At 35.9% G+C, this 72089-nt stretch overlaps 3 protein-coding genes across 3 annotated transcripts; 1 reads left to right on the forward strand and 2 right to left on the reverse strand.

The window, feature by feature from the left end:
- Positions 1-8764: 8764 nt before the first annotated feature.
- On the forward strand, positions 8765-22150 carry LOC104106656 (probable carbohydrate esterase At4g34215). The gene is made up of 2 exons (XM_009615243.1): positions 8765-9343; positions 21929-22150. Exons 1-2 carry the CDS (start codon positions 8765-8767, stop codon positions 22148-22150), a joined length of 801 nt encoding a protein of 266 aa, XP_009613538.1.
- Positions 22151-47755: 25605 nt separating this feature from the next.
- LOC138903032 (uncharacterized) lies at positions 47756-49627 on the reverse strand. The gene has a single exon (XM_070190940.1). The coding sequence runs from the start codon at positions 49625-49627 to the stop codon at positions 47756-47758; it is 1872 nt and encodes a 623-aa protein (XP_070047041.1).
- A 6861-nt stretch (positions 49628-56488) lies between these two features.
- Positions 56489-60093, reverse strand: LOC104119036 (transcription factor bHLH145-like). Its single transcript, XM_009630430.4, has 4 exons — positions 59910-60093; positions 58788-59351; positions 58510-58663; positions 56489-58399 (listed from the first exon to the last, which is right to left on the reverse strand). The coding sequence occupies exon 4, from the start codon at positions 58380-58382 to the stop codon at positions 57294-57296; it is 1089 nt and encodes a 362-aa protein (XP_009628725.1). The 5' UTR covers positions 58383-58399; positions 58510-58663; positions 58788-59351; positions 59910-60093; the 3' UTR covers positions 56489-57293.
- Positions 60094-72089: the final 11996 nt, after the last annotated feature.

Consider the following 72089-nt stretch of genomic DNA (forward strand, 5'->3'; position numbering starts at 1 on the left):
ACCCAGTACAATGCTCCTATCCCCCTCCTCGTTCAAGAGACTATGGAAGTAGTCAGACTTATTTCACATGCTTGAAAATAAGTATATTACTTTAATTTTAATTAACACTTATTTCACATGCTTGAAAATAAATTATGGTTTGGTTGGCAGACATTTCTCATAATGTAAAGGGTTACGTTGAATAATTTTTTTTTTTTTTTTTGAAATAGTGCATTTAATTAATCTGAATTATCTTACCAAGAAGTTCATGAAGATAGCTCCTTCAGGTATTAATGTCCACTTTCTATCTATTTAGCCTGAACAAATTTTAAATGCAAAATAGAGCTTGTCTGAATTGTTTTTATACCCCCACTACCTATATAGAACATATATATATATATATATATATATATATATATATATATATATATGAATGATCACTTCAGTGCCAAGATCTGCGCATTGCTTTTTTTTTTTTTCTTTTTTCTGAATAAGATACTAGTAATTTATTAAAAGCAGGTAAAAGAGGTTCTTAAGTACCACTATTACAAACTGGGTCTAATCGGTTTTTAAATAAATTTAAAAAAAAGGTATAGTCCGGTGCACTAAGCTCCCGTTATGCGTGAGGTCCGGAAAAACACCGGACCACAAAAGTCTATTGTGCCGTAAAAATCTTTGGGAAAAGTAAATAAAGCATGAAGAGAAGGAAATGTCAAGAATAGTATATCCATTTGAAGTCCAAACATGAGTCTTGATTTTCCAAGACGAGCCAGAGTATCTGCTACTTTGTTTGCCTCTCTATAGATATGCAACAAATTAAGGAGGGCTATCCATAGCATTAAGTAGAAACCGGCAATCATTCAACATGTGTTAGAATTTGTGGTCTCAAGAATTAGAGGCCATTTTTTGTCATATCATTAACGCAACCTTGCCATTTACAAAATGTCCTCAATATTCAACAAGTCACGTCCACTACATTTTTGGATCGCATATAATAAGATGTATATTCTCCATTATCATATGATAGTTTCTGTAAACTCTGGCTGGCTTTTCCAATAAATCTTTTTTTCTTTTAAACCCATAATAAAACTTGTTTTGAAATGTTTGTATGTGAAGCCAAAGTAAGTCACAACAGGACTTTGCTCTAACCTCCAACCCCCCAGGAATATTAGATTTATAGGTATAACTAATCAACTTACCCGTGCTTCGCGTGGTCTTACAAAGATAAAATATGAATGAAAATTTATTGTTAAAATTTTTATATTTAAAAAAAAAAACTTTACTCTTTGTTCAACTTTACCTTCTTTATATCTTCAACCATAAACCATAATTGTGATCTAATTATATTAATTTTCAAGGTTGATTGCTTCTTTCTACAATCTTTAAGACTCGCTCAGGACTCGTTTTCTCTATTTTTTTATACACACAGAAGCGTATACTTAGCTCCTTTGCAAGAACTTCATCGGGCTAATTTGAAGGTTTAAATTGCATCACTAAATCTTCTTTTATCGATGAAAATAAAAAATAAATAATAATTAAGGCAATATAATTGAATGAACATTAACCATTGATATTAATCAAGTATGCCACATTTTGACGATATCCTACATCATGCCACAAAACGATATCATTACTATTAAATAATTAAATTTTAAAAATAAAGCATCTGCAGAAGAAATATTATATATACTGAAATTTACAATTCAACAGAACAAATAGTTCTTCTGTATGTTATATTAATATTATGTGATATAATAAGAGTAATAAATTATCATGACTCAAACTAACCCCTGTCGTGATGGCGCCTATCGTGGGACTAGGCAAGCCGGCTCATTTCCAAAACAAACCGATATTTTTATTTCAAAGATAATTTCAATGTTATTTAACATAAAAACTTTAGTAAAGGAGTTCAAATCAAAATAAAAGTGCGGAAGAAAAAGTCCGACATCGGGATGTCACTAGTCACGAGCATCTACTACAAACTATCTAACAATATCAAGGCTAACTCAGCCTGAAAAATAACTAAATACAACTAGAGGAAGATAAGAGGGAGAAGAGCAGGGGGTTGCGATCGCCAAACAGCTACCTTGCTATCTCTAAGAAAATCTGCAACCAGAACAATCAATAACCGCTACCTGTCCAGCTACACCTGAATCTGCACACAAGGTGCAGTAACGTGAGTACGTCAACTCAGTAAATAACAATAATAAATAAAGATTTAGCAGTAGAGACGGGCAATAAAGCATATAACAAGCATATCGGAAAATCTCAATAAAATATCACATGCTTTTTTTAAAAAAAATTAAGATTTGAATCAAAACATCTCGTTTAACCCAATTCCAATAAAAATCATTTAAATATATTTTTCAACAGTTTTCAGACAGAGAAAAAATGCAAAGGTGAGCAAAAATGGTAAAATCATAAACAGCCCCTCGGGCAAAACATCACTCATAAATAGCCCCTCGGGCAAACCTCACAGTCACTCGTACCACTCGGACATGCCTCACAATCACTCTTGCCACTCGGGCATACCTCACAATCACTCATGCCTCCCAGTCACTCAGCACTCGGCACTCGCACTCAGTAGGTACCTGCGCTCATTAGGGGTGTGTACAAACTCCAGAGGGGCTCCTTCAGCCCAAGCGCTATAATCTGCACGGACAACTCACGTATTGCACGGACAACTCACGTGTTACACGGACAACTCACGTGCTATAATAATAAAGTATGTTGCAGGCGGGCAGTCCCGATCCACACTCATCCTCACAATCAGGTCATCGGCCGATATCAAACATGTTGCGGCGTGCAGCCCGATCCCATAAATATTCTCACAAATCAGGCCCTCGGCCCCACTCAGTCATAAACCTCTCAAGCCACTCGGGCATTTCAGTAAAACAGGGCATTCGGCCCAAAATATTTATATGCCTCAAGATAGAGTCATAAAACTGAGTTATGCATTAAACATGACTGAGTATAGATTTTCAATCGAAAACAATGAGAGGATAGTAAGAAAAGGCCCCTAAGGGTCCAAACATCACTGGCACAAGGCCCAAACATATCATTCAGCCCAAATTACACAAACTCTTTCTAAAACATATAAGTATCAAATAGTTTCAATAAAATATGCAACTTTACAGTTGCTACGGGACGGACCAAGTCAATAATCCCTAATGTTGAACGCCCACACGCCTGTCACCTAGCATGTGTGTCACCTCAAAGTAGTAAAATGATACGACATCCGGGGTTTCATACCCTCAGGACAAGATTTACAATCGTTACTTACTTCAAGCCGTGAAATTCTAATTCTGCAATGTCCTTTCCTCGTGAATTGGTCTCCAAACGCCTCAAATCTGGTCATAAATAATTCGTTTCAGCCAATAAAATTCATTGAAATTAATTCCATAAGAAAATAATAATTTTCCATAAAAATCCGAAAATTAACTCAAAAATCGCCTGTGGGGCTTACGTATCGGAACTCGACAAAAGTTACAAAATCCGGAAGCTCATTCAACCACGAGTCTAACCATACCAATTTTACCAAAATCCGACCCCAACTTGACCCTCAAATCTTCAATTTAAACCAAGAGGTTTTTCAAATTTTTCCAACTCAATTCACCAATTAAATGATAAAAATAACCATGGATTCGGGTAATTTAACCTATATTGAGTTAAGAATACTTACCCCGTTGTTTCCTCTGAAAATCACCCAAATATCGCCTCAATCCGAGCTCCAAATCGTCAAAAACTGTTCAAAACTTAAACTCACTGTCCAGACTTTTCTTCTTCGCGAACGCGGTCAGTGCCTCGCGTTCGCGAAGCACAAAATAGCTCCCGTCCAAATTCCTCCTTCGCGAACGCGACATCACCCTCGCGTTCGCGAAGCACAAAATGCCTCTGCCTCAATGCCTTCTACGTGAACACGTCCAACCAATCGCGAACGCGATGCTTCGTTTCCCCCTCACTACGCGAACGCGACACCCCCTACGCGAATGCGTAGACCAATTGCCAGGGGTCCTCGGCTGCTTCCTCTCTTCTTCGCAAACGCGTAACACCTCTCGCGTTCGCGATGCACACCCAGTCCATCCTTTGCGACGCGTTCTTCTCTTCGCGAATACAAAGAGCAAATATTGCCAGCCTCTCAGTTCCTCTTCGCGAACGCGAGGCTCCACTCGCGAACGCGATGAAGGAAATCAGATGGTGCATCAGAAAAATTCCAGCAGAGTTCCAAGTCCATAATCCAACCCGTTAACCATCTGAAACTCACCCGAGCCCCTTGGGACCTCAACCAAATATACCAACAAGTCCTAAAATATCATACGGACTTAGTCGAACCCTCAAATCACCTCAAACAATGCTAAAACCATAAATTACACCCCAATTCAAGCCTAATGAACTTTGAAATTTTTAATTTCTACAAACGACTTCAGAACCTATCAAATCACGTCCGATTGACCTCAAATTTTGCACACAAGTCATAAATGACATAACAGAGGTATTTTAATTTTCAGAATCGGATTCCGACCCCGATATCAAAAAGTCAACCCCCGGTCAAACTTCTCAAAAATTAAACTTTCGGCATTTCAAACCTAATTCCTCTACGGACCTCCAAATAATATTACGGACACGCTCCTAAGCCCAAAATCACCATACGGAGCTATTGGAATTGTCAAAATTTAAATCCAAGATCGTTTACATAAAGGTCCATATCCGGTCCACTTTTCTAACTTAATTTTTCAATTATGAGACTAAGTGTCTCATTTCACTCCGAGTTCCTTCCGGACCCGAACCAACTAATCCGATATAACATAATATAGCTGAATAACACAAAAAGAAGTAGAAATAGGGAAAACAGGGCTATAACTCTCGAAACGACCGGCCGGGTCGTTACATAAATAAATAAAAAAATCAACACAAGGCTTAGTTTTTGTATTTCTATAATATCTTTGCATTACCCTTCATTTTCATTCCTTTTCTCTACTTCTGTATTTGGAATATTATTGAATTTCCAAAATACGATATTTAAGAAAAAGAGAGAAAGTATAACAACTCTTAAAACACTTAATAAAATTGAGAAAATATTGCTTCTAGAATATTTAATCAAAGTTCATCTCAACGTTTAGTTTTAATTGTATTGCTATAATTTTTTTACTTTACGATATTATATAAATACAAAGAATGCGAAATATGATCGATACCAAACAATCAAGGTAAAAATACACATAAACACATTGTTTCTAAAAAATAAAAGACAAAATAAAGACAAAGAAGAAGATGGAAAAGGAGAAGAAGCAAAAAGAGGAGGAGGAGGAGAAGAAAAAGTTATTAATTCTCACTCTGCTCTATTTAAATCATTTTATTTCTATCTTTAATCAAACCTATTCATTTTCGGGAAATTAAAAACAAATAATAGCAATACTGCACAGAAAGAACAAAAATAAATTTTCAAACAAGTCATGTAACGACATACACTCAAATCTGGTAATATATTTTCAGATTTTTGGGGAGAACCAATAAGACGTACAATACATTTTCATTCATAAACAAAACATCCTGGCACTTAACACACCAAAAGGAATCCATTGACTCAATACACACACATAATATTTCAGTAAATCCAGATGTCATACATATATATGTAAATTATATGTTGTAACAAAAAATAGTCTCATATATATGCACAAAACAGAATCTATGAGCACAACTTTATATTAAGAAAGCGAGAGAATATAATAGATTCCTATTGATTTTCGATTACCGTCTCTACAGTAACATTCTTAGAATCCTCGTATCAGACATAAATAAGTTCCAACCATTTGTTACTTAAAAAAATTAACTTACTTAACACAAAGAATTAACAATTTTTTAAAAGAAGACACACTCCCTTCCACGGTATGTCCAAGTATTATTCTCAAAAGAAACGTCGGTAAAAATGAGCCAAATTTAAGCTTTGAAGGATGGTAAGCAGCAAAAAATAATCTAGTACTAAAGTAAGAATTAATTGGAACGGTTAAGAGGGTGCATAATTAAGTTATGTAGATTGCTTGAAAAATCAAAAGGCGAGAACCTTGTCACTTTTTTTGTTCCCCGATATTTATTCTTTTTATATACCTTTGAGAATAAGATGTACTATATAATGAGAACACAAAAGTTCTAATTGATTGATTACAACTATTTACTACCCTCGCTTATTTCACAATAAATAAATAAAAACGAAAAAGATCAAACAATCAAATAATTGGTAGATAAAGGAAAACACACAGTTTATATTCCAATAAACAAAGTCATTTTGCATAAACAGACACTTAGCTTGAATATAATCCACCAAGAAATATCACAAAAAGATGAGGCCTCCTACCATTTGACAAATAAAATTATGCCACGATTGTTAAAATTCACTACCCATATATCTAAAAACCTTTTTTGAAGTGTAAAGATAAACTTGCCGAGCTCTCCTCTTCTTGAAATTTAATATCGTGACCAACACCATGTTGACAAAGTAGAAAAGATTATCTCCAAATATCATTTAAAAGGGAATATGTAACAAAGAAAGAAAAATTAGTAAGAATATTATAGTTAGAATATCAGGATCATCAGATTTCTCTTTATGTACCTCTTTGTCGTACACTCGTACTCCTTGAAAGCTTTACCCTTGAAGCATACATCGTCATTCACTCTCCATTATTATCAGCACAAACACTTCAAAGCTTGGAATAATCTTAAATCAACTAATTTTGTTTGATCTGAATCGGGGCAAAATGATAACCTATATAATCAGTGTGATTTTCAGTTACAAGTTAATTAGTTAATTATTCTTTTTTATACTCCATAACTGAAATCCTCTTATAATTGAGCAGTATTTACATTTTTATATATTTCGTAATAGAAACCTCTCTATAAACCTCATTTGTTTTCCTTTAGTTCACTTCCGTGGGTAGTAAATGAGTTTTTTTTTTGTATTAAAATAGATAAAAAAATCTCCAAAAAAAAGAGAAAAAAGATAAATAGGATTCTTGACCAAAGAGAGGTGTCAAGTCATCTCGCATATTCCCTCTTTTATATATATATATATAAAAACTAACTGTTGGCAATTATATCAAAGTCAATTGTTTCTAGGGCCAAATGATTATTTGAGATTAGTTCAATAAACTATAGAAACATGCGTAAATTTTATTTTCTTCTTTGGTAACCACCTGGACAATAAACTGTACTCAACGATATCCACGAATCCCTTTTTTTGTGTGTGTTCTCCACAAATGAGATACTTCAATAAACTATACAAACACGAGCAATTATCAACTGAGATGTATAGTTACTATTAAACTATACATACCAAATGAAATCCCATAAATCATCACGTTATCTGACATCTGAAACAAGATAGTACACTTATAATCGAAATTGGAATGTAATCGCGTCATTACAGAGGTAACGATGAAAGAGAGAAAGAAGAAATGCTATTGTCGCTCTAAATAATTCGCGAGATATTAGTTTGCCTAGTATTTTCTTCATCATAAATGTAAACAAATTAGATCACTTACATTGACTAAGCTAAGATTCGTTGAAGGAATCTATTAATTCGGTGACAAAATTAACTCATAAAAATATGACCTGCCCAACCTACTCATATTTCCATGGCCGGTTAATTTGAGTACCGTTCAAACTCCCGCTTGGCTATAAATTTTGACTATCTTTTTTAATACAAAATTGAAAAACATTATTTATTCATGGAATATACTTAGTTGTTGAAAAACAATTGATAAAAATTTTCAAGTTCCCAAATGCCCTAAACCAATTTTTGAAATTTTCTTTTTTTTTTTCTTCAAATAAAATGCATGTCCAGACATAACTTTAACTTCCAAAAGTTATTTTTCAACACAACTTCAAAAACTCATTTTTCAAGTTTCAACAAAATCTATGTTCAAACGCTAGCTAAGTCATCCCATCTAAGAGTTGAGCTGATTTGGGTGAAATATGTAGCTCAATTTGATCCATTAGTAAACTTGTCAAAAAAGAAAAATTTAAAAGTTTGATATGCTAGATATAACCATAATAAAGAATATATATATATATATATATATATATATATATATATATATATATATATATATATATATATATATATATATAACGAGTTATAAGAAATTAAAACTTGGTTAGGGTTAATATGACCAATTATTTAGCCTATATTTGACCCAATCCGTCCAAACCAAGTAATGCAAAAAAGAAATTTCAGACCCAAGTAATCTTTGGGCATGGGCTGGTCATTAACTCGCCATCTGACCTATTCATTCTCCAATTTAATACTTTCGCCATAAGCATTTGAATCCATGCATAAGCTCCTTAGAATAATCTTAATCATGCTGCACACACCAAGTTATGGGCAGATTCAACAATTTAAACGCCTTGGATTTTGAATTAAGAGAATTCTGAACTGTATTCCAACTCTATCTATAGTTGTTGTTTGCACATATTACCGTAGGAGTAGCTAGTTTGGTTAGTGGAATAAGGGATAACAATCCCAGGATACAATGCAATTTCGAAATTAATAATACTACAATTTGTGGTATTATTACGGAGGGTGGAATAATAATTCCGAATTAAATGTGACCTGATACAATGGTGGATATTGGTTTAGCTCTATTATTAAAAATACCACCATATGCATGTTTGCCAACCTAAAATATGATTCCAACCGTGGCTTCACCGGTAGTATTTAATGCAGAATGCTTTAGCACAAAAAAGCCACCTCTCTTTCTTATATCAACACTACATCCCCAAGAAAACGATGATGATGCCCTATCTTTTTTTAATTCTTTTGGCACACCCCATTTGGGTCACGAAAGCAAATTGCAACAAAAACATATTTATTTTAGCAGGCCAAAGCAACATGTCTGGCCGAGGAGGGGTTGTGAATGACATTTGGGATGGATATATACCACTTGAATGTCAGTCCAATTCATCTATTCTCAGGCTAACATCAGGACTTTCTTGGGAGGAAGCAAAAGAGCCAACAATTCATCAAGATATTGATTTCTATGCAGTTTGTGGGATTGGTCCTAGCATGTCATTTGCTAATTCTGTCTTGAAAAATGACCCTGAAATTGGTGTTATAGGTTTGGTTCCATGTGCTGTTGGTGCAACAAATATTAGCCAATGGTCTCAAGGATCGTTCTTTTACAATCAGATGCTAAATAGAACTCAGGCAGCGTTACAATGTGGTGAGACACTTCGAGCCCTTTTGTGGTATCAAGGAGAGAGTGACACTCGGAATCTTGACGATGCCGAATTGTATAAATCAAGATTGCAGAAATTCTTCACGGATGTGCGCGATGACTTGCATGCACCGTCCCTCCTTATTATTCAGGTAATTCCGATAAGTTTAACTTTTATATGCTGACAATACATGAACGTTTAATTATTTATATATTTCTTCTTTTTTTTGTCCCCTTTTTATTGGTTTGCAAGGCTTGCTTTCAACATATGCACTATTAAGAAACAAATCAATGAGAGTTTTTAGAACAAAGCGAAGGATATCTGTCACGATCCGGAATCCCAATTTCGTGGTCGTGATGACGCCTAATATCCATTTGCTAGGCAAGCCGACGTGAAATAAGTAATTTACCAATTTTAACTGTTAAAAACAAAATAAAGATATTCAACGAGAAATAAATGTCAAATCTAATACAGTGCTAATATAAACCACATGATAATATCTACTCCCAGAAATCCGGAGTCACGAGTACACGAGCAACTAGAAGTCTACAAACATAGTCTGAAATAATTACAACTATTCGAAAGAGATAAACAGTAAAAGTGGAAAATGGAAATGGACTTCAAGGTCTGCGAACGCCAACAGATCTACTTAGAGTCTTCGTGTGAAAGTGATCCGAGCTGACGCACCTCAAGTACCGCTGCGACCAATACCAATATCTGCACAAGAAGTGCAGAAGTATAATATGAGTATAACCGATCCAATATACTCCGTAAGTGTCGAGTCTAACCTCGACGGGGTAGTGACGAGGCTATGACAAGACACCTACGTAATTAAACATGTACAAGTGTATATAAAGCAGCAAAATAACAAGAAGAATGATAAAATACTAACTGGGAGGGGACAAGAGAAAAGGGGAAGATATAATAAATACAGCAAGTATGAAGACACAAAATAACCAAGTAAATCACCAAAATCGAAAATCAATTAAATCAATGATATGAAAATAATCGTGCTTTTACTCTCGTCCTCACCATGCAATAGTATGAATGTAATGGCACGACATCATCCTTCGTGCTTTTATTCGCGTCCTCACCATGTAATAATATGAATGAAATGGCACGGCATCACCATTCGTGCTTTACTCTCATCCTCACCATGTAATAATATGAATGAAATGGCACACGGCATCACCCTTCGTGATTTTACTCTCGTCCTCACTATGTGATAATATAAATCCGAATAATAAACAATGCGGGAAATAATTTAACTTCAAATGTGTTGCCATGACATCAAACTTCTTTAAAATAAGCAATAAATGCGAAACGAATAATTAAAGAAATGATAATCTAACTTAAGCATAGATGACATAATTAACGAAAATATATAATACAAAGAAATAATTTTCACACACATGCTTCAACCCAATGACAACGCATAGGTACTCGGAACCTCACATATACATTTTCCCCACACAGAAAATACGTAGCAAATAGACCAACAAGTCCTAATCCTTCAAGTCATAACCACGACACTTACCTCACTCCGCAACCAAATCAAATGCTTGATCTCGTCCAAGCCACACCTCTATTTGGGGTTGTGAAACAATTGGAGAAATAAAAGTACCCAACAAGAAGTCGGGTCGATTTTCCACAGGGAGCTATGAATGGGGCTTAGGAGTATATATTCGAGTGAATGAGCTTGAATTATCTCGGATTACACTTCCTCAAACGTTGGTTTGATTTTAAATCTATTTTAAACCAAGAATAACAAATAAGAATTAAAACTAGCAAATTATAGTTGTTTGTTTTTCAAATGGTAAAAAGGCCTAGGGCTATGACCTTCACCTAGGTATTCGCTTAATGGATTATAAGCCTTAAAGTTTGTTTTCTTGGTCGGGGTATATTATAGCTATCAACACTCAAGTACCTACTCAATACCTCTCGGTCAGAGAGTGATTTTGCCCAATTTGGCTTTCTCAAGTCCAAATGGGTATTGAACAAAGCAGTTGATAATAAGCTCAAATCGGGTTATACTATCTCTAGATTCAACTCTTTAATTGGGTTTATTAATCTCTCGATTGACCCAATTTCTTGTTAGCCAAGTTTTTTTAGACTAAGTCTCTCTTTGTCAAGTAGAGACCAAGTCAATTAGGCATGAGATAATATTTGCATCCATTAAATCTTCAAATAAAAGCAAGAACAAGGCTAGATAATCAACACCCAACCATAAACAAGCAATAAATCAAACACCCATTGAGTTTACACCCCAGGGTTGGGTTACAATCCTAGTGAAAATCTAGCTACTCATGCTTAAATTAGGAGATGAAGAATAAGAAGAAGTGATAATTAAACCCATATTAATGATTGAAATGATAAAACTAATATTCAAAAAGAAATAACTAAAAGAAGCAAAGTAAACGGTTGCTGATGTCAAAGGTACATCCGTTAACCTAAAAAAAAGTGAAACTATTCTATTTATACAGTGCTGGAATTTTCGGACAAAATTACACTTCTTGGAGGTTTTGCGGCCGCACAATTCCATGTGCGGTCCGCACTCTGCTTCAGTCTTGACAGGATTTAAATATGCGGCCACACAATTCTGAACAGCGGCCGCATCTCTCATATTCTACGGTTCGCACTTTTCTGCGTGCGGCCGCACAGGGTTCTTCTGCGGACCGTACATTTCTGAGTGCGATCGCATAGCTGACTTCTGCGGCCGCACAATAATTATGCAGTCCGCATTTCCTTTGAGCTTGGGATAAGAACTCTCTGAACTTCTGATCTTGCTTAACTTCTGCGGCTTCACATTTCATGTGCGGACCACACTTTGCATTTGGACTCTGATAAACTTTCCTTCGCAATCTGCGGCCGCAGATCAAAATATGTTGTCCGCACTTTGAGCTTTTGTGCCTCATTTTGTCCTTGAGTTCAGATCAATCCTTCTTGAGTTGAATTTTATCTTAGTGGCTCATTTTTCAATTACTCCTGTAATTAAGCATATTCCATTAGTTTTCGAGAATACAATTACACGCTTTCAGACTAAAACGAAAGTAAAAAGGTGCTAATAAATAGTCAAAATCCCCACTCATCAATGCTCAACCGCGATGTTTTCTCTAGAATTAGCCTCCAAACCACTCAAATCTAACCAAATATAGTTTAAATAATTCAAAGTAAGCTTCAGAAACTACCCACGAGTGAAAAAGATTCAATCTTTCGTGTTTTTGGAAAAAAGTCAACAAAAGTAAACCCCGGGCCCACTTTGTCAAAACCCGAGATTTGGATAAAAACTCAATTACCAATTTACCCCCAAGCTCGGTTATGTGATTAGTTTCAAAATCCGACATCAATTTGAGGTCTAATACTCAATTTCTCAAAATCCCCAATTTCTACCTAAATCTCTAATTTCTACTATGAAAAAGCATGGATTAAAGGTTAAAATCAACGGGTGATGAAAATATAAGGAAACAAGTTAAAATCTACTAACCTATGAAGTTGGGATAAAAAACCTCTTCAAAATCGCCTCTAGGCCGAGCTCAAACTTGAAAATGGTGAGAAATGTGATAAATCCCGACTTTTGGATTGTTTTAAATCACTGGCATTAGATCTTCTTCGCGTTCGTGAAGGACCTGACACAATCGCAAACCCCCGCGGACCAACTGGCCTTCGCGTTCGCGATATGATCTTCACATTCGCGATGCCCTCTCCCCCTGGCCTTCGCATTCACAGTCCTAGGATCGCGTTCGCATATAACATCACACAACTCCCTTCCCAGGCCCCATAACCCTACGCGTTCGCGAAGTGTAAACCACACAATGCTTCGCGTTTGTGATGAAGGAATTCCTCCCTAGCCCAGGTTCCCCTTCGCCACAGCGAAATAGGCTTCGCAATCGCGAAACACATTGCACCAGACACCAGAAACCCAGCTGAAGCCTGCAACTCTAAGTCCAAAAATGACCAGTAGCCTATCCGAAACTCATCCGAGCCCCGCGGGCTCCAAATCAAACATGCACATAAGTGTAATAACATCATACGAACTCGCTCGCACGATCAAAATACAAAAATTACACTTAGAACTATGAATCGGACATCAAAATGCATAAAATTTTTAAAGAAACTCAAGAACTTCCAAATTCACAACTGAGCGTCCGAATCCTATCAAATCAACTCCGTTTTGAACCAAATTTTGCAAACAAGTTTTAAATAGTAAGATGAACATATACCAATTCACCGAACCAAAATCCGAACCCGGTAGCCATAAAGTCAACCTACGGTCAAACTTCGGAAATCTTGAAACCTTCAAGTTACTAGTTTTCAACAAATCATGCCAAATCAAGTTAGGGACTTCCGAATCCAATTTCGGGCATATGCCCAAGTCCAAAATCATGATACGGACCCACTAGATTGTTAAAATACCGATCCGGGTTCATTTATACAAAATATTGATCGTAGTCAACTCAAATTATTTTTAAGACTAAAATTCATGTTTTCTTCAATATTTCACATTAAAACTTTTCGAAAAAGGACGCAGATTGTGCATGCAAATCGATAAATATTAAATGAAGCTAATCGAGGTCTCGAAACACTGAAATAAGTGCTAGAACACAAAATGACTTATCGGGTCATCACATTCTCCACCTCTAAAACAAACGTTTGTCCTCGAACAGACATAGAAAGGTGCCTGAACTGGTGAAAAGTTGGGGTATCTACTCTGCATATCGGAATCGGACTCCCACGTAGATGCCTCGATCGGCTGACCTCTCCACTGCACTCTAACAGAAGGATAACTCTTGGACCTCAACTTTCGGACATGTCATGCTAGAATGGCCACCGGCTCCTCCTCGTAAGTCACATCCTTGTCCAATTAGACTGAGCTGAAATCTAATACATGGGACGTATCACCGTGATAGTTCCGGAGCATGGAGACGTGGAATACCGGGTGAACTTCTAATAAGTTAGGTGGCAATACAAGCCTGTAGGCCACCTCACCAACTCTCTCAAGGATCTTAAAGGGTCGGATATACCTAGAGCTCAACTTGCCCTTCTTCCTGAACCTCATCACACCCTTCATGGGTGAAACTCAGAGCAAAACCCTCTCTCCAACCATGAATGCAATATCACGAACTTTCCGATTGGCATAAATTTTCTTCGTAAACTGTGCTGTACGAAGTCGATCCTAAATCATCTTGACCTTTTCCAAGGCATCCTAAACCAAATCGGTACCCAACAACCGAGCCTCTCCTGGCTCTAACCAACCAACTGGAGAACGACACCGCCTCAAATATAAGGTCAAATAAGGAGAAATCTGAATACTCGATTAGTAGTTATTATTGTAGGAAAACTCTGCAAGCGGCCAAAACTGATCCTAAGAACCCCCTGAAATCCATAACACAAGCGCGAAGCATATCCTCCAATATCTAAATGGTGCGCTCGAACTGTCTGTCTGTCTAGGTATGAAATATTGTACTCAACTCAACCCGTGTGCCTAACTTATGTTGTAAGTCCCTCCAGAAATGTGATGTGAATTGCATGCCCCGAACAGAAATAATAGACACCGATACACCGTGAAGAGGAACAATCTCTCGGGTATAGATCTAAACTAGCAGCTTTGAAGAATAACTAGATGCCACTGGAATGAAGTGCGCCGACTTGGTCAACCTATCCACAATGACCCATACTGCATCAAATTTCTTCAAAGTCCGTGGGAGCCCAATAACGAAATCTATGGTAATACGCTCCCACTCCCACACTGGAATCTTAAGTCTTTAAAGCAAACCGCCAGGCCTCGGATGCTCGTACTTCACTTGCTGACAATTCAAACACCGTGCCACATACGTAACTATATCTTTCTTCATTCTTCTCCACAAATAATGTTGCCTCAAATTCTGATACATCTTGGCGGTACCCGGATGAATGGAATACGGCGAACTATGGGCCTCCTCAAGAATGAACTCACGAAGCCTATCCACATTGGGCACACAAATTCGACCCTACATCCGCAACACCCCATCTCTCCAATAGAAAGTTACTTGGCATCACCGTGTTGTACCGTGTCCTTAAGGACAAGAAAATTGGGGTTATCATACTGACACTCTTTGATGCGCTCATACAAAGAAGACCGAGAGACCGTGCAAGCAAGAACCCGACTAGGCTCCGAAACATCTAACCTCCAAATTATTTGGCCAGGGCCTGAACATCTGATGCTAGCAGTCTCTCACCAACTGAAATACATGCAAGGCTACCCATACTCATAGCCTTTCTACTCAAGGCATCGACCACCATATTGGCCTTCCCGAAATGATACAAAATGGTAATACCATAGTCTTTCAATAGCTCTAACCACCTCCACTGCCTCAATTTGAGATCCTTTTGCTTAAACAAGTACTGTAGACTCCGATGATCTGTGAATACCACACACGACATGTCGTAGAGGTAATGCCTCCAAATCTTCAATGCATGAACAATGGCTGCCAACTCAAAGTCATGAACAGGGTAATTCTTCCCATGAACCGTCAGTTGCCGAGATGCGCATGCAATCACCCTGTCATCCTGCATCAATACTGCACCAAGCCCAATACGTGATGTATCACAATACACAGTGTAGGATCCTAAACATGTGGGCAACACCAACACTGGGTTTGTAGTCAAAGCAGTCTTGAGCTTTTGAAATCTCAACTCACACCCATCGGACCACCTGAATGGGGCATCCTTCTGGGTCAATCTAGTCAATGGGGCTGCAATAGATGAAAGCCCCTCCACAAACCGACGATAGCAACCTGCCAAACCTAGGAAGCTCCAAATCTCTGTAGCTGAAGTAGGTCTAGGTCAGTTCTGAACTGCCTCAATCTTCCTAGGATCCACTTTAATTCCCTCAGCAGATACAACATGCCCCAAAAAGGCAATTGAGTCCAACCAAAACTCATACTTTAAAAACTTGGCATATAACTGACTATCTCTCAGAGTTTGAAGTACAACCCGAAGATGTTGCTCATGCTCCTCTCGACTGCAGGAGTAGATCCAAATATCATCATTGAAGACGATCATAAAAGAATCCAGATAGGGCTTAAATACCTGATTCATCAAATGCATAAATGCAGCTGGGGAATTTGTCAACCCAAATGACATCACTAGGAACTCATAATGTCCATACCGAGTCTGAAAAGTTGTCTTAGGGACCTCTGATGCCTTAATTTTCAATTGGCGGTTGCCAGATCTCAAATCAATCTTTGAAAATACTTAGCACCCTGAAGCTGATCAAATAAGTCATCAATCCTGGGCAACGGATATTTGTTCTTGATGGTGACTATGTTTAAATACCGATAATCTATACACATCTTCATCGAACCATCCTTCTTCTTCACAAACAACACTGGTGCACCCCAGGGCGAGACATTAGGTCTAATAAATCCCTTATCGAGAAAATCTTGCAACTTCTCCTTCAGTTCCTTCGACTCAGGTAGGGCCATATGGTATGGTGGAATAGAAATAGGTTGGGCGCCCGGCGCCAAGTCAATATAGAAGTCAAAATCTCTGTCGGGTGGCATCCCCGACAGATCTGCAGGAAACACCTCTGGAAACTCACGCACAAATGGTACCGAATCCATGGAAGGAACCTCCGTACTAGAATCACGAATATAGGCCAAATATGCTAGACATCCCTTCTCGAGCATACACTGAGCCTTCACATAAGAAATAATCATGCTGGTAGACTGGCTAGGAGTTCCTCTCCACACTAATCGGAGAAACCCCGGCATGGCTAAGGTGACCGTCTTGGAGTGATAGTCCAATATAGTATGATAAAGTGACAGCTAATCCATGCCCAAAATAACATCAAAGTCCACCATATCAAGAAGTAGTAGATCTACACTAGTCTAAAAACTCCCAATAGAAATCACACATGAGCGATAAACACGATCTACAACAATAGAATCTCCCACGGGCGTGGACACATATACAGGAGCACTCAAAGAATCACGAGGCATAACCAGGTATGAAGCAAAATAGGATGACACGTAGGAATAAGTAGAGCCCGGATCAAATAGAACTGAAGCATCTCTATGGCAAACTAGAACAATACCTGTGATGATGGCGTCAGATGACTCGGCCTCAGGTCTAGTTGGGAATGCATAAAAACTGGGTTGGGCCCCACCACTCTGACCTCCGCCTCTCGACGTCCTCTAGCTGGCTGGCCTCTACCTCTAATGGCCTGACATCCACCTCGGGCAGCCTGACCCCCACCTCTAGCTGGCTGAGCGGGAGGTGAAGCAACCGGTGCCAGAACCATGGGACAAGAACTCGGATGTGGAATCTAGAAAGGTGCCTCGGATTGCCACAAGTATAACAAGCCCTCGGCTACTGTGACTACAGACCTTGGAACAGGACTTGTCGACCTGGGTAACCACCATGATAACTCTAGATTGGAGGTGCACTAATAGGAGCTGATGGTGCACTGTAGGCTAGCTGCTCAGGATGAGATACATAAGGACCACGACTACCCGAAGCACCGTGGGATGCCTGAAGCACTGACTGAACAGCCTGGGAGGATGGCTGCGACCAAAAGTATCCATGCCTCTAGATGAGGCACCACTGAAACCTCTGAAATGATGAGGCATCTTATCATATACCCCCCTCCCCCTCTCCTGACCACGAACTATCTCGATCTGTCTAGCAATCTCTACGACCATCTGAAAAAAATATCATCTCCGGTCTCCTTGTCCATTTGTAGCCTAATACTAAAAGTAAGTCCATCAGTGAATCTCCTCATTCTCTCCCTCTCAGTGGGGAGTAAGATAACTGCATGGTAATCTAGGTACACAAATCGGCTCTTGTACTGGGTAACAATCATGCTACCCTACTGAAGGCACTCAAACTGCATGTGGTACTCTTCTCTCGGAGTAAAAGGAACAAACTTCTCCAGAAATAGCTACGAAATTTGATCCCAGGTAAGTGGAGGTGAACCAGCTGTTCTGGTCAGCACATAATCCCGCCACCATCTCTTGGCAGAACCGGTCATCTGGATTACTGCAAATTCGACCCTATTGGTCTCAACAATACCCATATTGTGCAACACCTCGTGGAAAAGGTCCAAATAATCATGTGGGTCCTCAGAAGGTGCACCACTGAAGTGAATAGGGAAGATCTTTGTGAACTTGTCCAATTTATCAATCTCTCAGTAGACATCGTTGGCCTCTTCCGGTCTGTGTAGCAATAACTGGTTGAACTACCCCGACTGGCTGGACTTCTGGAGTTTGATATATAGGAGCCATTTGCTCCGGAGTGTGAGTGGCGGGAGTCTGTGCTCCTCCCCCAGTCTGAGAGACGGATGGTGCTACTGGAAATGCATCAGTCTGGGCCATACTATTAATCGGTCCCATTAAACGGATTAGAGTGTCTTGAAGCATGGGAATGGCTATGAATCCCTTCGGGACCTGAGCGGGTCCAATTGGTGCAGTCTGAGAGGGGATCTCCTCCTCCTGATCAATTTGAGGCTCCACTGTATGTGTTGTTGCTCGAACTCTAGGTTGGGCTCTGCCTTGACCTTTGACTCGACCTCGACCTCTACCGCTGGTAGTAGCTACAATAGAGGGATCCGGCTCCTGCCCACCTATAGATGTTGTGTGTGTTTTCACCGTCTTCGAGAAAACAAGAATGGAATGATTCAAACATCAACGATAGAATAAAATTGCACGATAGGGAAAGAAATAAGTAAAATTTTCCTAAAACTCCAAAGCCTCTAGAAGATAAGTACATATATCTCAGTACTGATCTCGAGACTCTATTAAGCTTTCTCATGACTAGTGAGACCTAAGCAACCTAATGCTCTGATACCAACTTGTCACGACCCAGAATCCCAACATCAGGGTCGTGATGGTGCCTAACATCCACTTACTAGGCAAGCCGATGTGAAATAAGAAATTTACCAATTTTAACTGTTAAAAACAAAATAAAGATATTCAACGAGAAATAAATGCCAAAACTAATACAATGCTAATATAAATCACGTGATAATATCTACTCCCAGAAATCCGGAGTCACGAGTACACGAGTAACTAGAAGTCTACAAACATAGTCTGAAATAAATACAATTGTTAGAAAGAGATAAACAGTAAAAGTGGGAAATGGAAGGGGACTTCAAGGTCTGCGAACGCCAGCAGATCTACCTCGAGTCTCCATGTGAAAGTGATCTGAACCGACACACCTCAAGCATCGCTGGGACCAATACCACTATCTATACAAGAAGTGCAGAAGTATAGTATGAGTACAACCGACCCAATCTACTCTGTAAGTATCGAGCCTAACCTCGACGAGATAATGACGAGGCTATGATAAGATACCTATGTAATTAAACTTGTACAAGTGTATATAAAGAAGCAAAATAACAAGAAGAATGATAAAATACTAACTAAGAGGGGACATGCGTAAAGGGGAAGATATAATAAATACGGCAAGTAAGAAGACATAAAATAACCAAGTAAATTACCAAAATCGAAAATCAATTAAATCAATGATATGAAAATGGCACGGCATCACCCTTTGTGCTTTTACTCTCGTCCTTACCATGCAATAGTATGAATGAAATGGCATAGCATCACCCTTCATACTTTTACTCTCGTCCTCACCATGTGATAATATAAATACGAATAATAAACAGTGCGGAAAATAATTTAACTTCAAATGTGGTGTCATGATATCAAACTTCAATTCCCGAACTAGTCAACATCTATAAAATAAGCAATAAATGTGAAACGAAAAATTAAAGAAGTGATAATCTAACCTAATCATGGATGACATAATTAACGAAATAATATAATATAAAGAAATAAATTTTACCCGCATGCTTTAACCCGATGACAACGCGTAGGTACTCGTCATCTAAGCTATGCGTTGTCCTCACACATAAAACATGTAGAAAATAGACCAACAAGTCATAATCCCTCAAGTCAAGGTTAACCATAACACTTACCTCACTTCGCAACCAAATCAATGATCAACCGCGGCTTTTCCTTTAGAATTAGCCTCCAAACCAATCAAATCTAACCAAATATAGTTCAAATAATTTAAAATAAGTTTTAGAAACTACTCACGAATGAAAAAGATTCAATCTTTAGTGTTTTTGAAAAAAGTCAACCCCGAGCTCGCTTGGTCAAAACCCAAGACTCAGACTAAAATTCAATTACCAATTCATTCCCGAGCCCAATTTTGTAATTAGTTTTGAAATCTGGCCTCAATTTGAGATCTAAATCTCAATTTCTCAAAATCTCGAATTTCTACCTAAATCCCTAATTTTTACCCTGAAAAAGAATAGACTAAATGTTAAAATAAATGGGTGTTTACGAAAATATAAGAAAATAAGCTAAACTCTACTAACCTATGAAATTGGGATGAAAAACTCTTCAAAATCGCTTCTAGGCCGAGTTCAAACTTGAAAATGGTGAAAATAGGATAAATCCCGACTTTTGGATTATTTTAAATCACTGGCGTCAGGTCTTCTTCGCGTTCGCGAAGGACCTGACGCAATCGCGAAGCACTGCGGCCCAACTGACCTTCGCGTTCGCGAGATGCTCTTCATGTTCATGATGGCCTCTCCTCCTAGCCTTCGTGTTCGCGGTCCTAGGATCGCGTTTGCGTAGAACATCACAGAGCTCCCTTCCTAGGCTCCATAACCCTACGCGTTCGCGAAGGGTAAACCCTCCCACTACTTCGCGTTCGCGACTAGCTCCTCGCATTCGCGATGAAAGAATTCCTCCCCAACCCAGATTCCCCTTCGTAATCGCGAGAGAAGCTTTGCGATCGCGAAGCACATTGCACCAAACACCAGAAAACCAGCTAAAGCCTACAACTCTAAGTCCAAAAATGACCTGTAGCTTATGCGAAACTCATCTGAGCCCCTCGGGCTCCAAACCAAACATGCACACAAGTGTAGTAACATCATACAAACTCGCTCGCGCGATCAAAATACTAAAATAATACCTAGAACTACGAATCGTACATCAAAATGCATGAAATTTTCAAAAAAATTCAAGAACTTCCAAATTCACAATCGAGTGTCTGAATCCTATCAAATCAACTTCGTTTTGCTCCAAATTTTGCAGACAAGTTTTAAATAGTAAAATGAGTCTATACCAAGTTCCAAAACCGAAATCAAACCTGGTAGCCATAAAGTCAACCTACGGCCAAACTTCGGAAATCTTTAAACCTTCAAGTTACTAATTTTCAACAAATCACGCCAAATCAAATTAGGGGCTTCGGAATGTAATTTCGGGCATACGACCAAGTTCAAAATCATGATACGGACTCGTTAAAATCGTCAAAATACAGATCCGGGGTCGTTTACACAAAATATTGATCGTAGTCAACTCAAATCATTTTTAAGACTAAAATTCATGTTTTCTTCAATTTTTCACATAAAAACTTTTCAAAAAAGGACACGGACTGCGCACGCAAATTGAAAAATACTAAACATAGCTAATTGAGGTCTCGGATTACTGAAATAAGTGCTAGAACTCAAAATGACTTATCGGGTCATCACAATATCTCACTACTATAATTGCCGAGTAATAATAGGAATTGCGCAATTTAAACGTGTCTTTTTTATATTAGCATACTTCTAGTAGCATTTTGAATAGGATTTAAGTGGTATGCAACAGTATATAAAACTTAAAGCATATTCGAGTTAAATCTCTTTTTAGTATATTTATTTGCTACTTAATTTTTCTCTATGTTTTGGGCTTTTGGATAGGTGGCATTGGCAACAACACTAGGGCCTTATAAGGAGATTATAAGAGAGGCTCAGTTGGGGATTGACCTTCCAAATGTGAAAACGGTTGATGCTAATGGGCTCAAAACAGGCCCAGATTATGTGCATCTCAGTAGTCCATCAGAGGTCCAACTTGGCCAGATGTTGGCTAATGCTTTTCTTCAGTTTGGTTCAGACACAGCCCCTATTTCTTTGGAGGAATAATTCACCTTCAGAAGAGGAATAGAAATGTAATTCTTTATTTTTTTCAGTTGATTAGATTCTGAAAATAATTTTGTCTAGCTGATCTACAGTTGGTATTTATGTTGGGAAATTGTATTCAAGTTTGTGATAATGATGATTAAAATTGAGGTCGTTACTATTTCTGCAAGAAGTCATTTATATATATATATATATATATATATATATATATATATATATATATATAATGACAAGAATTTTTATTTAATTTATACTTATTATTTCATTTGAAAGAACGAGGAATCAATCCAATTTTACATTGAATATCAGATACTTTTAACACTTAATACTCCAATTCCGTTCATCTTGTTTACAGTAGAGGTAAATACTTTTTTTTTCATTTGTTTTTAAGGGGTAAATCATAAGAGTGCAAAATGCGAAGAATCCTAACAGTTTGTTTTGTAATATCAGATACGTTTCTCTCCCTGATTCACGCTCAAAAAATCCATTCAAATTTCTATAAGGTATTTTTTCTTCTAAAGCTCACAATTTTCTCAAACAAATGCTAAGAAATGGACTACAAGAAAAACTCCATACAAACACACTGTGTCTAGCATTGGTGGTACACCCAGTTTCGAGTTAAATGTATTCACCAGTTTTGCTAGTCGCTTCTTTCTAATTCAATCCTTTACTTTGGCATTAAATTGATTTAAGATTAGAGTTGGTTTTGGTTGGAATTTCAGAATGAAAATCGAAGAGGAAAAAGAACGCACCATATATATATATATATATATATATATATATATATATATATATATAAAAAGACATGCAATTTGCATGTAAATTATATGTCGGTGTTAGTCCCGCCAATATTGTTGTATTTGTAAACAATAATTCTGGGAAATATAAGTTATCATAATGAAACAGTAATTAATTCGAACCCACTGAATTCACAGTGTTTCCTTAAGGAATTTAATCTCCTCCTAGTACCCAAGGTTATAGATTATTTCCTCCCAGGATAGAACGAATCACATACTGGTGTAGCGGTACTTCAAACCCCAGTGTTTCAGCGAACACAAAGTTCGGTAGCAAATCACACTTACAGTTGCTTTGTTTGAAGTTAAAACAATGCAGAACAAAGGAGTAGAAACTCAGAAAATCGTATGAAAATGCTGAGAGGAAGGAGTGCAATGTATAGCCAAAGTTGAGCGTTTTCAGTTTTTTTGGTGTCTTTCTTCAACAGCTGCTGCACATATTTATAGCAGTCAGCTTTGAAGATGAACGACCCTCCACCCTCCATGGTGGAGCATGCACTAGCACTTGGCCATGGTGGGAAGAGCATTAGGCGGCTGCTATTGCAGATGGTGGTCAATATACGGATTGGAACATATCCGTTACAAATGCGGATAATCTTACGTTAATATTTACTATTAACAAATAAATTTGGTCCAAAAAATTAATCAATCAATCGATCATTTGACCGAATCCGAATCCGAATCCGAATCCGGATCCGGAGCCGGAGCCGGAGCCGGAGCCGAAGACGAAGCCGAGCCGAGCGAGCGATGACGACGACGGCGCGAGGCTTACTTTCTTCTTAACTCTTTAAGAGCTACAAGAAGAGCAAATATATATATACCTACCAAAAATCTTTTCCTCTTCCAATATGGGACAATGTCTCATTGTCAAGAGGGAAAACTTAAAATTTTACTCAAAAATTTCATTTTTCCTCCATTTTTCATTCACCCTCATTTTAAGACTATTTCATCTTAAATAACAAAAACCTCAACAATCCCCCACATGAATGGGGAATGGCTATATCACGGAAGTATGCATGAAAAAACTGTGTGATTTGCAAGCAAGGATTAATCGTATCTGGATAAGTAGGTTTCCCTTTGAACTTTCCATAGTGAACTTATGTCGGATATACTCGGTCAATCGGTAGATTTGATATCTTTGAACCGTCGAACTTTGGTGTATACCTAGACAACCATAAGTCACACAACCGACCCTTAACCGTCTTTGGCTCTCATTGTTGTGTTCGTTTCAGCCATGAACACCGCCTGGTTTCATAAGTGCGTAGAGAACTGGCCTTACAAAGTTCTCCTTGAGCGGCTAACACTTCACACTTACATAGGTGATTCTTAAACGTGTCGTCATGTAGATACACTATTTGATATACCTCGTATCAAATTTAGAAATCATTAAAAAGCCTTAATGCTTTATCCTTGGTACTGAACATTGTCTCATCATGAGAACGGACTAAAATTTTATTTGACAATGTTGAACCGTCATTAATGACTTTGTTTGATCTCCTTGAACCTAGATCTTGGGATCTCCAGTCTTCTAGGTAGAGTTACCGCCACAATGACTTATTCTCGGCCATAGCCCCATTCCCCTTGATGATTTCTCAACTACCTCTCTAGTTAGGCCTTTTGTAAGTGGATCCGACACATTATCACTTGACTTTACATAGTGAATCGTGATAATTCCTCTAGAGAGTAATTGTCTAACGGTTTTATGTCTTCGTCGCATATGACGAAATTTACCGTTATACATAACGCTCCCAGCCCTTCCAATTGCCGCTTGACTATCACAATGTATGCATATTAGTGCCAACGGTTTGGGACAAAATGAAAAGTCTTCCAAGAAATTCCGGAGCCATTCAACTTCTTCACCGGCTTTATCTAAGGCTATGAATTCAGCCTCCATTGTAGAGCGGGCAATACATATTTGTTTGGACGACTTCCAAGATACCGCTCCTCCACCAATAGTGAATACATATCCACTCGTGGACTTAGAATCAGTTGAACCGGTGATCCAATTTGCATCACAGTATCCCTCAATCACCGCAGGGAATTTACTGTAGTGCAAGTCAAAGTTCTGGGTATGTTCTAAATATCCCAAAACTCGTTTCATTGCCATCCAATGAGATTGGCCTGGATTGCTCGTATATCGACTCAGTTTACTTATAGCACAAGCTATATCTGGTCGTGTACAATTCATGATATACATTAAGCATCCCAACACACGAGCATAATCCAATTGTGATATGCTTTAGCCTTTATTCTTTGCTAATGCAAGATTCACATCAATTGGAGTTTTTGCAACTTTAAAGCTCAAGTGCTTGAATTTTTCAAGTACTGTCTTAATATAATGAGATTGTGACAATGCCAGACCTTGAGGAGTCTTATGGATCTTAATTCTCAGAATTAAATCAACAACTCCCAAGTCTTTCATATCAAACTTGCTATTGAGCATACGCTTAGTAGCATTTATGTTGGCAATGTCATTACTCATTATCAGTATATCATCCACATATAGGCAAACAATGACTATGTGATTTGGAACATTTTTAATGTACACACATTTATCACATTCATTTATCTTAAAACCATTTGACAATATTGTTTGGTCAAATTTCGCATGCCATTGTTTGGGTGTTTGTTTTAGTCCGTAAAAAGACTTAACAAGTCTACATACCTTCTTTTCTTTACCTGGAACTACAAACCCTTCAGGTTGTTCCATGTAAATTTCTTCCTCCAACTCTCCATTTAAGAAGGCCGTCTTAACATCCGTTTGATGAATTTCAAGACCATACACTGCAGCTAATGCTACTAACATCCGTATGGACGTAATTCTTGTAACTGGAGAATATGTATCAAAGTAGTCTAGACCTTCTCGTTGTCTATACCCTTTGACTACGAGTCTTGCTTTGAATTTATCGATAGTGCCATCATCTTTGATTTTTCTCTTAAAAATCCATTTAGAACCCAAAGGTTTATTTCCAGGAGGAAGATCAACCAATTCCCATGTATGGTTGTTCAATATGGATTCTCTTTCACTATTGACTGCTTCTTTCCAAAATAATGATTCGGAAGAAGTCATAGCTTCTTTAAATGTTTGAGGCTCATTCTCCAATAAGAAAGTCACAAAATCTGGTCCAAATGAAGTAGACGTTTTTTGACGTTTACTACGTCTTGGATCCTCCTGATTACATATACTTTATTTTGTTTCTTCCCGAGGTCGTTTAGATCCTTCACCAAACGACTCACATTCCTTTTTATATGGATATATATTTTCAAAGAACTCAGCATTATCTGATTCTATAATCGTATTATTATGAATGTCGGGATTTTCTGATTTATGAACCAGAAATTGATATGCTTTACTATTTGTCGCATATCCTATGAAAACACAATCAACGATTTTCGGTCCTATCTTTACCCTTTTGGGTTTAGGAACTTGCACTTTTGCCAAACACCCCCACACTTTAAAATAATTTAAGTTGGGCTTCTTTCCTTTCCATTTTTCATATAGAATGGATTGTGTTTTGCTATGGGGCACTCGATTTAATATTCGATTAGCCGTAAGAATGCCCCCCCCTCATAAGTTCTGTGGCAAACCAGAACTTATTAGCAACGCGTTTATCATCTCCTTTAATGTGCGATTCTTTCTTTCCGCAATCCCATTCGATTGGGGCGTGTAAGGGGCTGTTGTTTGATGAATAATTCCATATTCTAAACATATTTCTTCAAAAGAAAATTCATATTCACCACCCCTATCACTTCTTATCATTTTTACTTTCTTGTTAAGTTGCGTTTTAACTTCATTTTTGTATTGCCTGAATGCGTCTATTGCTTCATCTTTACTATTCAGTAAGTAAACATAGCAATATTGAGTACCATCGTCAATAAAAGTTATGAAATACTTCTTTCCACCGCGAGATGGTATTGACTTCATGTCACAAATATTTGTGTGAATTAAGTCTAAAGGATTTGAATTCCTTTCAACTGACTTATAAGGATGTTTAACATACTTAGATTCCACACATGTTTGACATTTTGATTTTTCGCATTCAAACTTAGGCAGTACTTCCAAGTTAATTATTTTCCGCAAGGTTTTATAATTGACATGACCCAAACATACATGCCATAAATCATTTGACTCAAGTAAGTAGGAAGAAGCTGAAATATTATTATTGTTTTCCACAACCATTACATTCAGATTGAAAAGGCCCTCGGTGAGGTAACCTTTTCCTACAAATATTTCATTCTTACTTATGACAACCTTGTTGGACACAAAAACGCACTTAAAATCGTGCTTAACAAGAAGTCCAGTAGAGACTAAATTCTTTCTCATTTCGGGAACTTGAAGGACATTGTTCAAAGTCATGACCTTGCCAGAAGTCATTTTCAGAAATATCTTCCCATATCCTTCAACTTTTGCTGTTGAAGCATTTCCCATATAAACTGTCTCTCTGGGTACAGCAGGAGCATAACTAGCAAAAGCTTCTCTAACTGCACAAACATGGCGAGTGGCTCCAGAATCAAACCACCACTGTTTAGGATTTCCCACCAAGTTATATTCAGAAAGCACGGCACACAAGTTATCAACATCATCATGCTTTACTACCATGTTTGCTTGACCCTTTTTCTTGTATTTCTTCGGAGCGCGACACTCCGTAGATTTGTGTTCGATTTTTCCACAGTTGTAGCAGTTTCCACTGAACCGCTTCTTGCTTGGGTTGTATTTCGGAACAGAAGCCTTCTTCCTCTTTTTGTTATCTTCACAATATTTGCTCCCATTATTGTTAAATTTCCACGGCCTCTCCTTTCAGCAGCTTTATTGTCCTCTTCGATTCTCAACCGAACAATGAGATCTTCAAGGGACATTTCCTTTCGTTTGTGTTTCAAATAATTTTTGAAGTCCTTCCACAACGAAGGCAACTTCTCAATCATTGCTGCTACTTGGAATGCTTCATTGATGACAAGACCTTCAGCAAGTAGATTATGAATAATCACTTGCAATTCCTAGACTTGGGTAATAACAGACTTGCTATCTACCATTTTGTAGTCCAAAAATTTTGCGGCAATGAATTTCTTCATCCCGGCATCTTCAGTTTTATATTTCTTTTCAAGCGCATTCCACAATTCTTTTGACGTCTCCAAGCCACTGTATACATTATACAGATTATCATCCAGTCCGCTAAGAATATAATTCTTGCATAAAAAATCAGAATGCTTCCACGCTTTAATCACGACAAAGCGTTCATTCTCTGGAGTTTTATCTGGCAGATCAGGAACATCTTCCTTGATGAACTTCTGTAGACATAACGTAGTTAAGTAGAAGAACATCTTCTGCTGCCAGCGCTTGAAATCAATCCCGAAAAATTTTCCAGATTTTTCTGTCGGTGCCAATGCCGGTGTTCGGCTTGTCGATGCATTGGCAGTCACCGTCGGAACAGCTTAGTTTTCGCTTCCAGTCGTCATTTTTTCTGTAAAAGAACGACACAAACAAACGTTTAATAAACGTTTTCAAACTGGAGTAAAAATCACGTAGATTTTAATCTCCAACAAAATGCCACGAAGGCTTTACTCTCCAAAACGGGAGTACACAAAACCACAAAGGTTTTAGTTTGCAGAATAATAAGAATAACACAAATACATAAATAAATATTAAATTACTTAAGATTGTTAGTCCCGCCAATATTGCTGTATTTGTAAAAAATAATTCTGGAAAATATAAGTTATCGTAATGAAACAGTAATTAATTCGAGCCCACTAAATTCACAGTGTTTCCTTAAGGAATTTAATCCCCTCCTAGTACCCAAGGTTATGGATTATTTCCTCCCATGATAGAACGAATCACACACTGGTGTAGCGGTACTTCAAACCCCAGTGTTTCAGCGAACACAAAGTTCGGTAGCAAATCACACTTACAGTTGCTTTGTTTGAAGTTAAAACAATGCAGAACAAAGGAGTAGAAACTCAGAAAATCGTATGAAAATGTTGAGAGGAAGGAGTGCAATGTATAGCCAAAGTTGAGCGTTTTCAGTTTTTTTGGTGTCTTTCTTCAACAGCTGCTGCACATATTTATAGCAGTCAGCTTTGAAGATGAACGACCCTCCACCCTCCATGGTGGAGCATGCACTAGCACTTGGCCATGGTGGGAAGAGCATTAGGCAGCTGCTATTGCAGATGGTGGTCAATACACGGATTGGAACATATCCGTTACAAATGCGGATAATCTTACGTTAATATTTACTATTAACAAATAAATTTGGTCCAAAAAATTAATCAATCAATCGATCATTTGACCGAATCCGAATTCGAATCCGGATCTGGAGCCGGAGCCGGAGCCAGAGCCGAAGACGAAGCCGAAGCCGAGCCGAGCGAGCGACGACGACGACGGCGCGAGGCTTACTTTCTTCTTAAATCTTTAAGAGCTACAAGAAGAGAAATTATATATATACCCACCAAAAATCTTTTCCTCTTCCAATATGGGACAATGTCTCATTGTCAAGAGGGGAAACTTAAAATTTTACTCAAATATTTCATTTTTCCTCCATTTCCCATTCACCCTCATTTTAAGACTATTTCATCTTAAATAACAAAAACCTCAACAATCCCCCACATGAATGGGGAATGGCTATATCACAGAAGTATGCATGGAAAAACTGTGTGATTTGCAAGCAAGGATTAATCGTATCTGGATAAGTAGGTTTCCCTTTGAACTTTTCATAGTGAATTTATGTCGGATATACTCGGTCAATCGGTAGATTTGATATCTTTGAACCGTCAAACTTTGGTGTATACCTAGACAACCATAAGTCACACAACCGACCCTTAACCGTCTTTGGTTCTCATTGTTGTGTTCGTTTCAGCCATGAACACCGCCTGGTTTCATAAGTGTGTAGAGAACTGGCCTTACAAAGTTCTCCTTGAAGCGGCTAACACTTCACACTTACATAGGTGATTCTTAAACGTGTCGTCATGTAGATACACTATTTGATATACCTCGTATCAAATTTAGAATTCATTAAAAAGCCTTAATGCTTTATCCTTGGTACTGAACATTGTCTCATCACGAGAACGGACTAAAAGTTTATTTGACAATGTTGAACCGTCATTAATGACTTTGTTTGATCTCCTTGAACCTAGATCTTGGGATCTCCAGTCTTCTAGGTAGAGTTACCGCCACAATGACTTGTTCTCGACCATAGCCCCATTCCCCTTGATGATTTCTCAACTACCTCTCTAGTTAGGCCTTTTGTAAGTGGATCCGATATATTATCACTTGACTTTACATAGTAAATCGTGATAATTCCTCTAGAGAGTAATTGCCTAACGGTTTTATATCTTCGTCGCATATGACAAAATTTACCGTTATACATAACTCTCCCAGCCCTTCCAATTGCCGCTTGACTATCACAATGTATGCATATTGGTGCCAACGGTTTGGGACAAAATGGAAAGTCTTCCAAGAAATTCCGGAGCCATTCAACTTCTTCACCGGCTTTATCTAAGGCTATGAATTCAGCCTCCATTGTAGAGCGGGCAATACATGTTTGTTTGGACGACTTCCAAGATACCGCTCCTCCACCAATAGTGAATACATATCCACTCGTGGACTTAGAATTAGTTGAACCGGTGATCCAATTTGCATCACAGTATCCCTCAATCACCGCTGGGAATTTACTGTAGTGCAAGTCAAAGTTCTGGGTATGTTCTAAATATCCCAAAACATGTTTCATTGCCATCCAATGAGATTGGCCTGGATTGCTCGTATATCGACTCAGTTTACTTATAGCACAAGCTATATCTGGTCGTGTACAATTCATGATATACATTAAGCATCCCAACACACGAGCATAATCCAATTGTGATATGCTTTGGCCTTTATTCTTTGCTAATGCAAGATTCACGTCAATTGGAGTCTTTGCAACTTTAAAGCTCAAGTGCTTGAATTTTTCAAGTACTGTCTTAATATAATGAGATTGTGAAAATGCAGACCTTGAGGAGTCTTATGGATCTTAATTCCCAGAATAAAATCAGCAACTCCCAAGTCTTTCATATCAAACTTGCTATTGAGCATACGCTTAGTAGCATTTATGTTGGCAATGTCATTACTCATTATCAGCATATCATCCACATGTAGGCAAACAATGACTATGTGATTTGGAACATTTTTAATGTATACACATTTATCACATTCATTTATCTTAAAACCATTTGACAATATTGTTTGGTCAAATTTCGCATGCCATTGTTTGGGTGCTTGTTTTAGTCCGTAAAAAGACTTAACAAGTCTACATACCTTCTTTTCTTTACCTGGAACTACAAACCCTTCAGGTTGTTCCAAGTAAATTTCTTCCTCCAACTCTCCATTTAAGAAGGCCGTCTTAACATCCGTTTGATGAATTTCAAGACCATACACTGCAGCTAATGCTACTAACATCCGTATGGATGTAATTCTTGTAACTGGAGAGTATGTATCAAAGTATTCTAGACCTTCTCGTTGTCTATACCCTTTGACTACGAGTCTTGCTTTGAATTTATCAATAGTGCCATCATCTTTGATTTTTCTCTTAAAAATCCATTTAGAACCCAAAGGTTTATTTCCAGGAGGAAGATCAATCAATTCCCATGTATGGTTGTTCAATATGGATTCTCTTTCACTATTGACTGCCTCTTTCCAAAGTAATGATTCGGAAGAAGTCATAGCTTCTTTAAATGTTTGAGGCTCATTCTCCAATAAGAAAGTCACAAAATCTGGTTCAAATGAAGTAGGCGTTCTTTGACGTTTACTACGTCTTGGATCCTCCTGATTACATATAATTTATTTTGTTTCTTCCCGAGGTCGTTTAGATCCTTCACCAAACGACTCACATTCTTTTTTATATGGATATATATTTTCAAAGAACTCAGCATTATCTGATTCTATAATCGTATTATTATGAATGTCGGGATTTTCAGATTTATGAACCAGAAATCGATATGCTTTACTATTTGTCGCATATCCTATGAAAACACAATCAACGGTTTTCAGTCCTATCTTTACCCTTTTGAGTTTAGGAACTTGCACTTTTGCCAAACACCCCCACACTTTAAAATAATTTAAGTTGGGCTTCCTTCTTTTCCATTTTTCATATAGAATGGATTGTGTTTTGCTATGGGGCACTTGATTTAATATTCGATTAGCCGTAAGAATGGCTTCCCCCCACAAGTTCTGTGGCAAACCAGAACTTATCAGCAATGCGTTTTCATCTCCTTTAATGTGTGATTCTTTCTTCCGCAATCCCATTCGATTGGGGCGTGTAAGGGGTTGTTGTTTGATGAATAATTCCATATTCTAAACATATTTCTTCAAAAGGAAATTCATATTCACCACCCCTATCACTTCTTATCATTTTTACTTTCTTGTTAAGTTGTGTTTCAACTTCATTTTTGTATTGCCTGAATGCGTCTATTGCTTCATCTTTACTATTCAGTAAGTAAACATAGCAATATCGAGTACCATCGTCAATAAAAGTTATGAAATACTTCTTTCCACCGCGAGATGGTATTGACTTCATGTCACAAATATTTGTGTGAATTAAGTCTAAAGGATTTGAATTCCTTTCAACTGACTTATAAGGATGTTTAACATACTTAGATTCCACACATGTTTGACATTTTGATTTTTCGCATTCAAACTTAGGCAGTACTTCCAAGTTAATCATTTTCCGTAAGGTTTTATAATTGACATGACCCAAACATACATGCCATAAATCATTTGACTCAAGTAAGTAAGAAGAAGCTGAAATATTATTATTGTTTTCCACAACCATTACATTCAGATTGAAAAGGCCCTCGGTGAGGTAACCTTTTCCTACAAATATTTCATTCTTACTTATGACAACCTTGTTGGACACAAAAACGCACTTAAAATCGTGCTTAACAAGAAGTCCAGTAGAGACTAAATTCTTTCTCATTTCGGGAACTTGAAGGACATTGTTCAAAGTCATGACCTTGCCAGAAGTCATTTTCAGAAATATCTTCCCATATCCTTCAACTTTTGCTGTTGAAGCATTTCCCATATAAACTGTCTCTCTGGGTCCAGCAGGAGCATAACTAGCAAAAGCTTCTCTAACTGCACAAACATGGCGAGTGGCTCCAGAATCAAACCACCACTGTTTAGGATTTCCCACCAAGTTACATTCAGAAAGCACGGCACACAAGTTATCAACATCATCATGCTTTACTACCATGTTTGCTTGACCCCTTTTCTTGTCTTTCTTCGGAGCGCGACACTCCGTAGATTTGTGTTCGATTTTCCCACAGTTGTAGCAGTTTCCACTGAACCGCTTCTTGCTTGGGTTGTATTTCGGAACAGAAGCCTTCTTCCTCTTTTTGTTATCTTCACAATATTTGCTCCCATTATTGTTAAATTTCCACGGCCTCTCCTTTCAGCAGCTTTATTGTCCTCTTCGATTCTCAACCGAACAATGAGATCTTCAAGGGACATTTCCTTTCGTTTGTGTTTCAAATAATTTTTGAAGTCCTTCCACAACGAAGGCAACTTCTCAATCATTGCTGCTACTTGGAATGCTTCATTGATGACAAGACCTTCAGCAAGTAGATTATGAATAATCACTTGCAATTCCTAGACTTGGGTAATAACAGACTTGCTATCTACCATTTTGTAGTCCAAAAATTTTGCGGCAATGAATTTCTTCATCCAGGCATCTTCAGTTTTATATTTCTTTTCAAGCGCATTCCACAATTCTTTTGACGTCTCCAAGCCACTGTATACATTATACAGATTATCATCCAGTCCGCTAAGAATATAATTCTTGCATAAAAAATCAGAATGCTTCCACGCTTTAATCACGACAAAGCGTTCATTCTCTGGAGTTTTATCTGGCAGATCAGGAACATCTTCCTTGATGAACTTCTGTAGACATAACGTAGTTAAGTAGAAGAACATCTTCTGCTGCCAGCGCTTGAAATCAATCCCTAAACATTTTCCAGATTTTTCTGTCGGTGCCAACGCCGGTGTTCGGCTTGTCGATGCATTGGTAGTCACCGTCGGAACAGCTTAGTTTTCGCTTCCAGTCGTCATTTTTTCTGTAAAAGAACGACACAAACAAACGTTTAATAAACGTTTTCAAACTGGAGTAAAAATCACGTAGATTTTAATCTCCAAAAAAATGCCACGAAGGCTTTACTCTCCAAAACGGGAGTACACAAAACCACAAAGGTTTTAGTTTGCAGAATAATAAGAATAACACAAATACAGAAATAAATATTAAATTCCTTAAGATTGTTAGTCCCGCCAATATTGCTGTATTTGTAAATAATAATTCTGGAAAATATAAGTTATCGTAATGAAACAGTAATTAATTCGAGCCCACTGAATTCACAGTGTTTCCTTAAGGAATTTAATCCCCTCCTAGTACCCAAGGTTATGGATTATTTCCTCCCATGATAGAACGAATCACACACTGGTATAGCGGTACTTCAAATCCCAGTGTTTCAGCGAACACAAAGTTCGGTAGCAAATCACACTTACAGTTGCTTTGTTTGAAGTTAAAACAATGCAGAACAAAGGAGTAGAAACTCAGAAAATCGTATGAAAATGCTGAGAGGAAGGAGTGCAATGTATAGCCAAAGTTGAGCGTTTTCAGTTTTTTTGGTGTCTTTCTTCAACAGCTGCTGCACATATTTATAGCAGTCAGCTTTGAAGATGAACGACCCTCCACCCTCCATGGTGGAGCATGCACTAGCACTTGGCCATGGTGGGAAGAGCATTAGGTGGCTGCTATTGCAGATGGTGGTCAATACACGGATTGGAACATATCCGTTACAAATGCGGATAATCTTACGTTAATATTTACTATTAACAAATAAATTTGGTCCAAAAAATTAATCAATCAATCGATCATTTGACCGAATCCGAATTCGAATCCGGAGCCGGAGCCGAAGACGAAGCCGAAGCCGAGCCGAGCGAGCGACGACGACGACGGCGCGAGGCTTACTTTCTTCTTAAATCTTTAAGAGCTACAAGAAGAGAAATTATATATATACCCACCAAAAATCTTTTCCTCTTCCAATATGGGACAATGTCTCATTGTCAATAGGGGAAACTTAAAATTTTACTCAAATATTTCATTTTTCCTCCATTTCCCATTCACCCTCATTTTAAGACTATTTCATCTTAAATAACAAAAACCTCAACAATCCCCCACATGAATGGGGAATGGCTATATCACAGAAGTATGCATGGAAAAACTGTGTGATTTGCAAGCAAGGATTAATCGTATCTGGATAAGTAGGTTTCCCTTTGAACTTTTCATAGTGAATTTATGTCGGATATACTCGGTCAATCGGTAGATTTGATATCTTTGAACCGTCAAACTTTGGTGTATACCTAGACAACCATAAGTCACACAACCGACCCTTAACCGTCTTTGGTTCTCATTGTTGTGTTCGTTTCAGCCATGAACACCGCCTGGTTTCATAAGTGCGTAGAGAACTGGCCTTACAAAGTTCTCCTTGAAGCGGCTAACACTTCACACTTACATAGGTGATTCCTAAACGTGTCATCCTGTAGATACACTATTTGATATACCCCGTATCAAATTTAGAAATCATTAAAAAGCCTTAATGCTTTATCCTTGGTACTGAACATTGTCTCATCACGAGAACGGACTAAAATTTTATTTGACAATGTTGAACCGTCATTAATGACTTTGTTTGATCTCCTTGAACCTAGATCTTGGGATCTCCAGTCTTCTAGGTAGAGTTACCGCCACAATGACTTGTTCTCGACCATAGCCCCATTCCCCTTGATGATTTCTCAACTACCTCTCTAGTTAGGCCTTTTGTAAGTGGATCCGACATATTATCACTTGACTTTACATAGTAAATCGTGATAATTCCTCTAGAGAGTAATTGCCTAACGGTTTTATATCTTCGTCGCATATGACAAAATTTACCGTTATACATAACGCTCCCAGCCCTTCCAATTGCCGCTTGACTATCACAATGTATGCATATTGGTGCCAATGGTTTGGGACAAAATGGAAAGTCTTCCAAGAAATTCTGGAGCCATTCAACTTCTTCACCGGCTTTATCTAAGGCTATGAATTCAGCCTCCATTGTAGAGCGGGCAATACATGTTTGTTTGGACGACTTCCAAGATACCGCTCCTCCACCAATAGTGAATACATATCCACTCGTGGACTTAGAATCAGTTGAACCGGTGATCCAATTTGCATCACAGTATCCCTCAATCACCGCAGGGAATTTACTGTAGTGCAAGTCAAAGTTCTGGGTATGTTCTAAATATCCCAAAACTCGTTTCATTGCCATCCAATGAGATTGACCTGGATTGCTCGTATATCGACTCAGTTTACTTATAGCACAAGCTATATCTGGTCGTGTACAATTCATGATATACATTAAGCATCCCAACACACGAGCATAATCCAATTGTGATATTCTTTGTCCTTTATTCTTTGCTAATGCAAGATTCACGTCAATTGGAGTCTTTGCAACTTTAAAGCTCAAGTGCTTGAATTTTTCAAGTACTGTCTTAATATAATGAGATTGTGACAATGCAGACCTTGAGGAGTCTTATGGATCTTAATTCCCAGAATAAAATCAGCAACTCCCAAGTCTTTCATATCAAACTTGCTATTGAGCATACGCTTAGTAGCATTTATGTTGGCAATGTCATTACTCATTATCAGCATATCATCCACATGTAGGCAAACAATGACTATGTGATTTGGAACATTTTTAATGTATACACATTTATCACATTCATTTATCTTAAAACTATTTGACAATATTGTTTGGTCAAATTTCGTATGCCATTGTTTGGGTGCTTGTTTTAGTCCGTAAAAAGACTTAACAAGTCTACATACCTTCTTTTCTTTACCTGGAACTACAAACCCTTCAGGTTGTTCCATGTAAATTTCTTCCTCCAACTCTCCATTTAAGAAGGCCGTCTTAACATCCGTTTGATGAATTTCAAGACCATACACTGCAGCTAATGCTACTAACATCCGTATGGACGTAATTCTTGTAACTGGAGAGTATGTATCAAAGTAGTCTAGACCATCTCGTTGTCTATACCCTTTGACTACGAGTCTTGCCTTGAATTTATCAATAGTGCCATCATCTTTGATTTTTCTCTTAAAAATCCATTTAGAACCCAAAGGTTTATTTCCAGGAGGAAGATCAACCAATTCCCATGTATGGTTGTTCAATATGGATTCTATTTCACTATTGACTGCCTCTTTCCAAAACAATGATTCCGAAGAAGTCATAGCTTCTTTAAATGTTTGAGGCTCATTCTCCAATAAGAAAGTCACAAAATCTGGTCCAAATGAAGTAGACGTTCTTTGACGTTTACTACGTCTTGGATTCTCCTGATTACATGTACTTTCTTTTGTTTCTTCCCGAGGTCGTTTAGATCCTTCACCAAACGACTCACATTCCTTTTTATACGGATATATATTTTCAAAAAACTCAGCATTATCTGATTCTATAACCGTATTATTATGAATGTCGGGATTTTCTGATTTATGAACCAGAAATCGATATGCTTTACTATTTGTCGCATATCCTATGAAAACACAATCAACGGTTTTCGGTCCTATCTTTACCCTTTTGGGTTTAGGAACTTGCACTTTTGCCAAACACCCCCACACTTTAAAATAATTCAAGTTGGGCTTCCTTCCTTTCCATTTTTCATATGGAATGGATTGTGTTTTGCTATGGGGCACTCGATTTAATATTCGATTAGCCGTAAGAATGGCTTCCCCCCACAAGTTCTGTGGCAAACCAGAACTTATCAACAACGCATTCATCATCTCCTTTAATGTGCGATTCTTTCTTTCCGCAATCCCATTAGATTGGGGCGTGTAAGGGGCTGTTGTTTGATGAATAATTCCATATTCTAAACATATTTCTTCAAAAGGAGATTCATATTCACCACCCCTATCACTTCTTATCATTTTTACTTTCTTGTTAAGTTGTGTTTCAACTTCATTTTTGTATTGCCTGAATGCGTCTATTGCTTCATCTTTACTATTCAGTAAGTAAACATAGCAATATCGAGTACCATCGTCAATAAAAGTTATGAAATACTTCTTTCCACCGCGAGATGGTATTGACTTCATGTCACAAATATTTGTGTGAATTAAGTCTAAAGGATTTGAATTCCTTTCAACTGACTTATAAGGATGTTTAACATACTTAGATTCCACACATGTTTGATATTTTGATTTTTCGCATTCAAACTTAGGCAGTACTTCCAAGTTAATCATTTTCCGCAAGGTTTTATAATTGACATGACCCAAACATACATGCCATAAATCATTTGACTCAAGTAAGTAAGAAGAAGCTGAAATATTATTATTGTTTTCCACAACCATTACATTCAGATTGAAAAGGCCCTCGGTGAGGTAACCTTTTCCTACAAATATTTCATTCTTACTTATGACAACCTTGTTGGACACAAAAACGCACTTAAAATCGTGCTTAACAAGAAGTCCAGTAGAGACTAAATTCTTTCTCATTTCGGGAACTTGAAGGACATTGTTCAAAGTCATGACCTTGCCAGAAGTCATTTTCAGAAATATCTTCCCATATCCTTCAACTTTTGCTGTTGAAGCATTTCCCATATAAACTGTCTCTCCGGGTCCAGCAGGAGCATAAGTAGCAAAAGCTTCTCTAACTGCACAAACATGGCGAGTGGCTCCAGAATCAAACCACCACTGTTTAGGATTTCCCACCAAGTTACATTCAGAAAGCATGGCACACAAGTTATCAACATCATCATGCTTTACTACCATGTTTGCTTGACCCCTTTTCTTGTCTTTCTTCGGAGCGCGACACTCCGTAGATTTGTGTTCGATTTTCCCATAGTTGTAGCAGTTTCCACTGAACCGCTTCTTGCTTGGGTTGTATTTCGGAACAGAAGCCTTCTTCCTCTTTTTGTTATCTTCAACAATATTTGCTTCCATTATTGTTAAATTTCCACGGCCTCTCCTTTCAGTAGCTTTATTGTCCTCTTCGATTCTCAACCGAACAATGAGATCTTCAAGGGACATTTCCTTTCGTTTGTGTTTCAAATAATTTTTGAAGTCCTTCCACAACGAAGGCAACTTCTCAATCATTGCTGCTACTTGGAATGCTTCATTGATGACAAGACCTTCAGCAAGTAGATTATGAATAATCACTTGCAATTCCTAGACTTGGGTAATAACAGACTTGCTATCTACCATTTTGTAGTCCAAAAATTTTGCGGCAATGAATTTCTTCATCCCGGCATCTTCAGTTTTATATTTCTTTTCAAGCGCATTCCACAATTTTTTTGACGTCTCCACGCCACTGTATACATTATACAGATTATCATCCAGTCCGCTAAGAATATAATTCTTGCATAAAAAATTAGAATGCTTCCACGCTTCAATCACGACAAAGCGTTCATTCTCTGGAGTTTTATCTGGCAGATCAGGAACATCTTCCTTGATGAACTTCTGTAGACATAACGTAGTTAAGTAGAAGAACATCTTCTGCTGCCAGCGCTTGAAATCAATCCCGAAAAATTTTCCAGATTTTTCTGCCGGTGCCAACGCCGGTGTTCGGCTTGTCGATGTGTTGGCAGTCACCGTCGGAACAGCTTAGTTTTCGCTTCCAGTCGTCATTTTTTCTGTAAAAGAATGACACAAACAAACGTTTAATAAACGTTTCAAACTGGAGTAAAAATCACGTTGATTTTAATCTCCAACAAAATGCCATGAAGGCTTTACTCTCCAAAATGGGAGTACACAAAACAACAAAGGTTTTAGTTTGCAGAATAATAAGAATAACACAAATACAGAAATAAATATTAAATTCCTTAAGATTGTTAGTCCCGCCAATATTGCTGTATTTGTAAATAATAATTCTGGAAAATATAAGTTATCGTAATGAAACAGTAATTAATTCGAGCCCACTGAATTCACAGTGTTTCCTTAAGGAATTTAATCCCCTCCTAGTACCCAAGGTTATCGATTATTTTCTCCCAAGATAGAATGAATCACACACTGGTGTAGCGGTACTTCAAACCCCAGTGTTTCAGCGAACACAAAGTTCGGTAGCAAATTACACTTACAGTTGCTTTGTTTGAAGTTAAATCAATGCAGAACAAAGGAGTAGAAACTCAGAAAATCGTATGGAAATGCTGAGAGGAAGGAGTGCAATGTATAGCCAAAGTTGAGCGTTTTCAGTTTTTTTGGTGTCTTTCTTCAACAGCTGCTGCACATATTTATAGCAGTCAGCTTTGAAGATGAACGACCCTCCACCCTCCATGGTGGAGCATGCACTAGCTTGTTTGTGGAGCAAGCACTTGGCCATGGTAGGAAGAGCATTAGGTGGCTGCTATTGCAGCTGGTGGTCAATACACGGATTGGAACATATCCGTTATAATTGCGGATAATCTTACGTTAATATTTACTATTAACAAATAAATTTGGTCCAAAAAATTAATCAATCAATCATTTCCGAAGCCGAAGCCGAGCGAGTGTCACACCTCCTTTTTTCCCGAGGGGGAGGATAGGGGAGTTTTTTCAATTAAAGTGACATTAATCGAAATGGGATTGTTTATTTATTTCAGAGTCGCCACTTGGAATAATTTATGGTGTCCCAAGTCACCGGTTTATTTTAAATCCCAAATCGAGGAAATTTAACTCTATTTATGGTCCGCGAACATAGAAGATCGGGTAAGGAATTCTGTTAACACGGGAGAAGGTGTGAGGCACTCCCGAGTTCCGTGGTTTTAGCACGATCGCTTAACTATTAATACTTGGCCTAATTATCTGATTTATTATATGTTTTAAAATCTATTGTGCATTACCGTTTCTATACCGCTTTTAATATTTATGGAATTTATTTCTAGAATAAGTCACGATGTCGTACACTTGTCATTTTGGCACACATCGCAAATCACACCACATGAAATGCACCCGCGATTTACGACATGCTTATTTTTATTATTGTTTGAAGTTATGATCGGGCCACATGAAATGCACACCCGAATTGGAGATTACGTATCGTGACCATGCCACGGGAACCGTACCCATGGCCACGATAATTTATATTAATCGCACCTAAAGCAAGCTACGAGGTTCATGAGTAATTATTTTCCTAAGTTTGAGGTCAAGCATGAAGGTTTAAGAACGATTTATTGTGACCAAACTACAAAATTGATTAAGCTAGTAGAGTTGTTGCTGTTGGGTAGTGAAATGGGCAATCGGTTGAGGTAACTATGTTTGGACCTAACAAGGCGTTTGACAAACAACTGCCGCACTACTATTTTATTAGTAATATTGATTAACATGTTTGGTGCATGACTGAGGCCACTCATGAACAACAGCGACCTAATGAGTTTCAGAGTCCATTTGACTCTTTAAGTTAATTCAACGTATTGGGCGGTGACCCAAGTAAATCAATTTTGGCCCCTATTGAGGCCTAGCATGTCCAAACATTGAATTTCTTTTGTCTCTAATCACCTGTGATGAAAATGTACATTTACTTAACATTTACAATACTAATTTGAACCATTTTCATCAAACAAAGTAATCATGAATTAAAGGATGAACTACTCATATGGAGGAAATCTCAAATTACAACTAAATGGCTACAGATTTGATGTTTCAACAATTGAAATTAATATTACAAACCATACATGTCCTAAATGACCAATTCTTAAACTCTGCCCTTTATATTGACACTTTTATACATGAACTTCAGTTGGTTCCATAAGTGTTCCCAGAATTTAATTAACCAAACAGTTTGAACAGTAATTAGATCTACAAAATGTGACTTCTAACACAACTGATTTCAAAATACAAAAAGCTCTTTAGTCACTAATTAGCATACTTCGATAGAAATCTGACATATTCAAAGCAAGCATATGGAATATAGTGACCGAATCATCTTAGATTCAAAGCGAAATGTAACATTAACGCCTATTCAATAACAAACACTCACAGATCTCAATTCAAGTTCAAAGCATACATATTCTTATAATTTCATGACATCAAAATCAAACAGAAGCATAATTTAAGGAAGAAAATTACCTCGACAGCAGCGGAAACAATAAAAGCTGGACCAAATAAAGGTCCCAAAAAAAAAAACTTTAAGAAGAAGCTCAACAACTCAAATGGAGAAAAGCAGCAATAAGTTTGGATTCCACATGTCTTTTGAAAAACCCAGAAAAGAGAATTAGCTTTCATATCTCAATTCAAAATTCCAGTTGCTCAGTTCTCTTGTTTCAACCATTTCGTGTGTGCTTCTGATTTTTTCCTTTAACTCCCTGAATTGTGTGTGTATGTGAATGTGTGAGAGAAGAGATCAGTGTGTTGGTGAGAGAGTGACCATGGAGAAGCGGGCTGCTAGGAATGGTGTCGAAGGAGAGGGGAAGTTTTTTTTAGAGGAGAGCCGCTAGGGTTCGTCAAAAGGGGGGGATCCGTCTCTCTTCTGAAGGGGGGGCCTCGTTAGGGTGTAGGAAATTAGGTTTTTTTATTATAAAAGGGTTGTGGGTTATGGAACGGGTAAATGGGCTGAAGGGAGGGGTGTACTGTCAGAAATTGGGCTCAAGTTTGGGCCACATTTGCCTTTAAAGGTGGCCCTTTAACTCTACAAAGCTAAAATATTAATTTTTTTTCCTAAAATATCATACCATAAAAATATAAAATCAATCCTAATTAATTAAAATATCTATATTATGACATGAAACTATTTTTGTATTTTCAAACATATATTTTAAAATTAAAACTAAAAGTTGACTGAAATCCTATTAAAAGTAAAAATAAACAATTTTTTTTGAAATATTCCTTTTAAAAGTTACGCGGGTCAAAAATTACATGCTTACAGCTGCCCCTCTTTTCTTGGAAACACGAAGAGTTTTCGGAGCAAAGAACAATAAGCAACGTAATTGATTTATGACCCGACGCTTATTCAAAACGAAACAAAGACGGATAAAAGATTATGACCGAGCCCTGGTATTTGAGCTGCCTACATATCCTTGGCTTTAAAGGGATCAGGTCACGTGTAGTTCAGAAGTTTAGGTAGCTGGGACTACCGAGAAGCTGTGATTTCACTGCTGCTGTTGCTCTTTCTTGCTGAGCTCCCTATTACACCAAAGTCAAAATGAAAAAGAAACTAACTAAGCCTATCAGCTACGAGTTACAAGATTCCTATCTATGAGTCTTCTGAAGCTTGATCTTGAGTCTTGAATGGTTCTTCATGCGGACTTTTGACTTGAACCTTGATGCTTGCAAACTGCAGGTGCTAGTTCTTTCTTCTTCAGCTTTTCGGATCAAGACGGGACATGCAAAGCTTGTGACTTCAGTCTTGTCTTGAGCAGCCCATACCTTATCATCTGCTTCTGCATTTTGAATTCACTTTTTTTTTTCTTTTTTTTTTATTCTGGATTGAGACTTCTTCTTTTAGTCATCCCGTACTGTCAGCTCGCATTCTTGAGGTGAGCTTCTGCTACTTCTAACTTGAATTGAATTCTTAAATGACTTCTCTCGTTCTCCAGGTGGGCGCCTGATGACTTAAAACTCGAAATAAATTCCCTCATTCTCCAGGTGGGCGCCTGCTGACTTAAAAACTTGAAATAAATTCCCTCATTCTCCAGGTGGGCGTCTGTGCTGACTTAAAATAGAAATGAATTCCCTTGTTTTCCAGGTGGGCGCCTGATGACTTAAAACTGAAATGAATTCCCTCATTTTCCAGGTGGGCGCTTGATTACTTAAAACTGAAATGAATTCCCTCGTTCTCCAGGTGGGCGCCTGATGACTTAAAACTTTAAATAAATTCCCTCGTTCTCCAGGTGGGCGCCTGCTGACTTAAAACTTTAAATAAATTCCCTCGTTCTCCAGGTGGGCGCCTGCTGACTTAAAAACTTGAAATAAATTCCCTCATTCTCCAGATGGGCGCCTGACTTAAAACAGAAATGAATTCCCTCATTCTCCAGGTGGGCGCCTGATGTTGACTTAAAACTTGAAATGAATTCCCTCGTTTAACAGGTGGGCGCCTGCTGACTTAAAAACTTAAAATAAATTCCCTCATTCTCCAGGTGGGGCCCTGTGCTGACTTAAAACATAAATGAATTCCCTCATTTTTCAGGTGGGCGCCTGCTGACTTAAAACTGAAATTAATTCCCTCATTCTCCAGGTGGGCGCCTGATAATGACTTGAAAATTAAAACAAATTCCCTCATTCTCCAGGTGGGTGCCTGATGACTTACACTTGAAATGAATTCCCTCATTCTCCAGGTGGGCGCCTGATGCTGACTTAAAACTTGAAATAAATTCCCTCATTTTCCAGGTGGGTGCCTGATGTTGACTTAAAGCTAAAATGAATTCCCTCGTTCTCCAGGTGGGCGCCTGATGACTTAAAACTGAAATTAATTCCCTCGTTCTCCAGGTGGGCGCCTGCTAATGACTTGAAAATTAAAACAAATTCCCTCATTCTCCAGGTGGGTGCCTGATGTTGACTTAAAACTTGAAATTAATTCCCCCGTTCTCCAGGTGGGCGCCTGCAACTACAACAAAACAGAAACAACAAAAGAAACTTTTTCTGCCCCAGTTTACACTAGGAAGATTTGTGAGTTATTAGCAGAACTATAAATTACCTATGCTATTGATGAAGGATGCAATGATGAGAGCAAAATTGAAGACTCGACTAGGATGTGCGTCTCCTAAAGAAATAAAAATCTGAAAAACCCAAACTAGAAAGTGCGTCTCCTAAATTTGAGATTGAGCTTGCGAAAAATTATAAACTAAGCTTGACTAAACTAAAAACTGACCCTATTCTCCAGGCGGGACCCTTGATTTCAAGAAAACTAAATATTGATAACTTAAGAAAACTAAAAATTGACCTTTGTTTTTTTTTTCAGACTTCCTTTTTTTTTCAAAACTTATTATCCTAGGAGAAAATTCATCAGACTAGATTTTTTTGTTTTTTTTTTTTGGTATTTTAGGAGAAAGATTCATCAGACTAAGATTTCTATCCTAGGAGAAAGTTCATCAGACTAGGTCTTCAATCTTAGGAGAAAGATTCATCAGACTAAGATTTCGATCATAGGAGAAAATTCATCAGACTAGGTCTCTTTTTTATTATCTTAGACGAAAGATTCATCAGACTAAGACGTTAATTCTAGGAGAAAATTCATCAGACTAGGTATTTTTTCTTTTTTTTTCTTTTTTTTTTTGGTATCTTAGGAGAAAGATTCATCAGACTAAGATTTCTATCCTAGGAGAAAGTTCATCAGACTAGGCCTTTTATCTTAGGAGAAAAATTCATCAGACTAAGATTTTTATTGGGAGAAAATCCATCAGACTAGGACTTTTTATCCTAGGAGGAAAAATGTGAAGAGAAATGGCAACATTTATGCATACTAGCAAGACGGATAAAGGCAAAGATTTGAGAAACTTACCTTTGTCGGGTTTTCTCTTCTTTTTTTCCTTTTCTTTCTTTTCTTCTATTTTTTTTTTTTTCTGAAACCCAAATTCCTTGCACTGCTTTCTTCCTGTTTCAAAACAAGGAAAATTTTGTCAGTTTTAAAAGTGGTGGTCGGTTTGCGGCCTTGAGTCTTGGGCAGCTTGGCTTTTGCTCAATCAGCTTGAGCCAGTTTCAAGAGACTTTTTGCTTTACATCAACCCTGATCATTTCACACCCAGTACTATTTGTATTTGTGGCTCAATCAGCGTTGTCCCAACTGGAGATCTTGGCTTAGGTGACCTTTTCTATGTCTTGAATGCCTTTCTGCTTTTTGAGCAATTTGTCTGTCAGAGAGAATCACAACTGGTAAGTGTCTTTTGCATGATGTGCACACTTCATAGTTCTTGTTCAGTACTACAGAGAGTCTCTGATTAACCTTGAGGTTATCTTTGCTTGCTTTACCCGAATAGGTTGACAAGAGTCTTTTGGGGGGAAGCCTTTGCATGAATCCTCGACGCATGTTGACTGTAAAACCCGAGTGTGCTGGCCAAATTTACCTTGTGCAACTGAAAAGCTGGTAGCAGATTTTGAAATCTTTTCTGCTTGTTTTGACAAGGACTGACTTAGAGTGAAAGACACAATGATGCAAAGAAACAAGTATTGACAAGAAATGCCCCTGTCGGAAGGACGGAAGGAAGAGTTTTTTTTCTTTTCTTTTTTTTTCTTTTTATTTTGCGGTAACTAGCCTTAATGATCATGACATGCATTTTGGACTTAACGGTCTGATCTATCAAACTGACTAAATCTTCCCTTTTACCATTCTTATGACTCTGAAGTCGGGCTTGTTCGTGCCAATCCTTTGCATCAACTTCATGACTCACTTTCGACTAGCGGTGCCCCGAGGGGTTTTCACCAACAAGTCTCTCTCATTTATTCATCTCTGCTTACCGTCGTCTTACAGTGCCCGTGAGGGTTTTCACTAGTAAGACTCTCTCATTTTTTCTTCTCTTTTTCTTTTTCTTTTGCTTTCTTTGTGTGAGCAACTCGACAGTGTTCTATGTCGTGTGACAACTGCTGCTCTTTGCATGTGTTTCTTGGCATTCTTGAAGGCATATCGGGAGGTCTTTATTTGGAAGGTTTTTGGATAGGGTTGGAAAGATGGGTCGGCATGGAGGCTCTAAGTAGACTATATATGATGGGTTGTACACTTTACAACTCTTGGAATCGACTCTTTCAAAAGTGAAATAAAATTTTTGCCCCAGTTTCTAATATTGGGGATTTTTGTATTTTTTTATTTTTTTTTGAATTCTTGTTTGGTTGGACCGAACCGTGTAAGGCTGCCTACGTATCCCTTTTTTAAAGGAATCAGGTCTAACGTAGTTCAAACATCTGACCTAACTTTTTTTCATCTTTCTTTTTTTTTTTTTGTCTTTTTTTTTCTTTTCTTTTCTCTTTTTTTCAAAATAAGTTGCCCAACTTCTACAAGAGCTGGGGGCATGAGCTTTTTGACTGTTCTTTTCTTCTTCTTTTTTTACTTGTACTTTCTAAGAGTTACCCCAGTTTGTACTCTTTGGGCATAGACCTTTTTTTTATTTTTTATTTTTGAACTTTTAACTCTAAACTTGATTCCAAAAGAGGGTGGTCGAAGAAAATAACACAGGCTCAAAAGAGGTAACAAAGGGTAAAGTGTTTGGGTAGCAGAAAAATGGCCTCCTAGCCTCGAGAATGCCAAACATGGTTTCCTTTCGCGATACAACATTGATGAACATGTCTGTCTTCTTGGTGTGTCGTGGTCGAAAGACACTTTCCATCCCTTAATGTCAAACTTTCCAACAAACTTCAATTGATTCTTTCCCAAACCCGATCTTCACAATGATTTGAAGGTAAAACTTACTCGAGCTTAATTCCAAAGTATTTCGACTCTTTGTTCATCCTAAAAAATATCTTCTTCTTTTTTTCGGTTATCCGATTCAAGATTAGATCAATTTTCTAAGATCTGGCCAAAAGTTCCGCATGCATGCCATATCACTAGAACTAGCGGCGAAAGAACTAAGCATGGAATGAAACAAGGACAAACTGTATTTCACTGAATAACGGATAGAAGGATTTGACAATAAGACAAACAAACTAAAATCCGAGTTACGACCCTAAAATAACCCGGCTAATGAAAATAGCAACAAAACGAACAGACAAGACTCACACGGACAAAATAGAGGGATAGAAGGGTTCGACTCAATAAAACAAATAAAATCTGGATCACACCCTGGAATAACCCAGGTAATAGAAAAAACATCAAAACAAGCTACCAAGATTCCTTCCTAGTGAGGAGGGAATGACTTTTCAATTGCTAAGCTTGAGATTTAGCCACAAATTTGTTCATCAGAATCACCATGGCCTTCTCCAATTTCAGTCGGCAAGTTTCCGAGAGGATTCTCATACTCCATGTCACCACACATCATCCCCACAAAGTGTGCATCATTATGTGCATATAAAGGATTCTGCGTGATATTCTGGGTGTCATTATCTTGGATCACTATCAGTTTTTCCTGGATCATCCTTTCTATTTCTTTTTTCAAATCCCGACAACTTTCAACATTGTGCCCCTGGGCATTGGAATGATATTCACACCTTTTAGAAAGGTCAAAGTTTCTTGCACGTGGGTCCACATAATTTGGAGGAATAGGTGCAATCATGTCATAATGCTTTAATTTCTCAAACACACTTGCATAGGACTCTCCTATTGGTGTAAAATTATCTTTCAGCCTTTGTTCCCCTCTATACCCCTGGCTCCGTTGTGGGTTATAGGGCATTTGAAAATTTTGTGGAGACTGGTGGAGATTTTGCAGTGCTGGTGCTCGCTTTCTGGGGTGTCTTGGTGGCTGGACAACATACTGAAATGGAGCAATAGAGTATTGTAGGTTCTGAGGTGGATAGTAGTGCTCAGGGGAATCATCGGAAACCTGATGAGACTGCTCATACCTTCGAGATGTTCTCCTAGGACCTCTTCTCGACCTTATTGTCATCATGGTTTCTTCATCCTTCTCATTCGTATCACTAAAATTATCAGATTCAATCTTTACAGCATGAGTTGCAGCTTTGAGAACTGCCTGACTTATAATTTTGCCTGTCTTAAGGCCATTCTCAACCATTTCCCCAATTTTGATTGCTTCCAAGAAGGATTTGCCAACTGCGGACATCATGTTTTGAAAATAATCTGGCTCTTGAGCCTGAAGGAAGACAGTGATTAGCTCGTGGTCATCCATGGGTGGCTTAACTCTAGCTGCTTGCTCTCTCCATTTAATGGCATATTCCCTGAAGCTTTCAGTCGATTTCTTCTTCAAGTTAGAAAGGGAATTGCGGTCTGGGGCGATGTCGATATTGTACTGGAATTGTCTGACGAAGGCCCGGGCCATGTCATCCCAGACATGCCAGTGAGAGGTGTCTTGATCAATAAACCATTCAGAGGCCACCCCTGTCAAGCTTTCCCCAAAATAAGCCATTAGCAATTCTTCATTTCTTCCCGCACCTCTTAGCTGATTGCAATACCTTTTCAAGTAAACTATGGGGTCGCCGTGTCCATCATACTTTTCAAATTTGGGGATCTTGAAACCAAGTGGCAAACGAACATCAGGGAACATACATAGATCCTTGAAGGCAACACTCTTCTTACCTGCCAACCCTTGCATATTTTTCAACTGTTGTTCTAAGCTTTTCATTCTTTGGGTCATTTCTTCCTGTGCCATCTTACGGGCAGGATTCTCAATCTTTGCAGGAAGATCGAATAGGTACGAGTGGTACTCAGGAGAATGGTATTGTTCTTGTTGGGTAGCAAATTGTGACTCGTGAGTTTTCTTTTGCACCACCGTCAGTTGTGGGATGGTGAAGACGGGTATAACAGTAGTGGTTGTCTGATTGGTTGTCAATGGCACACTTTGGGAGCGCGCAACAGAAGTTTTAGTTGTAGTCATACAGTTAGGAAAAAGACTGAACCCAGGTGGATAGGATTGATCAGGCAATGAGACCGGAATGGTAGTAGTCGAAATGGATGTGAACTCTGGGAAACCATGAATAGAAAAAGGTGGTCCTTGGCCATTGGCCCATGCTTGACACATTTCAGTCATTTGTTGCTTCAGTACTCTATTTTCCTCAACCACAGTAGACTCATGTAGAACCCTCTGACCCTGAGTCTCTTGAGCACTTGTAACAGCTTTGATGCCAGTTGTCAATGGCATTTTTTCCTTGGATATTGTGTTGCCAACTTACCACAAACCGACCACCTCAAACTTTTTCTATGATTCAAAACAAGAGACACGTTAGAATAGACTCAGTCGGTCCTTATTATCATCATCATTTTATTTTTTCATTTATTTATTTTTTTTGGTCGATCGAACCTGATGTGGGTTGCCTACGTATCATGTGGGAACATGAATCAGATCGTGCGTAGTTCGGGAGGATCAGAAATAAGGTAAATAAACTAACTCTTTTTGGATTTTGATTTTTTTTCTTTTTAACTTCCGAAAGAAAGACTTATATATAAAATAAAAAAAAATATTTTTGGAATTTGATTATTTTTTCTAATTTTTTTCCGATAGGACTTCTCTATAAGAAATAAAAATATTTTTTGGCTTTTGATGTTTTTGTTTTTTTTTTGGATTTTTTGGGAGAAAGACTTTCTAAAAAAAAGGTAGAAAATATTTTTGGGTTTTTAATTTTATTTGTTTTCTTTTTCTAATGAAAGACTCCTACAAATAAATTTTTTTTTTGGTCTAAAATTATTTTTTAATCTTTTATTTGTTTGGGATTTTCTAAAAAAAAAAGACTCCTAAAAGAAGGAATTAAAGGAAATATTTTTGGATTTTTAAAAATGAGGTCTCAAAGAAAGACTTTCTAAACAAGGAAATAAAGGAAAATATTTTTAGATTTTTTAAAAATTATGGTCTAAACGAAAGACTTCCTAAAGAGGAGGTAAAGAAAATATTTTTGGATTTTTTTGAAAATTGTGGGCCGGAACCGATGAGGTTTGCCTATGTATCCCACATCCGGTGAGAATCAGACCCGCGTAGTTCTGTCATTTTGATGCACAGAAAAATATGATTTGTTTTGAAATGATTCTCTCTTTGTTTTTGAAATTTCGACAGAGTAACGGGATTTTTGAATACCGGAATTATCAAAACCAGGTGTTTTTCTGTCTTACCTCACTCTTGGTTTTTCTCTTCTTTTTTTTTTTTTTTTTTGGATTTTTTTTTTTCTTACTCACGAAGCCGGTCAACATACAAGCCAAGCAAATTAATGCACAAGTAGCACGTAAAGAATGCATCAGGATGGTCCTTTAATTTTGGGTACACCTGTCCTAGACGGACCCAACCCCTGTGTTGAGTCCCCTAAGCCAAATGCACGTGATGCAAGCAAACGCACCTACTAGGGATCCGGCATGAGGCTGTTATTCAAAGTTTAAATCCTGGGTGTATTGTTCTAGACCTGGCTTACCCGAGCGGACAACTCGAGCCGGGGGGGCAACGTACCGGTAACCAAAAGGCCATCCGGCTTTGTAACTGATCCGATCCTCATTCTAAATTAGGAAATGACATTAACAAAAAAGAAGTCACGCCAGCGTACACTTCCCAGAAGATTTAGAAGACTCGGAGAGAAGAAGGGTTTCGTGACAGTTTATATACAGTCCAAACAATATCAAAGCGGTAAAAAGAGGCATTTAGCACATTAGGCTCAAACACGTAGAAATCAGATAATAAGTAAAAGCCAAGTATAACAGTCATCTTAGCTCGAATTCTGAACCCTGAACCAGAGATTCTGGGTTCGTTCCCCAGCAGAGTCGCCAGAGCTGTCACACCTCCTTTTTTCCCGAGGGGGAGGATAGGGAAGTTTTTCCAATTAAAGTGACATTAATCGAAATGGGATTGTTTATTTATTTCAGAGTCGCCACTTGGAATAATTTATGGTGTCCCAAGTCACCGGTTTATTTTAAATCCCAAATCGAGGAAATTTAACTCTATTTATGGTCCGCGAACACAGAAGATTGGGTAAGGAATTCTGTTAACACGGGAGAAGGTGTGAGGCACTCCCGAGTTCCGTGGTTTTAGCACGATCGCTTAACTATTAATACTTGGCCTAATTATCTGATTTATTATATGTTTTAAAATCTATTGTGCATTACCGTTTCTATACCGCTTTTAATATTTATGGAATTTATTTCTAGAACAAGTCACGATGTCGTACACTTGTCATTTTGGCACACATCGCAAACCACGCCACATGAAATGCACCCGCGATTTACGACATGCTTATTTTTATTATTGTTTGAAGTTATGATCGGGCCACATGAAATGCACACCCGAATTGAAGATTACGTATCGTGACCATGCCACGGGAACCGTACCCATGGCCACGATAATTTATACTAATCACGCCTAAAGCAAGCTACGAGGTTCATGAGTGATTATTTTCCTAAGTTTGAGATCAAGCATGAAGGTTTAAGAACGATTTATTGTGACCAAACTACAAAATTGATTAAGCTAGTAGAGTTGTTGCTGTTGGGTAGTGAAATGGGCAATCGGTTGAGGTAACTATGTTTGGACCTAACAAGGCGTTTGACAAACAACTGCCGCACTACTATTTTATTAATAATATTGATTAACATGTTTGGTGCATGACTGAGGCCACTCATGAACAACAACGACCTAATGAGTTTCAGAGTCCATTTGACTCTTTAAGTTAATTCAACGTATTGGACGGTAACCCAAGTAAATCAATTTTGGCCCCTATTGAGGCCTAGCATGTCCAAACATTGAATTTCTTTTGTCTCTAATCACCTGTGATGAAAATGTACATTTACTTAACATTTACAATACTAATTTGAACCATTTTCATCAAACAAAGTACTCATGAATTAAAGGATGAACTACTCATATGGAGGAAATCTCAAATTACAACTAAATGGCTACAGATTTGATGTTTCAACAATTGAAATTAATATTACAAATCATACATGTCCTAAATGACCAATTCTTAAACTCTGCCCTTTATATTGACACTTTTATACATGAACTTCAGTTGGTTCCATAAGTGTTCCCAGAATTTAATTAACCAAACAGTTTGAACAGTAATTAGATCTGCAAAATGTGACTTCTAACACAACTGATTTCAAAATACAAAAAGCTCTTTAGTCACTAATTAGCATACTTCGATAGAAATCTGACATATTCAAAGCAAGCATATGGAATATAGTGACCGAATCATCTTAGATTCAAAGCGAAATGTAACATTAACGCCTATTCAATAACAAACACTCACAGATCTCAATTCAAGTTCAAAGCATACATATTCTTATAATTTCATGACATCAAAATCAAACAGAAGCATAATTTAAGGAAGAAAATTACCTCGACAGCAGCGGAAACAATAAAAGCTGGACCAAATAAAGGTCCAAAAAAAAAAAACTTTAAGAAGAAGCTCAACAACTCAAATGGAGAAAAGCAGCAATAAGTTTGGATTCCAAATCTCTTTTGAAAAACCCAGGAAAGAGAATTAGCTTTCATATCTCAATTCAAAATTCCAGTTGCTCAGTTCTCTTGTTTCAACCATTTCGTGTGTGCTTCTGATTTTTCCCTTTAACTCCCTGAATTGCGTGTGTATGTGAATGTGTGAGAGAAGAGATCAGTGTGTTGGTGAGAGAGTGACCATGGAGAAACGGGCTGCTAGGAATGGTGTCGAAGGAGAGGGGAAGTTTTTTTTAGAGGAGAGCCGCTAGGGTTCGTCAAAAGGGGGGGATCCGTCTCTCTTCTGAAGGGGGCGCCTCGTTAGAGTGTAGGAAATTAGGTTTTTTTATTATAAAAGGGTTGTGGGTTATGGAATGGGTAAATGGGCTGAAGGGAGGGGTGGACTGTCAGAAATTGGGCTCAAGTTTGGGCCACATTTGCCTTTAAAGGTGGCCCTTTAACTCTACAAAGCTAAAATATTAATTTCTTTTCCTAAAATATCATACCATAAAAATATAAATTCAATCCTAATTAATTAAAATATCTATATTATGACATGAAACTATTTTTGTATTTTCAAACATATGTTTTAAAATTAAAACTAAAAGTTGACTGAAATCCTATTAAAAGTAAAAATAAACAATTTTTTTTGAAATATTCCTTTTAAAAGTTACGCGGGTCAAAAATTACATGCTTACAGCGAGCGACGACGATGACGGCGCGAGACTTGCTTTCTTCTTAACTCTTTAAGAGCTACAAGAAGAGCAATTATATATATACCCACCAAAAATCTTTTTCTCTTCCAATATGGGACAATGTCTCATTGTCAAGAGGGGGAAACTTAAAATTTTACTCAAAAATTTCATTTTCCCTCCATTTCCCATTCACCCTCATTTTAAGACTATTTCATCTTAAATAACAAAAACCTCAACAGTAGGTTGTATGATATTTGTATGAAGCGTGACAGACAAACCGTATCACACATTTGAAGATGTATCAACATTGTAGTAAAGTTGTATTATAGTTGTACACTGAATTGTATGAATATTATCTTTATATTGTATTAAGTTTGTATGAATATTGTATGAAAGTTGCAAATAAATTATATAATTAGTTGTATGAAATTTAATTTTTAAGTTGTATGTTATTGTAGATGTAATAAAGTTAGTATCAAATTTGCAACAAAAGAGCCTTAATCAAATAATTAGGTCCATGGATTATCTTTTTTCTTATGTTCTTTATTGCTAATTTAACAAGACAAATACATTTCTTAATACTGGATAGCGAAAACCTAAAAGTTCAAATCATCACCACAAATTGTCAGGTCTATTTCTTCGTGTGACAATGTAAAGAGCATGAGATATGAGAAAAAATATAAATAAATAAATAAATATAAGAGGGAAAAAAAGGGAGTAGTTAGAGAGGTCCATTTCCATTATCTGTTGCAAACATATTAGGTATGAGTAGCTATTTTTAATAATTTCTTTTTTAGTTTGACGTTTGCACCAAGCAGCCTAAACACCCAACTTAGCCTGTTGAATTGCCAAATTAACTACTACGACAAGACAAACTGATAATGCTTAAGTCATGACACTTATTTTATTTTTAAAAAAAAATCGGAACATCACACATTAAATGACTAGTATTTTGAGCATATTTATCACTCATCAAAGTTTAATTGACGAGCACTGTTAACTACTAAACCACAAGAATCGCGTTTTTATTTTTATCTTCTTAAAAAGAGAATTTATACCTAATCTATATTCCAAGACTAAAAAAAAGTTAAATCCTTATTTATTTACTTAAGGGTCCTCTGGTTACCGGGTTAGGAAAATAAGTTTAGTATAGAATGGTTGTTTTATGCTGCTTTTGATTAGCATTTCAAACGATTTTATATGAGAATTCCAGTATCATTCTATACCAAATTCAACATGCTAATTTATAAGAAAACTAGCTTTACGAAAATAAAACACATAAAAGATCAAAATAGCCTTAATATATATTTCTAATTTTTTACTAAAAAAAAGAATAAAATTTATAAAGTCATATGGAGTATTATTTACCATACATCTCATTTGTTATGCAATAAATCAAATATCCGCCAACAAAGGCATGTATGCTACATTATCCAGTGATTTGATTATTAAATCATGTATTACATCATTGCCTTTGCATTATCTTGTACATAAAACCCTTAATTTTTCTAGCTTTTCTCATGTAGAAAAGAAGGGGAAAAATGAGAATAGTTGCACATCTATTGGATTCAGTTGGAAATGTTGAATTTCATCACCCAAATAATGCATAAACATGCCGTCCCCTTTCACTATTGAATTGAAGTATTTAACAAATCAAATCAATAAAACACATCACTATCTCCAGCACTTAGCCAATAAAGCACGCATGCTACGTAAAAACACAGGGATAAAGACAACGCACAACACCAAATACAGCAATGAAACAATATACATAAAATGGAACTAGTGATGTTTTTCATTTTTGTCATTTTGATAACGACAATGTCTGCGCAATTTCCTTTATTCTACCGGGAACCTATTATCTACAACAAAACAGTAATCACGTAATTTTGCTCACCAAGACGACTTCCACACATTCAGAGAAATATATTTTGAAAAATATTTTCCTCGTAAACTCATCTTTTTTTAAAAAAAAAAAAAATGGATAGCCATTGCAATTGCTGCCCTGTCATTGACATAAGAAAGGAATAGGCATTAGGCAATAGGAAGTAACATGACCGGATCAAGAAAAAGGAGCAAGAAAGTGATAGTTGGGACCCAAATTGCTCACCAAGTATAAACTTGACACATTTTCAGGTCCTACTGATCAGAAACAAGTCATCTGCTCTTCAACACATACAGCTGAGACATGAATGAGACATGGCCACTGATTTCAATAGCATAGCCACTGGTTATAGAAAATGATGGAAATAAGACTCACAAAGGGTCTTTAATTAGCTGTTGCTATCTATGCTTTATCAAATGTTACATACTAGTAAACTATGTTGGCCGGACTCTTGCCGTACCGTGTTGAATCCTCCAAGAATGTACTACTTTTGGCGTTTGAACAATGCATGTACACCCATTTAGCTCTTGGAATGGCCAATTTGACTGCTCCGATCATAGCACAAAGCTAATATCTTTTCTGATCAAAACAAAACAACTCCTATTTTTGGAAGCATATTTATGACTCATCTCAGTTATATTGACAATTACTGCTAACTTCTAAACCATGGGGAGGGTGCTTTATTAAAAGAATGAAAAAAGAAAAAAAAAGAAAAAAAAAAGGGAAAACCACAAGTTATCAAAATTCTAAGCGTCAAAACAAGATACATTTCTTTGATCTACTTAGTTCATCTACCCTCTCCCATGTAGGAAAGAAAAAGTAAGAAAGAGAATAGTTGCGCGACGCAATGCAGGTGGCTCGCCTGCAGTTAGAATGTGTGGAATTTTATCACCATAATATTTCAGAACATGCAGTCCTCTTTCAGCAATGAAGAAGCTTAACAATAGAGCACAAAGGAATCAAACCAATAAAACACATCACAACTCTCTAGCGGCAAAAGACGCGCATTAAGACAGAATCTACACCAAAATATAGTATATTGGCCATTCAAAGAAATGATACATACATGGAATCAAACTGGTAAAGTTCTAGATGACAAACGTCACACCATGATAACATAGTGGAGGAAATCTTAACTGGTAATGTGGATATAGCAGTCTTTACACGAGAATTTCGACCCTTCTTAGGCATTGACAAATCCAGAGTGGTCAATTCATGCTCAATCAAGCAGAGCAACAAATACCTGATGTAACAGCAAAACAAAGATGTGTTGCCACTGCAATGGGTGCCATTCGATGAGGGAAGCTGTAAAGGGGGTAACTTGACAAGATCAAGGGAAAAGGACACAAATGAAAGGGTCTGGTAACTAAAATGCCCACCAAGCACAACTACTTCTCCAGGATGCTATTGAGGTATGTGTCATCTGCTTGTTCACACATACAGCTATGAAGTAGGTGGGAAAACGTTTTTCCCAGGGCTGAATAACTTTTCTCTTCAGCATCAAGACATGAACTCATATATACCGTCACCATTGGAACAACTATACGAAGTACCCACCGTATGTGTACAGACATGAATGAGACATGACTAGAGATTTCAAAAGAACAGTAACTGCTTCAATAGAATGAAGGAATTAAGACTCCAAAAGGTTCTTCAATCCGGTTTCCTAGCTTATGACGTTCAGCGAACTCCTCCTTACCACACCACATCTAACCTTACTTCTGCTTATTTATTCACAAAGCATTAAAACTTACCTCAGAAATATATGCTACAAGTACCAATACTACTAGTACTGGCACTACTGTCAGCAGGAGCATACTGAAGCTCAAAGAGTATCAAGTCCTAAAGACTCGGTTTTCATCTTCAGGGATCTCAAGTAACTTATTGCTTCATCAATGACAACCATCGAATCTTTTCCTTTCACTCCAGGGATTATCTTCTGCAAAACGCTTATCGTCTCAAAAATTTCATTTTTTCTTGGCCTCTTTTCCCCAGATAGAGAAACCAATGCTTCTGAAACTTGATTATTGCTATTGCCACAACTGGATTCTGCATCATCCTCTAAGTCAGAGCAAGTAAAGGGTTTCGCAGAGGTTGCAGTATCGATGATTGATGGTACATCACAGCCACCATCGAACCGTTTACGCTTTTTGTTTGGCCATTCCGAACTAGCTACTTCTTCGCCTATTTCATCAAGCCACTGTGGTAGATCATGAGCTGTCATAGTACTAGGCGAGTGCCCTGTGCTTATTTCTTCACCATCCTCAGAATTACCATCATCATCATCTGAGTAGAGTAGGGCATTCAATTCTTCAGTGTCCTCGTGCAATTCACTTTCCACGTCATCTGTATAGTTTTCTTCATAATATTCACCACTGAAGTAAAGCCCAGATGGACAAATTCCATTCCTTTTAATATGTGGGCCTTCCTTAATCAAATTACAAGGTCCAGCGGGTTGTGGACTCCGAGAGGGCAGGCATTGAACTGGAGTACCATTTGGAGAACTGTAAATTAAAGTTGTTTGACCACCAGATTGATCAAAAACAAGAAATCTCTTCTGAGCGGATCCACGGCTTGCATCAGCTTCTTCTTTATCTCCAAGATTGTCAATTGTTTGAGGACCAAGCTTTGTGTTCACTACAGTGTTTAAAACTGGAGTGAAACCTTGTCGGAACCGTGGTAAACAGTATAACCAATTACAAGGTTCAGTTGGTTGGCTTGCCTTTGACTCTGGCAGCCTATAAAATGAGAAGTGAGAATTCCCTTTTACTGGAACCTCATTCGAGTGAGGAGTCATGTAAATAGGAACAGAATTCTGCTGCCCAATATTGAGTCCACAACTAGAAAAGTTCGAATGGGCTGATTGCAGATCTGGATACTGGTGATGGAACCAAGAACCGAAGTCTTTTTCCATTCAACCTCAACAATCACCTAATTATCAAACCCAAAAAAAAATATCTATAAACCAAATGATCCATATGTAAAAACTTAACCTTCAAATCAATAAAAATTGCCAAGAACGGAGATATCGTGAAACATACCAGTTCTAAATAACTGAGGTGATACAAATTGCTGATTACTTCTTGTAGACTTGAGAAACAACAGAAAATCCAAAAATTCCAGCTTAACTTGAATGCAGTAACAAGAAAGATAAAACTACGTGACGGGTTTCAACAACTGGCGAAAATATTCAGCCTGAAATAAACAAGAAAAGAAATTAGCTTTCATCCACAATCTCTTCAACTAAAAAGTAAAAACTAGGAGATCAAATATACAACAAGACAATAAAATTGGAATCTAAAAAACTACGAACGCTAACCTGGCAATCCTGGAGAGGTTGAAAGCATGCAATTACTCTAACAATTATGGTGGCAGACCCAGCAATCCCATTTTCGTGCTTCAATGCCCGAAATCTTGTCTGGCCAGCTGCTTGGCACACCATAACTACTTGTTCCAATCCCTCCCACAACCAACACACCACAATCTTAATTCTAGCAGAACTGATTCTTAAAAACCCCACCAGAAAAATTGTTCAAGTTAAGGAACAATTTTGCTAATCCTTCAAATAAACACCACACAACTATCTCCTATAAGAAAGCTAAAAAAGTGAGTAATCTGAAGAGAAACAGATTCTCAGCTGATCATGAGAAGGTAGCAAGGTATGACAATGAAACGAGTGGAACCCATGGAAGATTAATATAAAAAGAATATGAATTTTCTGAGGTGAAAAACGAATCAAGATTTCAGAAAAGAAGTGATTTTGTGGAGGGTATTTTACAGAATAACATGACAGTACAAGTTCAAGGAGATGACTTTCCTATATACATCAACAGATAAACTGCACCACAGCATGCTGTTCCTCACTTTAGTCAATTATAAACTCCTGTAAACATTACAACATACTAACATCAGTTTAAAAACCAAGACATCAGATGAAACCATATATGTTATAGAAAAAAATAGTAGGAATCTTGTGAATGCACGCCTGAATACTCAGAAAATTGAGGGGTGGGGCGAATTATTACTTATTAGGACAAAGATGGTTACTTTTTTGGCTTTTTGCCCCTTGAGTCTTTGTACCAAGTCATACAAAGATTCTTTTTTTAAAAGAGACATACTAGTAAGACTACAGGATTAATTTCATTGTTATTTTCTTGAAACCAGACATGGAATTAAAAAAGTTAAGAAATTACAGCTGAAAATCCATTCACATAATTAGCTGTTAACCTCTATTTTTAGTAGCTTCTATAATTAGAGTAATAAGGCAATTTTATTTTATTATTGGAGATAAAGCAAGATCCTAGTGAAAACTCCTTTAAAACTTGGAAAACTAACAACCATACAACCAAAACATGAATACCAAGAATCAAAACTCAAATGGACTAAATGAAAAAACCAAAATCGACCGTACAATTACTTTATTGAGAAAATAGGTACTTACAGAGAATGAAACTAGAGAAGCGAAACCCAATTGATTATAATGAGAAACCCAAAAATAGCAGAGATTTGATTTTGGAGATTGAAAGTAGTGTGTGTATGTGTGCAAAATATAGAGAGGGGAAGTAGAGTACAGTCAAAGATAAGGGGAGAGACTATATAAAAAGGAAAAAGACCATCTTCTTTACTTTGGTTGATGGAATTAATTGCTTTCATGCGTGCCAAGTGCACGCTTGGATTTGTGTATAATCATATCACTCCTTTTTTTGGGGGGGGTGGGGGGGGTGGGGGGGGGGGATGAAGGTATAGAAAGATCCCCACTTGTTTTCTACTATTTGTGTTTGGTACAGTAAAAATATTTTTTTTGAAATCATTTTTCAATATAAAATTACTTTAAACTTCAAAATACTCTGTTGAGAATAATATTTTTTAAAAACAAAGAAATGAAAAGTGACTTTCACTTATTATTTCTAGAAGTTAATTTTTTTTAACAAGTATCCTAATTTTTGTGTAAAATATTTGCAAATACTTCGATAATTTCTAATTATAATATTTCACAATAAAATAAAGCGCGAAAATATTTGACACTTCAAACTAAAAATGTTCTTACCAATCGACCATCTAAGAAATATCAAGAAAATCATGATTCCGTTGGTAATTACTCCTACTTGTTAATTTTGTTTTGTGTTTGGTTGTTGAGTTGATTTGTTTGTAAATTTGACTTTAAGTAGGAGTAATTATTTTTGTAAATAAATAAATAAAAATTCGGAACTATCTGGTAGTGAACCGGGGCCCGGGGACATTGAGTGGACCCGTGGGTTAGATCATGATTCCTCCAATTCGCTTTCGTTTGGTTAAGTTATGACCATTATATTTTCCACTCCCTTTTTTTTATTCCAACTTATTTGTTTTTTCTTTTTTGGAGAAAAAGAAACTTGAATTATTTTCGAGAAAAGAAAACCTAGATTTTTTTCATTACAATTAAGGTGGAGTTAGGATGGCCGAAGGGGTTCCGAACCTCCGTCACTCAAAAATTACACTAAAGGTTAAGTTATGACCATTATATTTTTCACTTCCTTTTTTTTATTCCAACTTATTTTTTTTTCCTTTTTGGAGAAAAAGAAACTTGGATTATTTTCGAGAAAGAAGACCTAGATTTTTTTCATTTCAATTAAGGTGGAGCTAGGCTGGCGGAAGGGGTTCCGAATCTCCTTCGCTCAAAAATTATACTAAAAGTTAATTTTTTTTTAATGCATTAATAATATATATCGAATTCTCTTAACTGCTTAGTGTTACTTTTTAATATTTCGAATTTCCTTAGTGAAAATGTTGGCTCCACTATTGATTACAACCCTCCATCTAGCCTCACATTGACATGCAAAGGAGGGCGAAAATATCCAACTTTTTCTATTGGAAATGAAATTAAAAAGAGAAATGCACCAAGTTGTTTTTTTATCCTTCATCTTTTAGTGATTTAATTTGGGTTAGCCATGTCTTTTCTATATATTTTTTTCTTTCTCTTTGTTCTTCTTCTCTTGAAAGTGGACTATTTTGGTATTTAAAGCAAATGAAAAGATTGGTTATTATATGAACGAATTCTAGGTACTATTTTTTCAAATCTCATTTTGACTACGAATTGAATGTTTCTTTTTTCTATACGAAATGGATTTTATCCCCTCTCTGTTTCCATAGATAATCTTTTTGGGGTAATTTTTAAGGTGATATTGGTCAATTTCAGATGTAAGACCAAACTTTTGCATTTTGAGAAAAGGAAAAATAAAATGGACAGCAGTAAAAAGGGGAAAGTATCCAATGTGTAACGAGAACACCCAATCATTTGAAACTTGACCATTCAAACCATGTGAATCATATATGCACAATGTAGCCCCCTCTAACCAGCTGTGGCTACTTGATGACCATTAATAACTCTTGACTTAACAATAGATGTGACAATATGGTTGTAATTTCTTCCCTTTTAATCGGGTTGGCTGCCTAAGGTGAAAATAAAAATTGAGGCCTTAAATTTTTTTAATTATTTTTTCTCTTATAATTTATCCAAATCAAAAGAAGTTAGAATCAGTTTTAATTATTGTCAATGTCTAACCAATTTGTTTAATATTTCTTGTGTTATCATGTTGAACTTTATTGATTTAACTTTGAAAAAAAAATTCAACCAAGACAACTGATATAAAAATTATTAACGGTAATTGAATTAACATTTTTTACCTGATTGAGTTTGCCATAGAGTATTCTTCTACTTATACAGTTTCTCGTAGCACTTTTAACTCTAAATATAAGTTGAAAAAAATAATATTGTTGTAACTACTATGCTTCAAAAGTCATTCAATGCTAAAGACAAATTTTAATAGTTACTTATCAAAGTAGCTTGAAAATATCTACAAAGGCACTCAAAGAATTTAAAAAATATATTCTAAACTAACATATTAAGTAGATCGATTTAAGTTGGGACGAATTAAAGATGGGAAACAACTAGTAACTACAATTTAAGATGTGTAAAAATAACTATTTTAACCAATTATTTTAAAAATTCTATCAATAGTGAATAATTATTAGATATTATATATATTATTTATAGATTTTGGGGCCTTAAGTATTTTGGGGGCCTAAGGCCATTGCCTTAGTGGCCTAGTCAGCCCGGCTTTTAGTTAAAAGTCTTAAATTTAAGACTTGAGAATTGAGAAGTTTTTCATTAATAATTATATATTTTTAGTGGTTTTATCGAATGCGAATTTAAATTTATCGGGGTTAATGTATTCCACATACGGTTAAAAGAAAAAAGAAATATATCTACATCAAGACTGGGGTTTAAAGGTCTTAAGAGAAAATAAAAGAATAATTTCAGAGATCTCCATCTAGAGTTTGCCTCATCACATTAATCCTACTTGTGTTTTATGATATTACGTTTATTTTTTCTATTTTAATTTTTTATAATAATTCTTTTAATTTAGTTTTTACTAATAAAAAATATTATAATCTGATTAAATTGTCCTTTTTAATATTTTTGTTTTTCAATTAATTATTTTAGTGAATATCTTCTTCAATAGAATTGTTACTAAAAAGGGCCTGATGGGAAAGAAGAACAAAGAAGCATACAACAATACTTTTTATCATTAAAAAAAACAATAATACTTTAATCATTACTTAAAAAGAAAGAAAGACCAGCATTATTCCACACATACTCCGCGAGAAGTATTTAATCATCAACATTACTAGTAGTACTACTTTACTCTTCAACCTTCTTTCACTTTTTTCTTCCCTTACTTTATCTTTACTGTAGTAAATAATATGGAGTAGTGAAATACATGATTAAAGCATGCAAATATAACAATTGTACTTTGGCCAGCCATGCCCATACAGTGTATAGTAATTTTCACTATTAATCTTAGACTAGCTATATAGTTTATTATTGCGAGAGAGATGCATATATATCATCATGGGTATATATGTTCCACCTTGATTAAAATGTATCATATTATATATTAATTATCATTTTATAAAAAAAAACTGGCAGTTGGCATCAGCTGGTAAAGAAACTGAATTTATGCCGAGTTCGACATACATCAAAAGCTAGCCCGCAAGATGAGAATTGACCATAATAATATAAAATTACATTTAAATAGCGGATGTGGGAACTCAACATCAGCATCACCCACTTCATTGTGCAATAGTTTAAATAAAATCGAGAAGTTTGTCCTAATAATGTTGAATTCTATAACTGAAACTTGCACGTATTATTCGTCACTTGCTTAGTGGTTTAATAGTTCATTTATGTGCATGTGAAGCAACTATATTCTCTCTATTGGTTAGCTTTCGCTTATATATATATATATACTGTTTTTATTAAGTTGATTTGATCATACTTTTATTAAGATAATAAAGCAAGTGATTATCGAAAACGATAGTCAAATTCTCAACCGTTCCCTTCTTTGACTATACACTAATCATAGCTAAATTTAATCTTTTTTAGGTAAGAGGTGACATACATGGAGTACCCCATCTAATAAAGATGAAGGAAACATATAATTGCTGTTTATTAAACTAAGCACTATAAAGCCAACTTTGGGAAATACTAGAAAAGAATTACGATTTAGTTGTTTGTCGGAAGTAAGACCAATCAGAAATCTCATACTATAAAAGTTCTTGTAATCAGAGTGGCTATTGTCTAGATATTTATTGAATTAACCAAGTAAAATTTTAAAAATCCACTAATATATGCTTTTGTCTGGAATTCTTATATCTTCTTACAATCCTTGTGGAAGAAAGATGTTTAAACTAAAATGATGTTTTGGGAATTTTTTTATATATATATTCTGTATGTTATATAAAAAAAATTAAACAAATTTTATATATTTTTTGGACTATCGAATATAAATAGAATCTCGCATGCTAAAAATAAAAATAAAAACCTATATTTGTTGTGGGTGGGTGTACTACTGAACAACAAAGATTGAGATTGCGGGCTCGCTCACTTAATAAGTTCCCTCTCTTCCATAATTAAGGTTGAGAGTTCAAACTCCATCAATATAATAAAAAATAAATAAATAAAAATAAACGTCAAAGACCTCCTAAAATTGTCTGACTATTCCAATAAGTGGTCAGTTCATATCCATTACCCTTGAGTCATTCCTTGACACGTATCAAATCGAACTGCAAATTTGATATTTATTGAAGATAGAATAATAATATGAAAAATAGAAGAAAGTATTAGAATCTTGATTATATTGTACGAAAAGATAACTAAAGCGAGTATGGAGGATGAATAAAGTAGGGCTAAGACGTGCCTTGAGGAATCCTTTGCTTTTACATCTGCTATAATTGTGTATTATACATTAAAAACAAATTATTTAGTGATAGAGGGTTTAAGTACTGCCACCAAAAGTGTAGACCTAATGAAATTGGGAAGAACGATGTATATTGTTCCCCTAACTCCAAACACCACTTGCATTTGATTTATTAAAGCATCCTTTATTATTATTATCCAAAATTAATTTACACTTAGGAGGTATAAATTATTGGCTACCTTGGATCTTCTCATCTGTGCAAAAGATTTGTTTCAGGTGACCAAATCATGGTCTTTAGGGTTTTTTAATTAGTCCAGCCATGGCTTCATTAGGCACTATATATATAGAGTACAGTACATCCACTTTCATCTTTTAAATTAGTTAATTAGTTATTAATTGCTTATTTTATGTCTCCTTGTCTTCCTCTTGTTTCAGTTTTTCTTTTAAGAATTCAATATCGTCCAAGATCTGTTGAGCCAACTAATTTGGATTCACCTCATATAAATACTCGTACAGATTGGGCGCTTTATTTGGTCGCCCCTTTTTAACTTATATCTATTTTGATTTTCGTTTGCATCCGTACCTATTTTTGTGTTAAAAGTATTTTAAAAAGACGATTTTGCCCTTCTTTAATAAAAGACTATTGACAAACTGCAGGACAAAAACTTAAGCATATCTATGCTGAAGTTTTAGCAAATAAACTAAAAAAACTTCAGCTTGTTTAGACTGAAGTTTCGGATAAAACTCATGACAAAACTGCAGACTGCGTTACAAAACTTCAGCATGTTTTGGTATGAAATTTTAGCAAATGAACTAAATAACTTTAGCATGCATTAGCAAAAAATCTTAAGAAAATTACATACTGCAAGACAAAAACTTAAGCATGTTTAGTCTGAAGTTTTAGCAAATGAACTAAGAAATTTCAGCATGTTTAGTCTGAAGTTTTAGCAAATGAACTAAATAACTTAAGCATGTTTAGTCTGAAGTTTTAGCAAATGAACTAATAATTTAAGCATGTTTAGTCTGAAGTTCTAGCAAATGAACTAAATAACTTAAGCATGTTTAGTCTGAAATTTTAGCAAATGAACTAAAAAATTTAAGCATGTTTAGTGTGAAGTTTTAGCAAATGAACTAAAAAACTTAAGCATGTTTAGTCTGAAGTTTTAGCAAATGAACTAATAACTTAAGCATGTTTAGTCTGAAATTTTAGCAAATGAACTAAATTACTTAATCATGTTTAGTCTGAAATTTTAACAAATGAACTAAATAACTTTAGAATAACTTAAGCATGTTTAGTCTGAAATTTTAGCAAATGAACTAAAGAACTTTAAAATAACTTAAGCATGTTTAGTCTGAAATTTTAGCAAATGAACTAAATAACTTCAACATGTTTAGACTGAAGTTTCGGATAAAACTCATACAATAATTTAATTTTTAAAGCGTAGAGGACAATTACGATATTCCCCATCAGATTTATTTTGACCTTGATTATTTTTCCTTAATATTATCTTTTCAATTGATTAAACTAATATCCAATTGCGATTAACATATCTTCATCATCTGATCTATGCTGCTTCTATATTGTTCTCACGTTCTTAAGCACCATTAAGGGTGAGGCGTTTGGGCTTTATTAATTCTTACAACTCCATCAGTTGTTTCATGACAAATAATTTTAGCATGTATTAGCATGAAGTTTTAGCTTCAATGTGAAGCAATTTTATGCTATATTAGCATGAAGTTTTAGCTTCAACATGAAACGATTTCATACAAGTGTGATTCTGAAGATGAATCTCGACAAGTTTCTGATTTTTTGATAAAGCTGCTGAGAGGAGATCATTTAATATCTTTTATCAGGGGTGTAATTGTCATATTATTACGGATTTTTTGTTAGCTGGCTATCAAATCAATAATTTTTAAAAATAGGGTACAGATTAAAAGGTGGCACAAATATAGGGTACGACTGCAAATCCCCGTAAATACTCCTTATCAAGTGATTCTCCATTCCTAAGGCTCGAATACCATTTTCTTTTTCATGTCCATTACAAGTTCATCAAACTTATTTCTTATAACCATACATTAAAGTGTTTGAAGTTGCACTATAAATGTATATCTTCTAAAAAAAAAAAAAATGCACTGTAAATAAAGAAAGGAGGCACACATGCGGGCATTAATGTTCAATCTTTATGTCATGATCATATAGTTAATCTCATCATGCTTTGGCAACTCAAATCAAAGAACTCATAAGAGGTTATCACGGGTTTCCCCTATGCAAAATTATGGCTTTGGGGTTGCAGGTCTCTGCTCATGATTAATGGAGTAACTAAAGTTCAACAATACTGATCATGTCAAAGTTTCTTTCTTTGGAGTTCATATATATTTTTTCAAACCATTATTAGACTCACCTTGAATTATACTTCTAAAATATTGTTATGATAACAAAATTACACTCAAGGATTTAAATATCATCTTTTCCTCCAAAGAAAAATAAAAGAGAGAAAAGGAATTAGAGTTGCAACCTAATTAATACTTGCAACTTCTATCTGCAATCAAGTGATATATATTATAAAAGTATGAATACAATGTCGGTTTATAAAAATAACCTTGTAATTTTAAGCATAATAGCTCATAGTAAAAGGACATAACCGGAATTCTAGATATTAGCCTTATAATTCTATTAGTTTTATGACATAATACTACATGTTAGGAATCTTACATGACTAACTTTAGGAATCCTAATCCATATAAAATTCCTATTACCAATTTAATTTTAAAATGTATTATAATGTCCTATTACTAATTTAATTTGAGAATGTATTATATTGTCCAAATCCATTAAGAAAAATGAGAGCATATATTATTATAAAAGCATAAATACCATATTAATATATCAAATTGCCCTACAATATTAAACGAAAGAACTCATAAGGAAATGACATAACTGAAATAACCTATTTTTTGGACTACAATATCTTCTGTGCTAATTTTTAATATTTAAAATTTTAAAATTAATGAAATTTTGTCTATTAAATTCTTTTTAAAAATATGTAGGAAGGTTTAATAAAATTAATTTTATAAGAATCCTCCGTATTGGCAATACATTACCACTACATAATGTCCAATACGAAGAAAAAATAAAAGTAATATTAAATAGAACACATAAAGAGTTAAAATTGAGAGGAAAAAAAACCCCACGATAATATATTTTTATATTATATTTGAACTATTTTCCTACTCAAATAATATATTTTTTTATCAATTTATTGTGTAATATTAAAAAATACCCAATTATTAAACAACAATTAAGAAAATATTTAAGAATATAAATTTGTAAGAAAAGGAAAAAAATGGTTGGTAAGAGTCAATACCACTAATGATTCTATCAATATAAAGATCTAAAAGTGAAATGTCATATCAATCTTTTACTCTTTGAAAATAAAATTTATGGTGGATAATATTATAATTAAGATTAAATATTCAAAACAAGTGATGAACTAATATTAAGATCTGAATCAACATAGAATAAATTATTTTTTATGTTAAAATCAAATGATTAAATCGTTGAATTAATTATTTAGCAAGGGAATCCAATTCAATTATTTTTTGAATTCATCATATGAGTAAAATTCTTATTCAAATTAAAAATAATCTCCGGGTACATAAATTTATTCCATAAAAAAAACGTTAGAACACAAATTAAAAAGGTTAATATATTATTAAGAAACAAAATGCTATACAAGTGTCTCAGGAAGAACAATCAAAGCTAAATCCTAAATAAGAACAAGTTTTCAAGACTATTTTATAAAGAGTCGACTCTGGTATAACGGGATTATTCTTTGTAGATGCCTCCGGCGGAATCGAAATAATATTTCTATGTCATGCATTACTTGCAAATATCATATCAACAGGAATGAAACTGTTAGCAATAATAACAAGTGGTATACAAACAACGATTTTATTTTGAAACTACCCACTTTAGATTTGATATACATCTTCAAACAACTTAAATAACCATCATAAATATATCAAAGTAGTGCAATTGTGCTAAATTTATAAGGAAAGCAAAATTGATAATATGGGATGAAGCACTTATAGTTAAGTGTCAAACGATCGAAATAATTACATGGAGTTCTAGAGATATATTGGATATTAATGAACCGTTTGGTGAAAAATCAATGGTTTGGGAGGTAATTTTGTCAAGTACTACCAGTAGTTCCAAAATCGACAAAAGCAGAGACTGTAAAAGCTAGCTTACCAAAGTTATACTTCTGGCCTCAACGAAAAAGATTCAACTGACAAGAAATATAAAGTAAGAACAGATCCAATATCCAGTATCTTCTTGCTTCGTGTCGGAAACGAAGAAGATCATCCAATAAAAGATGATTTGGTTCTTTCTGAACACTTGGTTATCAATCCCAATGGTAATAGTAGTGCATTTAATAAGAGAAATATTTTTATCATTAGATTAAAACAAAATTTGTGCAAATCGCATGATAGAATTAAAAAGATATCATAGCTAACAAAATGAATATGTTGATCAACTAAATAAAAGGTTGATTGTAAAATTTTATAGTAAAAATAAAATATTTTTCAGTTTTTGACTCAGCAGAAAATGATACTAATAATTAGTAGCAAGAAGAATACTTAAATACTTTAATACCAAATGACCTTCTACCATATATATTTGTTGTCAAGTTTCTTATTTCTTACTTATGTTAGTGCCACCGTATATATAGTAGACTAAGTTAAAATTGATCTTTCATTGTATATATAGGTTAATTTTGAAGAAAAATAAGCTTGTCATACTACTGAAAAACTTAGATACGCTGAATAGCTTATGTAATAGCACACATATGGTATATAGAAGTTTTAACAATGACGTCATATATGCAAAAATTATGATACTAGTTAATATGTTTCTAAGTATATTCTTATCCTTGAATTCAACTTCCATATTCTGAAACTAAGGAATGTCCTTTTAAATTTGTGTAAAAATAGTTTTTAGTATGTTTATGTTTTTTAAATATAATAAATAGCATAAGGATAAACATTCTAAATATTAGACTATATTTACTACAATATATTTTCTTGCACGAACAACTGTATGTTGCACTTTCAAGAGGGGTATAAAGATCGACAACAAGAGTTCTGATTAAAGCAGAGCAACCAATGCATTAGGAGGAAACATACACAAAACAATATTATCCACAAAGAAGTGTTCGTTAAGATATCATCACATTAAATACTTTTAAAGTATAATATATAATTATCTAACTAACATGACAAATTGATCATTTGTGTATGTTTTGATGATGTCCTTTTATTTTAAATTCATGTATATGCTAATGTAATAATATTTTTCGGTATTTAGATGATTGTTGTAATATTATACATAAAATTTCTCTCATTAATTAAATTTTATTATTATTCATATAAATAAATATTTAAATCGTCACGTGCCATTATTAACGTGCAACGCACGTTCATAGATACTAGTATATTATAAAAGCATGAATACAATATCGGTTTACAAAATTAACCTTATAATATTAAGCATAATAACTCATAATAAAAGGATATAACCGGAATTGTAGATATTAGCCTTTTAATCCTATTAGTTTTAAGCATGAATACGATGTCGGTTTACAAAATTAACTTTATAATATTAAGCATAATAACTCATAATAAAGGGACATAACCGGAATTGTAGATACTAGCCTTTTAATCCTATTAGTTTTAGGACATAATATTACACGTTGTGAATCCTACATCATTACCTTTAGGAATCCTATTAGTGTAATTACTTTCGGGATGTCTAATTCATATAAAATTGAACAAGTAAATATCTTTAGTCATGTAATCCTATTAATTTCAGGATATACTTCTTAAAACTTCCTATTACTAATTTAATTTGAAAATGTATTATAATGTCCTATTATTAATTTAATTTGAGAATGTATTATATTGTCCAAATTTATTTAGAAAAAAGGAGAGCATGTATTATTATAAAAGTATAAATACAATATTAATATATCAAAATAGTCCTAAATTTTTAAACGGAAGAACTCATAGGAAGAGGACATAACTACAATAACCTATTTTTTGGACTACAATACCTTCTACGCTAATTTTTAATATTTAAAATTAATAAAATTTTGTCTATTAAATTCTTATTAAAAATATGTAGGAAGGTTTAATAAAATAAATTTCATAAGAATCCTCCGTATTGGCAATACATTATCACTCCATAATGTTCAATACCAAGAAAAAATAAAAATAATATTAAATGAAATGCATAAAGAGTTGAAATTGAGAAAAAAATACCCCCACGATAATATATTTTTATATTATATATGAACTATTTTCCTACTCAAATAATATTTTTTTTATCAATGTAATATTGAAAAATATCCAATTATTAAACAACGACTAAAAAAATATTTAAGAAAATAAATGTGTGAGAAAGATAGAAAAAATATGGTTGGTAAGAGTTAATACCACTAATGATTCTACAAACATAAAGATTTAAAAGTGAAATGTCATATCAATCTTTTACTCATTGAAAATAAAATTTATGGTGGATAAAATTATAATTAAGATTAAATATTCAAAACAAGAGATGAACTAATATTAAGATCTGAATCAACATATAATAAATTATTTTTTATTGTAAAATTAAATAATTAAATCTTTTAATTAATTATTTAGCAAGAGAATCCCATTAAATTATTTTTTAAATTCATCACATGAGTAAAATATTTATTTAAGTTAAAAAAAAATCTTAGGGTACATAAATTTATTCCATAAAAAGAACGTTAGAACATAAAGTAAAAATGTTAGTATATTATTAAGAATCAAAATGCTATACAAGTGTTTGAGAAAGCACAATCAAAGCTAAATCATAAACAAGAACAAACTTTCAAGACTATATTATAAAGAGTCGACCTTGCTGTAACGGAATTATTCTTTGTAGATGCCTCCGGCGGAATCGAAATAATATTTATATGTCATGCATTACTTGCAAATATCATATCAAGAGGCATGGCATTGTTAGCAATAATAGCAAGTTGTGTACCAATAACAATTTTATTGTGAGGCCAACCACTTTAGATTTGATATACATCTTCAAACAATTTAAATAACCATCATAAATGTATCAAATCAGAGCAATGATGCTAAATTTATAAAGAAGGTAAAATTGATAATATGGGATGAAGCACTTATGGCTAAGTGTCAAACGATCGAAATAATTGCCCGAAGTTCTAGAGATATATTGGATATTAATGAACCGTTTGGTAAAAAATTAATGGTTTGGGATGTGATTTATGTCAAGTACTACCAATAGTTTCAAAATCGATAAAAGCAAATATTGTAAAAGCCAGCTT

This window comes from Nicotiana tomentosiformis, chromosome 12 (genome assembly GCF_000390325.3).
Source record: "Nicotiana tomentosiformis chromosome 12, ASM39032v3, whole genome shotgun sequence".
NCBI classification, from domain to species: domain Eukaryota; kingdom Viridiplantae; phylum Streptophyta; class Magnoliopsida; order Solanales; family Solanaceae; genus Nicotiana; species Nicotiana tomentosiformis.

Bases quoted from the DNA above. Each gene is read 5' to 3' on its own strand.
- LOC104106656 (XM_009615243.1), top strand. From the start codon at position 8,765: ATGATGATGCCCTATCTTTTTTTAATTCTTTTGGCACACCCCATTTGG. The intron at 9,344-21,928 runs GTAATTCCGATA...GCTTTTGGATAG, and splicing joins CGTCCCTCCTTATTATTCAG to GTGGCATTGGCAACAACACT.
- LOC138903032 (XM_070190940.1), bottom strand. From the start codon at position 49,627: ATGCCATTGACAACTGGCATCAAAGCTGTTACAAGTGCTCAAGAGACT.
- LOC104119036 (XM_009630430.4), bottom strand. From the start codon at position 58,382: ATGGAAAAAGACTTCGGTTCTTGGTTCCATCACCAGTATCCAGATCTG.